This window comes from Taudactylus pleione, unplaced genomic scaffold (assembly GCF_031769625.1).
Source record: "Taudactylus pleione unplaced genomic scaffold, aTauple2 ptg000039l, whole genome shotgun sequence".
NCBI classification, from domain to species: domain Eukaryota; kingdom Metazoa; phylum Chordata; class Amphibia; order Anura; family Myobatrachidae; genus Taudactylus; species Taudactylus pleione.
This window is the reverse complement of record NW_028284441.1, coordinates 1,416,667-1,488,755: the sequence shown is the minus strand read 5'-3', so window position 1 is coordinate 1,488,755 and position 72,089 is coordinate 1,416,667. Positions and strand designations below refer to the sequence as shown.

General features: G+C 40.7%; 1 protein-coding gene across 1 annotated transcript; it reads left to right on the top strand.

The window, feature by feature from the left end:
* The first annotated feature begins 28,263 nt into the window (after positions 1-28,263).
* Positions 28,264-49,062, top strand: SPRY3 (sprouty RTK signaling antagonist 3). Its single transcript, XM_088452581.1, has 2 exons — positions 28,264-28,674; positions 47,763-49,062. Exon 2 carries the CDS (start codon positions 47,860-47,862, stop codon positions 48,730-48,732), a length of 873 nt encoding a protein of 290 aa, XP_088308707.1. The 5' UTR covers positions 28,264-28,674; positions 47,763-47,859; the 3' UTR covers positions 48,733-49,062.
* The last annotated feature ends 23,027 nt before the right edge of the window (positions 49,063-72,089 follow it).

The following is a 72,089-nucleotide window of genomic DNA, read 5'->3' as shown; positions in this document are numbered from 1 at the left end:
ACAAAATGTAACATTTTCATTATAAGTAATAAATGCGGCTTGTGTACTATTTCTACACATTTACTGATGATTTTCTGTAACAAAGAAAGCACACAATGGGAAATACAAAATTAGTTTACTGCCTAAGGGTTTATTAAAGTTTAACAGGAAACCATTCTCTCGTTGAGAGGACCTGCTATTTTTGGAAATGGCTAGAACGACAGTTTTTAAAATAGTTGCTGGAGGATCTTAATTTAATTACCTTGCTCATCACTCAGCCGAGTCATGTAGCCAATTCAAATCCAATGCGCCAGCTGGGGATCCCCGCAATCTGTAGAGGTTGGATGTCATGTTTCCAGAACCTCTACCAACATGTCATGCCACAAGACCTTTTTTTAGCACAATGTAAAGTCCCTTCCATATTAACATATTTCACAGATTCTATCAATGCCCACCCAGGCAGATCACGGTCAACAACAAGTAAACATTCCAAGAGCTTCACGTCTATCCCTTCTAACTATACTCGATGACATTACTACTAGGCCCTCTTTCCAGTGATTCTGATGCCAAAAAGCCAACAGGTTGCTTTGGTAGACCCATTGCAATGGGTAATGCCATGACTGTTTGGTGATGTCCTCTCTACAGTGACTGCTTTGACCCACATGGGTCCACTTGGGGCTTTAGATGTTTGAAGATTCTGTACTACAAGTCTGTTTGTAAGAGCAGTGTGCCCTTCACAATTTCCCACTTAGTGTAAATGTTTTGTGTGCTTTCACATACCACCAAATAGTCAGAATTTCACATTTATATCTATGTCCGCTACTTTTCTATTTCCACATTTAGTCCAAAATTATTTATAATATATAGAATTGTTGTTTTTAGTAAAAGTATAGTGATAGAAAAGCTAATACTAACTTCCCGTTAAAGTATTGTATAAATAAATAAATAAATAAATAAACAAACAAAACAGTACAGTCAAACTAAGGTCCTTCCAGGATTTACGTGCTCTATTGCACAACTACCTAATTTCCTAACATTATATTTCACATGAAGCCAACAGTAACTAAAAGGAAATACATGATTCATTGAAATATGGAACATGAGTCCTGCAATTAACTCCAAGAATAAGATTAGTAATCTGCTTACATGACTATGACCAACAAGTCAGTTAAAGAGCTAGAATTCCCAAATCTGGCGGAACTAATCTTATTGGCTCTAGAAACAAGGGCCACGGTGCTCTCTATAAAGCAATGGCTATTGTTTGGTGGACAGGAGTCCATGCCATTAAGTGTTATCTATCTGCTGACAGCAGGAAGGTAAACCACCTTGATTTTCATATTTTTGATGTATCCTGTGTGTTATTAGCAAGAGCTACCCAAAAGGTACAATTAGGTGTCAACATCTCAGTACATAGCATCAGTTTGAAAAGACAATGAGATTTCCTGTAATGCTCACTGCATATGGCGGTATCAAACTTTATTGCTAATCTCCGAAAAATATAAGACCCTCTTTTGAATACTGTCATGCAGCATAGACATCTGTAAAGTCAGGAAATTGTCAAAGGACGCCATAAAGTTAACCCTTTCTTTCAAAATGTATTTAATATTAGGGGTATATAGGTAAGTGCACTAATGTTTATTTATGTATTCCTGACGACGGGGCTGAGAGAGACTTGAAACGTTTAAGTAAATCATATTCTTTTAGCAAAACCCTGGAGTGACGCTCTGTGCTTTGCCACAATTTGTGGCTTTTCACTTTGTCAGTATGTGTCATATTGTGTGAGCATCCAGGTAATTAATTCAATGAGGAGTAGAGAGTGTTGGACCAATTGGACTCTATTTGTTTGAGACTTACTGTGTCTCTATAGGGTCAAGGCACCGCTCAACTTTATTATATGCTACTTTCCTCATGCTCATGCTACGAATACCATTTAGGTGGGCGAATACTGCATACATTTCATTTGAATCCCCTAAGTCAGTGGTTCTCAAACTCGGTCCTCAGGACCCCACACAGTTCACTTTTTGCAGGTCACCCAGCAGGAGCACAGGTGTATTCATTACTCACTGACACATTTTAAAAGATCTACAGGTGCAGCTAACTATTTCACTAGTAATTATGTGAGGAGACCTGCAAAACATGCACTGTTTGGGGTCCTGAGGACCGAGTTTGAGAACCTGTGCCCTAAGTATTATGGATTCTATGGAGCCATCTGGCTCAGCTGTTGTGGACTTATCGTGTTTGGATATACCAGCATGCGAGACTCTGTGCTTTACTAAAGCCCAAGCTAACAACATTCTTTTTTCAACGGAATTAACTGAGGATGAGACTGAAATACAGGTGGAATATCTTTACCATGAACTTTTAAAGTTAAAAAAACGTGAAACAGATTACTTGTTGCATGGAACCACACTGTCAGACTATTTCCATCAAAAATTAATACCGAGAGGTTTCAGAGTGAGAAACACTCCTACTATTGGGAGGATGAGCCCTGCGTTCTGTATAAGATGGATCGCGGTCCTCAACAAGTACAGACTGGATCTGATGCTGCTTGTTATAGAGGAGGCTAGGAAGGAGTTAACGAGTGTTAGAAATAAAATAACATAATTTAAAACGATCAATGCGTCTGTTTTGAGAGACCAAACACACAGTTCGTGGTGGAACAAACTGAATTCACAGTGTGATATATATAAAAAGGAACTCTTGAAGTTCAAGAAAGCCAAACTCCAGACAGTACAGCAAGATTATGAAGATAAGAAGGTGTACCATTGGTTAACAGGTACCAGCCCTTCATAGAGACCTAGGCGCTTCCTTGGATGACAATCATGGTACACTAGACACGATCGGACCATGGGTGATCAACATTCTTCTCGAAGTGATAGCGACTTTGCAATAGTCGACTCTGATGAATCATCCCAGTCACGTCGGGCCCCTTTAGGGATACATACACGGGCCAAAGGATCAAAAGATCTTGTGGTACCAGAAGAAGTGGCCAAAATGAAAGGATCTTCAAAAAATACAACAAAGAAGAAAAATCAATATTCAACCTTTCATCACGACCTTTAACACAAGTGGAGGAACAGGTTCTAAACAAGGGGCTATCGTTCATACCTACCAATTTTCATGATGAATTTCAATGGCAGGTGGACTTGCACAGAATGGGACGAAATTTACGTCTCAAAGAGTTTTTTCAGGACCATCCTCAACAAAACATTATGGGTTCATTGGACAAGTTCCTAACTGCACGATCTAGATCTAAATCACTTTCTACTTCTACCTTCTAAATCTAGATCACCTTCTACAAATTCTTCTAGTAAAACCTACTCGCGTTTGATGAACAATGTGGTACAGAAATATACACATGCCCCCCTTGTTGTACATTCCAACTTAACCAGGGCTCAACAAGATGCTTTACGTAATCTGAGCCATGATCATTCGATTGTTATACGTCCCGCTGATAAGGGAGGGGGGTATTGTTATCCAGGATTTGCAACCGTACAAAGAGGAGATTATTAATCAACTTGCTGACTCAAATACATATGTCAAATTATCAACAAATCCTACAGCTCAATTCCATCAGGAGTTACAAGTTCATTTACAACAAGCAATGGATGACAAAATGATTGATCATAAAATATTTGATGCATTACAACAAAAAGACCCCATTACCCCTATTATTTACACAGTTCCCAAAATTCACAACAATTTACAATGTCCACCATCAGTGTCCCATCATCTCTGCCAGAGGTTCCATTTATCAACTGGTATCCACTGTTATTGGACTCTCTCATACAGCCACATGTTATGCAGCAACCGACATGTTTGAAGGACACTACCACCTTTCTGAATTTATTAAACAAATTTCAACGAGTTGAAGAAAATGTGATTATGTGTGTGATGGACGTACAGAGCCTGTATACCTCTATCCCCCATACAGCTGGTGTGTCAGCCATGCGGTCCTTTATTGATAATTTACAGTCCCCTTTAGGTCTGGACAAGGAACTTTCTTACAACTATTGGGGTTGACCTTGTCCAGAAACTACTTCCTATTTGATGGGGAATATTATCTGCAAAAATCTGGTTGACTATATGAATGACAGCTCTGTGCCTGTAAGAGAGTGTTACGATCTACTTCTTTGGACTGTACGGTAGTAATGAGAGATAATTCCTCACAAATTATCTGGACGTCCAAAAAAATCAGTCTGATTCTGGTTCAGTCTGACACTGAACTTGACTGAACAGTCACTTGCATTATGTTGTTCTATCAGTTCCATAAACATACTGTGATGCCCCATAAAGGTGCCCCCCTTCTCAGACAGCCCCTGTGTATGTTTTTAATAAGCTTCAATACAGTACATTGATGCCAGTGGGGGAAACTGTAGCTGGCTTCAGGAGCTGGTGCGCAGTTAGAGAGAGTGGAGCCCACACGTCAGTTAGCTGGGACTCGCGGTAGTTGAACATTCAGGCACCCAACAGGAGGGGTTAAAAAGATGACTCAACAGCCGTCGGTTGGGAGAGCCTGGAGAGGATTGGAGCTGCGCTGTTGATCAGTCGTTAGACTAGAGGAGCCGCCGCCACTGTTAAACGCGTCTTGTGGAGGAAAGTACCAGAGGGCTGTAGGAGACAGCAGGGAGAGCCGCAGACCAATCGGGCAGCAGTGTTCCTGAGCCATCCTCCGAGCTGGGAGAGGTGGAGCCAGTCACAGTGGCTGGGCAGAGCAGAGTAACTCAAAGGCCAGCCTTCTGCCTAGTGCTTTGAGGAAGGGAGGCAGAGTGGAGGTGCGGTCTTCAAACTGAAAGGCAGAAACTAAGGCGGCCTTAGCAGGAGTGACACCTGTAACCCACCTCTTTAATCGGAGCAGAGAGAAAGACTTGGTAGCAGTGATTGACAGACAGGAGAGCTGTGCAGAGGAACAACTGTTAGGATCTAACGCAGATCAGGAGCAGTGTGGGAGCTCATCAGCAGGAGCAGTACAGGAAAACCCCCTCTTTAATAACTACTTGTCCAAAATACTACAACCCTCTAAGCCTTTATTAGTGCTGAGAGGTAGAGAGCAGCTCTGAGGGGTGTTTGAGACTACCTAGCTCCACTGACACAACTCAGCAAAGTAACACTGTTCAGCTTTTACTCAGCTCAGACTGCAGATACTGAGATACACTGTATTAATGGAGGATTCACATGTTAATAGATTCTTACAGTATGGATCAGGCTCCTACTGCTAGAAATAAGCAATCTCCTATGTGCACCGACGAAAGATTGGCCAAGGAAGAGTCAGGATATTGACTGTGGGAGATGGTTATTTAGGGTATTTATGGCTAGCTAATGTTTAGTTTAGGATAGTACAGATATATCAAGTTCAATTTCAAGTATTTCTACTATGATAGACGTAATAATATTACTAAATCGGTTATCAGTTGAATACTGTATTATAGTGTGAAATTTGCTTAATAATCTTTGTTCAAAGGAATTCTGCAAGTGTGAAGCGTCCCTGTACAATACAAAGCATTGTATTATTTATTGTGTCACTGTACCTTGTTGGGATTGGGGAACCTCTGTCTCTCTGCTGTGAGTGTTGTCGAAGCTGGATTAGTGGCTGAGACGGAATCAGCGTAAAAATTAGCATGTGCGACGCCATCTTGCAAATGGCAGCTAGACTCCATCTTAATAATAAGAATCTGCAAGATGCCATTTTGTGACCAGCGCCATTTTAAGTTACAACTCACGAGCTAAGTACAGATGGCAATGTTTTTGATAATCCACCAAAAACAACTAGAAAAACAGCCTCCTGAGTAAATAGAATAGACAATACACCAGAATACTGTGTTTTACATACAAATTGGGAATCCCTGTATATAGACAAGTATAGTTGTGGCAATTGTAATATAACCCAGACATTGATCTACACAATTGAATTTGTCTGAATCCTAAACAGGTTTTAGTCCCACTCCCAGACAGAATGGCTCCAGCTTCACAGCTGGGGGTAACACATTTTCATTGCAGTTTGAAACTGTAAGTAAGAAATGAGATGTGTGTGTGTATGTGTGTGTATGTATATATATATATATATATATATATGTTAAGTCCATCATAGATAGAATCTCATGCATAAACACTGCACATTACGCAGTTGCGCTGCTAACATGACACTCAGTAGCGAATGCACAATATACTGCATGCGAACGCTGTTTATTAGCTGCATGCGTGCACATCTGCCCCAAATCAGATAAACCTAACTAGCATCTTTTCCCATATCCCTAATACTTACATAATGCACACTTACACAAAAGGTTCCATAGCTATAAAGTAAAAGTTCCAAGTTTTATTCATTTATTACAAATGCTGTGAAATAAAGACTATTTTGGTATCTAAGGTTTAATACATGATAAGTAAGCTGTGTTTGATATTATACTGATCCGCACTTTATCCACAGCTTTCCGGTATCAACGGTGTGAAGATCGGAACATGCGTTCACAACTTATGGACCATAAAGACATAAAGAACCAAAATTTATTTTTGTGAAACCAACAGCCTAGATTTGCATGCAGGGGAAATAGAGGAGGCAACAAGCTGTTAGAGGCTGTTCTGTGTCCATTTGAACCAACCAGGGTCTGTATAATTTCTTTGCGCTAAATTGTACTTAGATCATAGCGTGTAACTGACTGTACTTTTACTTGAATAATACTTTGTGCTTTGGAACCACAGGTTCAAGGTCTGGAGTCTTTATTTACTGTATGACTGCGTACGCAAAATAGCGTCATCCTTAGAGGTTTATAGGAAGGATATTAGAAGGTATAGGCTGGAGTGTATAGAGGTTCAAATCCAGAATCCTTAGTGTAGAAAGCACACAAGATAACAGGTACATCTCAGACAGCACACATCACACTAGAGTGTCACACTAGTATCTGAGCTATTCCAGATAATAAATAGGTCGTCAATATATCTAGTAAAAAAGAGGACCTTGGATGATATCTCCAGGTTGGTAAAAAAGATGGACTGTTCAATGTCAAACATATATGTGTTAGCATAACTCGGTGCTACTGCTGAAGCCATAACACATCCATCTGTCTGAATATAAAAAGACCCAGCAAAAACAATAAAGGCAGAATCATATAGACCGCTATTGGTAAGCAATGTTTTAGTGGCAAGTATACCAGCCCCATGTGGAGTCACAGTATAGAGACTGGTAATGTCAGTGCAAATCATCCATGCTCCACTTGGAATCCCATCAAAATCATTCAATTTATTTAAGGAAGTTGTTGTGTCTAAAAGACAATATGGATGTTGCTTTACCAGTGGCTATAGTGTAGAATCCCAAAAAATTGTTGCAGGCTGTGATAGAGTTCACCGTGCAGTGATGATAGGACACCCAGGTGGGGGATAAACCCCCTTGTGTATTTTTGGCAAGGTAGAAAATAAGGGAACCAAGGGATATTCTGGTGCCAATGCCTCGTATAGATCTTCGTCAATAATGCTTTTCTAATGCAGAATTCAAAAGGACCATTAGTTCCCATTTAAAAGTCCCAGTTGGATCACCTTGGAGCTTATGATATATAGTTGTATCGTTGAGTTGCCGCATAGCCTCTTATAGTCAGTGAGGCCATGAAGTACAATTGCACCCCCTTTATCTGCGGGTCGAATAACCAGATTAGGGTTATTAGATAATGACTTAATGCTGACCTCTCTGATAGAGTAAGATTCGGGTGTATTGGCTGTGCTTTTTTAGTAATGTTGACTTCATCATCTACGTTGAAAGTTGCATTGGTTGATACTGGTTCAAAAGCTGAACGTTTTTTTAATTTTGCGCTATTAATTCATTATTATAATAGTACTAGATTTCGGACCCCAGTTCTTTGTTCTACAAAAATGTCTTTTCAGTTTGAGCTATTGATGGAGATGATGTTTTTTATTCTGCCACTGGAAATCATTAAAGGGTACATTGGGAATGTATGATAGACCCTTAATCAAGAGACTCATCTCCCCATTTTTAAAATTCATGGGTGGATAAATGAAATAATATTTCCTTTTGGGTAGGGGGTCTCTTTCCACGTCCCCTTCCTCTAGTTTTGGTGGCCTCCTCTGGTGAACCTGTAACGTTTGCAGTGGTCTTACTTGTGGATGGTTCCATATTGCTGGCTGTACTATTAGATTCCTGTGAAGATTCAGTATCGGTTGTTTGGATTTGCAAAGCCGCAGGCTGGCGTCCCAATACGATATTTGCATAGTTTTGCATCGCAGCGCGGCATTAGTGTACAACTCTTAATCGGGCCCTCTGTTAGTAATTGCACAGAGATGTGAGGAAGAGCATTGCTCAGATTTACAGTCAATGGACTGATTATTAATGTGTGATGTTATTCTGAAAAAATTGGGTTTGTTATACTGTACTTTTATTTTTTACTTCTAGCATAACAAAACAACTCAGGACATTAATTAATTTAAAAAAAAACAACATTTTAATATTACTGCTAAGTTTCCATCGAATATAAGAACAAAGAAGAAATAATTCAGAGGACATTGGGATGTTAAGGGTGCTTGCAACATTATATAACAACTAGAATCACATAACAAATGCCATTAATAATTAGTTCTAGCATCACATTTTCAGCAATTTGCCCAAGCATGGTAAATTGTGGCAGAACTACAATTTGTATCGCTGCAATGGCTAACTATGATAAATATACCCTTAAAAGAGACAAAATGCAACAAAATATGCAGAGGTAAACCAATCTATTTAAAGAGATATTATATAAATATTTATCCATGGGAAAAAGGGAAAGGTTGTCACAATAATATATAGCATAGATACAGACCGTGGTTACACCGCAATTTACCCCGCTCCTTTGCAAGGGTTTTCTCCATGCTGACAAAAGGTTACAGTAAAATGGGCATGTTCTCATTGTAGTTTGACCCCTCTGTGGCTATGCTAGTCCACTAATGGAGTTACCCAGCGCGACAAGCTTAGTTTTTCACTGTTTTGTAAATCTAGCCTCTTCGATGTCCCCATAGTAGGCTATGGGGATGGTAGTAATGTGTTATTCAGTTTTTCTCTGTGGTTACCCTCTTGATAAATAGGAAGAAGCAGCGATGGAAACATCGTCCACAGTGAATTTAGCAAATGGTAATAAACCTAGCTTTTCACTGCTAGCTAACATTATTTTAAGGTGCAATTAGCTATTCCTGCCAATGGGGAGCGGTGATACAGGGCCTGTTTCATTACGAATCGCAACTTTGATTGCATTAGTGATTACTCACGCAGTCTCACTGCGATAGTATGCTAATCCATTGAGATTGCTCTGCTGTCGCAGTATAACATAAGGATGCCCACTTCACCTTACACACATACGTAATGTTTAGCAAGACTGTGAAACCATCGGTACTATCGAGTACAATCACAGCCTCACGCACACTTGCACAAGCTTTGACCTTACTCAGGAATTTCTAACTTCATCACATGCTATGAGTATTCAAGCTGCGTAAGGCATCCCAGTGGATAATTTATGCATGCCCATGCAACGGCGTTCAAACGCACTGGCACGCCCAGGGTTGTCTTAACAACAGTGTGGGCCCTGGGCAAACCAATGCACTGGGGCCCCTACCCACCCATTCATTGGAAAATAATTTAAATGGTCAATAAATTTAAACCCCCCTGCATGCCCATCAGACCTCCCACACATGCAGAGAGACTCTGTCTGACTGGTTTAAAGCCAGCGGATGAAGTGAAACTGGGACTGAGGTAAGTACTCGTGGCTGTAGGGGGGCAGGTTGGTGGGCCCCTACAAGCTTTAGGCCCTTGGGCAACTGCCCAACAAGCCCAATGGAAGAGATTGCCCTGGGCACGCCTGCGTTTCGCCAACCACCCTCCCCGTCACCTCTCACAAATGGCATTTCTTGTCAATCACTCTGCAATGGGTCTGCGTAGTCACCACGATCGCCATCCCGATCGCAGCGGCCGGCTCACGCAGAACGCAACAATCGGTTAATTGCGGTCATAACTGCAGTTGTGATCGGCAATGAATCAGGCCCACAGATTGTTAGTTAGCGCTTACTTATGATTTATGGACCACTTGGTTAAAATTTCATGATAAGTATAACATTCAAGTACAACATTCTACCATATACAAAGTTCTGTAGTGTCACTTTTAAGTCATTTTTCCTGGAGTAAACACTTTGTGCTCGATTTCAACTGGAGTAACATTTTTATTTCTTGGTTGGATGCCTTAGACACAGAAGCACTGTGCAAGAGAGAGGATCTAGGTATTATTAAACATAGAAGATCTATTTCATGGAGGAAGCACAAGTGATCACGAGGTCTATGTACTAATCCTTGGAGAGAGATAAAGTGATGGAGATAAAGTACCAACCAATCAGCTCCTAACTGTCATTTTTCAAACACACCCTGTAAAGTGACAGTTAGGAGCGGATTGGTTGGTACTTTATCGCTGTCCACTTATCGCACTGATAGACTTAGTACATAGACCCCATAATCACTGGAATTTACCCCGCTCCTTTGCAAGGGTTTTCTCCATGCTGACAAAAGGTTACAGTAAAATGGGCATGTTCTCATTGTAGTTTGACCCCTCTGTGGCTATGCTAGTCCACTAATGGAGTTACCCAGCGCGACAAGCTTAGTTTTTCACTGTTTTGTAAATCTAGCCTCTTCGATGTCCCCATAGTAGGCTATGGGGATGGTAGTAATGTGTTATTCAGTTTTTCTCTGTGGTTACCCTCTTGATAAATAGGAAGAAGCAGCGATGGAAACATCGTCCACAGTGAATTTAGCAAATGGTAATAAACCTAGCTTTTCACTGCTAGCTAACATTATTTTAAGGTGCAATTAGCTATTCCTGCCAATGGGGAGCGGTGATACAGGGCCTGTTTCATTACGAATCGCAACTTTGATTGCATTAGTGATTACTCACGCAGTCTCACTGCGATAGTATGCTAATCCATTGCGATTGCTCTGCTGTCGCAGTATAACATAAGGATGCCCACTTCACCTTACACACATACGTAATGTTTAGCAAGACTGTGAAACCATCGGTACTATCGAGTACAATCACAGCCTCACGCACACTTGCACAAGCTCTGACCTTACTCAGGAATTTCTAACTTCATCACATGCTATGAGTATTCAAGCTGCGTAAGGCATCCCAGTGGATAATTTATGCATGCCCATGCAACGGCGTTCAAACGCACTGGCACGCCCAGGGTTGTCTTAACAACAGTGTGGGCCCTGGGCAAACCAATGCACTGGGGCCCCTACCCACCCATTCATTGGAAAATAATTTAAATGGTCAATAAATTTAAACCCCCCTGCATGCCCATCAGACCTCCCACACATGCAGAGAGACTCTGTCTGACTGGTTTAAAGCCAGCGGATGAAGTGAAACTGGGACTGAGGTAAGTACTCGTGGCTGTAGGGGGGCAGGTTGGTGGGCCCCTACAAGCTTTAGGCCCTTGGGCAACTGCCCAACAAGCCCAATGGAAGAGATTGCCCTGGGCACGCCTGCGTTTCGCCAACCACCCTCCCCGTCACCTCTCACAAATGGCATTTCTTGTCAATCACTCTGCAATGGGTCTGCGTAGTCACCACGATCGCCATCCCGATCGCAGCGGCCGGCTCACGCAGAACGCAACAATCGGTTAATTGCGGTCATAACTGCAGTTGTGATCGGCAATGAATCAGGCCCACAGATTGTTAGTTAGCGCTTACTTATGATTTATGGACCACTTGGTTAAAATTTCATGATAAGTATAACATTCAAGTACAACATTCTACCATATACAAAGTTCTGTAGTGTCACTTTTAAGTCATTTTTCCTGGAGTAAACACTTTGTGCTCGATTTCAACTGGAGTAACATTTTTATTTCTTGGTTGGATGCCTTAGACACAGAAGCACTGTGCAAGAGAGAGGATCTAGGTATTATTAAACATAGAAGATCTATTTCATGGAGGAAGCACAAGTGATCACGAGGTCTATGTACTAATCCTTGGAGAGAGATAAAGTGATGGAGATAAAGTACCAACCAATCAGCTCCTAACTGTCATTTTTCAAACACACCCTGTAAAGTGACAGTTAGGAGCGGATTGGTTGGTACTTTATCGCTGTCCACTTATCGCACTGATAGACTTAGTACATAGACCCCATAATCACTGGAATTTCCTGCCTGTCACTAGGGGGATATTATATGCAGCGCTGCCCAACAAGTTGACACCGGTGACACATGTCTGCGGGCCCAGTAGGTTGGAGAGGCACCACTCACCCAAAGACACCTGCGCCACCTCCCTCACTATCATCTACAGTATATATAGCGCTGCCCTTACAACTCATACTGTACTGAGGCCCTGCCCAGTGTGTTGACGTCACACAATCATAGTGGGAAGAGGTGGCTCAATGGTACCATAATTGTCACTTGCTTCATGCAGCAGACAGGGACGGCAATGGCCTGATTCAGAGGTGGCCACTAATTCCCTTCGCAGCTTTTTGTATGCAGCGATACTGGGAGATTATGCTAATGCTGCAGCTGCTATAGGGGTCTATTTACTAAGCAGTGTTAGGAGACAGAGTGAAAAGTGATAAGAAAGTGATAAGGTGCCAGCCAATCAGCTCCCAACTGTCATCTCACAGGCTGTGGTTGAAAAATGACAGTTTGGAGCTGATTGGCTGGCACCTTATCACTTTCTTATCACTTTTCACTCTGTCTCCTAACACTGTTTAGTAAATAGACCCCTTGATGTGTACAGAGACGCTAACCGGCTGCATTTCTAATCCACTGCTTGTGTACAAAGACACATCATCGGTTGCACCAATTCTGAGGGAATGGGTATGAAATACCGCCAGCCGATTCCCGTGAGCGGCAGCCCGACATGAGCAGAGTTCGAAGCAGCGGAAGCCCGACAGCACTGGAAATCCCAATCATGGATAGGTGAGTATTTACTAACCTAACCTAACCCCCCTAACCCTAACCCTAACTTTCCCCCCAAGTGCCTAACCCTAATCCCCCCTCTAAGTGCCTAACCCTAACCACCCCCTTCCCCGCTGCCTAAACCTAAGTCTCCCGGGGGGGTGCCTAACCCTAAGTCCCCCCCCGGGGTGCCTAACCCTCCCCCTAGCCTAACCCTAACCCTCCCGGGGGGTGCCTAACCCTAAGTCCCCCCCGGGAACCCTAAACCTAACCCTCCCTCCCCACGGCTGTCCACTCGCGGCGCCCGGCATCACTACGATCGTGATGCCGGGCGCCGGTCTCCCGGCGTCAGGGAAATGCGGGCATCTACATCTAGACGCCCGGCATTTCACTCTTGCCGGGATATGATAGTCGGGAAGCCGGCTGCCGGTATTTAGGCAGTCGGCTTCCCGATTGTTTCCCATTCTGAGTGCACATCGGAACTAAGCTGCCGGGGGCCAGTGAAACTGTGTACAATGATGAAGTCGCTGGCTGCTGCGCAATCACAAAATGCTCACCACATGCCCACATTTTACTAGCCACTTCCCCTGCTATCTCCTATAAACACACACTGACTATCAATCACTCTGCATCCAAATACTCACTAGGACCGCCATCCAGGGGCATATCTATAATGGCTGCAGGGTGTACAGGGCACACAAGCCTCCGTACTGCACACCCTGCACCCATATCATTTTAAACTCACCTGTCCGTGGTCCCGCGTCGGGTGTCAGCGCTGCACAGAACACCGGAAAATGGCCGCTGCGGCCATTTTTACGCCGTTCTGCGCATGCGCTGTAGACTCCGGGCACACTCTAGTGCCCAGAGTCTACTGCTTCTGCGGTGGCCGGCCAGCCGCGTCAGTCGGCTGCCGGCCGCTGGCGAGAGAGGAGGGGGCCCTGCACGGAGAATGCACACGGGCCCCCTCCTCTCTTAAGACACTCCTGCCGCCATCAGTAAACCATCGTGACACATGTGCACTGTGACTCTGATGCATGCGCAGTTCAAAAAACATTGTCCAACTGCGCAAACATCGGCATAGTGTACACCTCTAAATCAGGACCAAAGTACCAATGAATCAGCTCCTAACTGTTGTTGTTCAATTTCAAATGCAGTCTGTTGAATGACAGAAGCTGATTGGTTGGCACTTTATCTCTCTCCAAGCTTTGATGGGTCTGTGATAAGAAAATTGGCATGTTTGGCCCTCCTGTAACATTTGTTTCAAGTTGCGGTGCTAAAATCAAAACATTTAGTAAGCTAATGCTGGCCATACAGCTGCACGATTTCGGGCCGATTGCCCGATTTTCGACGAGTCTTACGATGGATCCTGTGGAAATCGTGTATTTTTGGAGTAAGATACGATCCGATGCTCGCTCCCGCAGCTCCTATAAATGGATCGTATGATCAGATGTGCAGCGCATACATTCCATCCTATCGTGTGCAGATCGTACCATGTATTTTGTGCATGCGATGCATCGTGCGTCCGTTCAAGTCATTTCAATTACATTTTCCCTGATGAGCGCGTGAGGCACACGATCGATCGTACGCCAGATCGTGTGCTAAGAAAAACAACAAATATGCTGCCGGGACTGCCATGGAGCTCGAAGTCGGATGGTGAATCTGATCTGATGCTGGTCGCGCAAATGTATGGCCAGCATTACTGTATAGCTATATATTAGGCCTCTATATTCTGCATGAGCTTTATGGTGACATTCATGGCTCAGATCTCATAATTAGTTGTTCTCCCCATATATGTTTAACTAAAGCATCTAGCCTCTTATTTCTATCTGCTGTAATTCGTACTTTATATCACAATTTACAGGCCTTTGTCCTCTGTTTGGATGACCTTCCCCCAGTTATACTGTAACTGCTCTGATTTTCTCAATACTTTATGCTCCCTGTATTATTTCTCCCTGTTGTCCCCCTTCGCCGGTGCTGAATGTCCCTCATGAGCACTCGCTATATCCTGCCTAGGGCTCAGTGGACACAGGGTGCAGAATTGGAAGTCGCTGACTTTTAATGATGGCGTGCGGTCGCCATGCTATCATAGGGCCTGATTCAGGAGTTGGACGCAGTTGTAGCTGCGGTTCTGATTTTTTGCACAGTTGCAGTGGTTGTAGTATAGAAATGCTAGTTTCAGCCTTTCCCTAGTGTTTGAGTGTGTCAGACTGCGCAAGCACTGAGACGCCCATTTTCAGTGCAAATCTGCCGGAGGTTCCAAGCACTACATCATGGCAACATCATCGCCCATTGACACTTGCACTAGCCTAAGCCTTTGTGGTTGTACATTTGGGAATGCAGCCGCGTTCACTTACATGCCTGTGACCAGGGTCGTATCTATAATGGGTGCAGGTCCCCGGATCCAGGGGGAGCCCACACCGCACACCCTGCACCCATATTATTTAAAACTTACCTTTCTGAAGTCCCGCACCAAGTGTCAGTGCTGTACAAAAAGCCAGAAAAATGGCAACTGGAGAGTCCACTAATGCTTTGGTGACCGGCCAGCCACGCCAGTTGGCTACCGGCTGCCGGGAAGAGAGGAGGGGGCCTCAGATGGGGAAGGCACACGGGCCCTCTCCTCTCTAAAGATGCCCCTGCCTGTGACGCTCCCAAAACACGCCCTTGAGATGTTTTTTTTTTTTTCTTCATGTCAGGCCACCTCCCAGACACCGATCAGCAACTCCCATGGTTTTGCCTCGCCGTTCTAATGCTAAGCGGCTTTGTACACAACAGCAGAGTCCGTGTAGACTCAGGGTAATGCATATGACATAGGGTTTTTCAGAACTTTTCACGCATGTGCAGTAGCAAATAATCTCGGTTGAGTGACCAAAACTACACAGCTTACTTTTCCTAAAACATGAGAGCCTCAAGGAGGTCAATTATCACTTGGATGGAGCTACAGAGTTTAGTGGTTGAGACTATAGTGAAGGTGCACCAGTCAACCATATCAAGATCTCTGCATACATTTGGTCTGTATGGGAGGATGGCTAGCAAGAAGCCATTACCAAAGAAGAGCAGAGCGTATGTGGCTAGTGCCAAGGAATGACTTAGATTTATCACACTGCAGCCAAGGAGATAATAGGAGCTTCCTATCTGCTCTCAATCTCTCCATATTACCAAAGGAAAAACACATCAATGCACATCTGGAGTTTGTCAGAAAACAGTAAAGTGTGTGATAAGGTTATGTGGTCAGATAAGAAAAATGTATGGAGCAAACCTAGCCAATTCGGCAGCAAACACAATCCCAGGAATGGGATTTAAATACCGCGGCTCAAGAGCCGCCGGTTCAAATCCCGACAGTGACAGGCCAACAGGTGAAGATCCCGACGCCCGGTGGTAAGTATGCTAACCCTCCCCTCTCCCCCCCTAAACCTCCCTTAGGGGTGCCTAACCCTAACATCCCCCCCTAGTGCCTAACCCTAACCTCCCCCATGGGTGCCTAAACCTAACACCCCTTCCCCGCACCCTAAACCTAACCCTCCCGGGGGTGCCTAACCCTAACCTCCCCCCTAGTCCTAACCCTAACCCCCCCTTCCCCTAGCCTAACCCTAACCTTCCCCTGGGGGGTGACTCACCCTGTCACCCTGGGGGTCCCTAACCAATCAGGGCGTAATTTTTTTTTTGAACCGGCCTCCTGGCCGCTCGCCGAGCTGTGGGTGACCACCCACAGCTTTTGCGAGCGGCCAGGTGATGGTTGCGATGGCCGCAACCATCGGGCCTGCGGCGAGACCCTTGTGGTAGGGTCTCGTCCATCTCAAGCCCCAGTGAGCTTCCAGCTCTAATAGAGCTGAAAGCTCACTACTGAGGCCGCCCCCAAACGGCAGGCGTTCCTTCGGGAATGCCTCCGTTTGGCCAGCCAGCCCTCCTGCCCACCTCCAAAACGGGGCGAGCTGTCAGTCACAATCGACAGCCGCCCTGTTTTGGTGCGAGACCTGTAGCGACGGGGTGCCCGTCGCTGGCCGGGTATCGTGCATGCGCAGTGGGGGACCATCGACCCGCTTGAGAGCGCTGTGCGCTCGCGAGCAGGTCTGAATCAGGCCCTAAGTGCCATGCACATGCGCAGACGAACCGTCATGCATCCGCATTACACAAAAGCCCATCGCTGACGGTGTTAGGCTGCCAGCAGCTGAGCAGAGGACGTGCCCGACAAGGAGGACTTCGTTGTACATCACCGAAGGGGTAATTATTGATAAAGACCAGTGGCTCTTTCATTTGTATCACTGCTATACTAAATAAAAAAATGCTGCTGGTGTTTAGCTTTGTTAATAAATGGGGCCCTTATGCCGGGTACCCACTAGACAATATGTCGTCCAATCCGGTGGATCAGACGACATATCGTCCACATCGGCCAGTGTGTACCCGCTATGCCACTGATGGGCAATATTGTCAGCGTGGGCCATGTTGCCGAATGCAGCAAGGGCCCCAGCCGTCGCTCCCAGTTTTGGCAAGTGTGTACGCACTTGCCGATGCCAGGACACCTGCTGGGTCCCGCTGCTAGTGATATCGAGCTGGGTACACAGCGTTAAGTGCCGCAGAGCCGCGGGATGCCCCTAAGGCATTCCAGATGCCCTAGGCATTTGTCTGGAATGCCTATGCCTAGGGCCGGTTCTGTCCACAGTGGTGTACGAATCCCCACGGCAGATGATTTATTTTAATGACTGAAATGTTATCAGGTCCCACCCACTTATGGCAAAATGCAGCGATTTGTGGGTCAATTGGGAAAGGGCAGGACCAATATGACACAATTCCTTTAGAATCAAAATGTAATTTTGTCCCTGCCCCCTCCCAATAGTCATTGGGACCCTTGTGTCTTTCACAGGTTTAAAGCACAGCCCCAAAGTGTGTGTCAAATAAGTGGATGCAAAATAATATCTCCAATGGTATTAGCTTCTTTAGGAGTTTTTATTTTTACCACACACACCATTAAAATCCCATCAAAAAGGAAAAAAAAAACTCTTACATTTGGTTGTTAAGTTTGGAGAGAACTGCTGGATACAGTGGTGAGCCCTGAACGCGTTTCGTCTCTTACGCCCACAAATCTGGCTGGACTTCATGCATACTTTTTGAGGTTCATGTGGCAGGTATGCATCACAATTAGAGATGTGCGCTGGCCCCTGTGTTTAGGTTTTGGATCTGGATTGGTTTTACCAAACCCTCACCTCCGTGTTTTGTTTTTCAGTTTTGGTTTTGGATCTGGATTTTTTCTTTAATAAAAATCATAAAAACAGCTAAAATCACATAAAATGGACCTTTTTTTTGTTCCTACAGTATTATTAACCTCAAGAACATTTCTTTCCACTCATCTCCAGTAAATTTTGACCACCTCACAACTCACAATATTGATTTTTTTCATCTAGTTAAGGGCCAAAAGGTTGCATCCAGCTACAGTAGCTGGCTCAAAACTCAGTGATAAATAGAGTTGAGGACTGTACAAACATGATGCTTGGGGTACCCCATGAGGATTGAAGAATTGATAGTTGATAGTTGGCGCAGCCACTGGCTTAAGTAAGAAGAGTTGATATTTGATAATTGGTGCAGCCACTGGCTGAAGAATTGATAGTTGATAGTTGGCGCAGCCCCTGGCTGAAGTAAGAAGAGTTGATACTTGATAAATTGTCGCAGCCCCAGGCTGAAGAACTGATAGTTGGCACAGCCCCTGGCTGAAGAATTGATAATTGGTGCAGCCCCTGGCTGAAGAATTGATAATTGGTGCAGCCCCTGGCTGAAGAATTGATAATTGTGGCAGCCCCTGGCTGAAGAATTGATAGTTGGTGCAGCCCCTGGCTGAAGAATTGATAACTGGTGTAGCCCCTGGTTGAAGAATTGATAATTGGTGCAGCCCCTGGCTGAAGAATTGATAATTGGTGCAGCCACTGGCTGAAGTAAAAAGAGTTGATACTTGATAAATTGGCACAGATCTGGCTGATGAATTCATAGTTGGCGCAGCCATTTGCTGAAGTAAGAAGAGTTGATATTGATAATTGGTGCAGTCACTGGCTGAAGTAAGAAGAGTTGATATTGATAAATTGGTGCAGCCCCTGGCTGAAGAATTGCTAATTAGTGCAGCCCCTGGCTGAAGAATTGCTAATTGGTGCAGTCCCTGGCTGAAGAATTGCTAATTGGTGCAGCCCCTGGCTGAAGAATTGATAATTGGTGCAGCCCCTGGCTGAAGAATTGATAATTAGTGTAGCCCCTGGCAAGAAGAATTGATAATTGGTGCAGATCCTGGCTGAAGAATTGATAATTGGTGCAGCCTCTGGCTGAAGAATTGATAGTTGGTGCAACCCCTGGCTGAAGAATTGATAAATGGTGCAGCGCCTGCCTGAAGAATTGATAATTGGTGCAGCCACTGTCTGAAGAATTGATAATTGGTGGTGCAGTCACTGGCTGAAGAATTTATAGTTGATAGTTAATTGTTGATGCAGCCTCTGGGCTGAGTAGTAGTGGAATACAGAGCTATGATTAGTCCTGCAACAGCCTTGAGGCCTGGAACTCTTGGCAAGTTGCGGCCATTACAGCCTTGAGGGCTGGTGAGGAGTGACGACAGGTGGCCTTTGGGCCGTGAAGCAGGATGCAGCCTTTGGGCAGTGTAGCAGCCTTAACGGCTGAGAACCCTTGGCTGATTGCCACTGTTGTGCGACTTGTGCCGTCAAGTTGACACAACAAGCAGCAATTGGTTCAGAATTTTCTTTTAAAGCAATGAAAGGGGCATGCAGGAGATGCTGTCTGTTGCCATTACAATTTCTGGACATTCATAAACCATAACATTAAAAATGTCAGACAGCAATGCCCCAACCAACACATAATGGAAAGGAAAAAGGTGCAAGATGGAATTGTCCTTGGGCCATCCAACCCACCCTTATGTTGTATATATGAAACTGGACATTCACAGTTTAACAAACCAATCACTTAAGCAACAGGGACTGAGACTTGTGGCTGAAGTTAATGGTTTATTTGGACGCCCCACAAAACAAGCTGCCAATGTGCAGTGGACATCGGTGGCAATGATCCCATGCACAAACTGGCTTTACAATAAATTAGATTAGATGTCGTCATCCCCATCAGTGTGTGCATCCTCCTCTTCTTCACACAATATGAATTCGTCCCTGCTGGAATCCACCATTACAGAGTCAGACGCTTCTGTGGTTTTTGGACTTAAGTGCTGGTAAAGGTCTTCCTCGTGGAATTTGTAATTCATTTTGATGAACATCATCTTTTCCTCATTTTGAGGAAGTAACCTCCTACGACGATCACTGACAAGGTTCCCGGCTGTGCTGAAAACTCTTTCAGATTACACACTGGAGGGTGGACAACTTAAGTACAGCAAAGCCAGTTTGTGTAAAGGACTCCAAATTGCCTCTTTTTCCTTCCAGTAGTGAAACGGACTGTCTGATATGCCTATTTGGATGCTATCCCTAAAATAGTCATCCACCATTCTCTGAATGGTGACCGTATCAGACAAAGTATCGGAAGACATGTCACTCATTATAGGCAGTTCTTTCAGACCCATCCAGATGTCATTAGATTTTGCTGACTGATCTGCATCACAACCACCAGCAGTGGGTCTCTTAGGAAAATGTATTTTTTTCCTGGCAGCTCTAGAACTGAAGGAGTTGCTGCCATGTCACATTCCGCTTGAGCTGACAATTTTTTCACCACTAGCTATTTGCATCTTTTCACATTTATGTCCGTCAGAAAGAAAGACACAAGGTATGACTTAAACCTAGGATCAAGTATGGTCACCAAAATATAGTTATCTGATTTCAAGAGATTGACGACCCTTGAATCCTGTCAAAGCGAATGAAGGGCTTGATCTGCAAGTCCCACATACTTAGCGGAATCACTCCGTTTCAGCTACTCCTTCAGTTTCAGTTTCAGTTTTGCAAAAGTCTGATTAGGGGAATGACCTGACTCAAGCTGGCAGTGTCTGAACTAACTTCACGTGTGGCAAGTTCAAAGGGTTTGAGAACCTTGCACAACATGGAAATTATTCTCCACTGCGCTTGACTAAGGTGCATTCCCGCTCCTTTCCCTATGTCATAGGCCATAGTGTAGCCTTGGATGGCCTTTTTCTGCTCCTCCATCTGCTGAAGCATATAGAGGGTAGAATTCCACCTAGTTACTACCTCTTGCTTCAGCTGATGGCAGGGCAAATTCAACAGTTCTTGCTGGTGCTGCAATCTTCGACACGCAGTTGCTGAATGTCGAAAAAAAAAATTTCTTTTTAAAATGTTGCACCTCAAATTTGTGAATTAAACATGGGATGAGATTGAATTTGCCCACATGTAATGCTCGCACAATATTGCTGGCATTGTCAGAAATCACAAATCCTGAGGAGAGTCCAAATGGGATAAGCCATTTTTCAATTATTTCCCTGAGCTTTTCTATGAGGTTCACAGTGGTATGCCTCTTACTGAAACCAGTGATACACAGAGTAGCCTGCCTCTGAATGTGCTGGCATTTGTTAGATGCTACTACTGCTGTTTGCACAGTTTGAGGCGATACACCGAGCCAGTGGGCTGTCACAGTCATGTAATCTTTAGTTTGCCTTGTCCCACTTATCCACATATCTGTGGTTAAGTGGACAGTGGGCACAACGTCAATTCGGAGGACATTAATAAAACATTTTTTAATGCCCTTGTACAGATTGGGAATTGATATTCTAGAGAAGTGGAATTTGGAAGGCACATTGTAGCGGGGACACAGGACCTCTATTAACTGGGTAAAACCCACTGCATTAATGGTGGACACTGGATGCACATCTAATACCAGCATAGCTGTTATGGCGTCAGTAATCCACTGTGCAGCTGGGTGTTTGCTGTCATACTTGTTCGCCAATGCAAAGGGCTGTGTGACAGTCAATTGTTTGGTTAAACTTCCTGAACTACTAAAAGTAGTCGTCTTCCTGGTCCGTTCTGGGATGAAGATCCACTCATAGCAACAGCAGCAGACGTAACACTCAAGGATCCTTCTGAGGAACAACGGATAGGATAGGAGAGGAGTCAGTCCTTATGATATTGGATGCAGGACTACTTCCGATGAGGATGAATGAGGATGTTGATGATGATGCAGGTATTGGTGGCGGATATTGCAGGTATTGCAGGTACTTGGATCCAGATAGAAGGGAGCAGCTTAGTGACACTGGACTGATTGTTGTTTGTTTTTTTGTCCCCAAGGAAGAGGTTCCAAAATGGTTAAGGTCCTTACCTCTACCCACTGTTACATGGCAACAGTTACAAATGGCTTGGCAATGGTTGTCCAGATTTGGGTGGAAATGATTCCACACATGAGATGTGGATTTTATGGTCCTTTGCCCAGGCATGCCAACAATGGGATTTTTCCCACCATGGGCAACAACTTTTGCCTGATTGTGATTTACAGTTTATGAACAAACATCCTCTGCTTCAACATCCTCATCATCATCAACATCCTCTTCATCCTTATTGTTGTTATCGCCAACTACATAAATATCCTCCTCATCCTCCTCATACAATTCCACAGAAGCATCCTCGATTTTTACATCAGCATGTTGACTTGTGCTGCTCATCCCCACATTTGCAGAGGGCACACAAATGGTGGAAGTATGACCCTCTTCAAGTACAGTATTAGAAAGGTCAGGCTTACACATGGCAACCGCGGACACACTTGGACTCTCCTTGGGGATCTGTGATTTTTTGGAGACAATTTTAATTTTTATTAACCTCTTCTACAAGCAGAAGGGCTTAAATCATCACAACTAGAACCACCAGTCATAAATAACTAGGCCAAGGCCTTATCCTTTCCTTGCACTTCACTGTAGTGAATGGCATATTGCTGATTTTTTGTTTCTCTAAAGCTGACTTAGATTTAGATTTTTTTTGCTTTAACGGGGTAAAAGTTGATTTTTTTTTTGCCTGACATTTTGGCCTGACTTAAGCCCTGGTACATCGGCCTTCATAGATGACGTTGACGGCCTTGCATCGTCATCATGACTGCTGCAGGCAGCTACAAGACTGGTATGTGGTTCCTGCTCTCTGGTCATGTGACTGTCCTCCATACTCACTGCAGTCTTACAGCAGTGTCACCAAGCAATTATAGCGCAGCTAAGTTGGGGCTATCGCACTCAACCACACACAAAAAAAATAGTTTTTTTGGGGCAGCAGCGCCTTGACAAACAGCAGCACAGCACCCCTGCGCACCTACACCAATAACAGGTGTGGCTAACATGAACACAAAAAAAATTGTTTGTTATTTTGGGCAGCAACACCTTAACCGACAGCAGCACAGCACCCCTGCGCAACCTACGCTGATGATAGGTGTGGCTAACATGCACACAAAAAATATATATTTTTTTCACACTGGGGGTGAACCCCTGAAAGAGGCAGCAGCCCCTTGACAGACAGCAGCACAGCACCCCTGCGCACCTATGCCGATGACAGGTGTGACTGACACGCACACAAAAAAAAAGTGTTTATTTTTTTTTCACACTGGGGATAAACCCCTAAAAGAGGCAGCAGCCCCTTGACAGACAGCAGCACAGCACCCCTGCACACCTACACCGATGACAGGTGTGGCTAGCATGCACACAAAAAAATTGTTTATTTTTTTCACACTGGCGGTGAACACCTGAAAGATGCAGCAGCCCAGCACCCCTGCGCACCTATGGCGATGAAAGGTGTGGCTAACACGCACACAAAAAAGAGTGTTTATTTTTTTGTACACTGGGGGTAAACCCCTGAAAGAGGCAGCAGCCACTTGACAGACAGCAGCACAGCACCCCTGTGCACCTATGCCGATGACAGTTGTGGCTAACACGCACACAAAAAAAATTGTTTATTCTTTTCACACTGGGGGTGAACCCCTAAAAGAGGCAGCAGCCCCTTGACAGACAGCATCACAGCACCCATGCACACCTGCGCTGATGACAGGTGTGACTAACACGCACACAAAAATAATTGTTTATTTATTATTTTCACACTGGAGGTGGGTGAAGAGTGCCCCTGAAGAACAGAGCACCCCCTGGAAAATACAGCAGAACTGCCAGCCTCTATGGACAACAGCCAGCCTCTATGGACTACAGCCAGCCAGTCAGCCCCTATGGACAGGACAACAGCTAGCCAGCCCCTCTATAGACAACAGCCAGCCAGCCCTTATGGACAGGACAGCAACCAGCCAGCCCCTCCATAGACAACAACCAGCCAGCCAGCCCCTCCACAGACAACAGCCAGCCAGCCCTTATGGACAGGATAACAGCCAGCCCCTATATGGACATTAAGCAGCTAGCCCCTTAGTGACAACAGTAGCCAGCCCCTATGCACAGCATCAGCAACAGCACAGCACAGCTCCCAGCTCCCTCCCTCTTCACTATCCACAGCCAGAATGAAAAATGGTGGTGATTGCGGGACCTTTATAGAATCCAAGACCTGTGAGAATCCAACAGCGGGATGATGACGTTTTGCCTCGTTTTCAGATCCGAGTCAGGCGGGAAAACCCGAGCAGACTCAGATTTGACTCAGATCTCCTTAGTTCAGGTGGGTTTGGATCTCTGAGATCCGAACACACTCATCTCTAATAACAATGGTCCAGCATAAAGCGTAGTCTCCTCACGGAATACTGTTCAGCACCAAAATTCTCATAGAGCTCACCATTGCGATAAACCTTGAAGATGAACTCAGACAGTTGCATAAACCACCATAAGTACAGGACAGGCTCTAGGGGTGTTTGACCTGTGCTGCCGCACAGGGGTGCCACCCATGGAGGACACACCCCTCCCCAACATCCCGATTTCAGTGGGACAGTACTGTCCCACTGTTCCACCCATGGGCTAAAGTGACCTGCGGGTTGTCAAATTGGGATGTTGGTGAACCTCACCGCTGGACCCCAGAGACTGTGAATGGATACTGCGTGCATGTGAGCAAGGTCAGGACTGTACATCTAGTATACAGTCCTGACGAAAAGGTCTGCGGACCTTGAAAAGTTGACATATTGTTGTACCGTTTTTGCATTATGACATAAGTATATATAGTTTTTCTATTTTCTAACAAGGGAGTGCCTCCTGTGTTTTGTTTTCTTCACTTGTGGGTTGCTACACCTCCCATAGGAGAAACATCGTTCCTATATGTTTCATTTAGGAAGGCACCCCGTATTTTGCAGTCTCTTCTGAGTGTTGAACTTCTACATTATATATATATATATATATATACATACAGTATATATACTGTATATATAGATACTCGTATATATTTATATATGAGATGTGCAGTTTGTTTTTTTAAAAACACACCCGGACTTAGGGCATACTTGCCTACTCTCCCGGGAGTCGCGGGAGGCTTCCGATTTTTCGGAGAACCCCTCGCACCCCCGAGAGAGTAGGCAGATTTCCCGCATCCCGCCCACTTCCTAGTGAAGCAGGTAGGATGGGGAGATTTTCCAAGCAAATTGCGAATCGCGGCATTTAGCCCCGCCCCCTCATGGACCCGCCAATCGCAGGGCTTTCCTGTAAAGGGGCGGGCCTAATGACGGCTATAGTCAGGCTCCGCCCCCCGAAGATGACAGCAGCCAGGTCCCCTCCCGGGAAGGTGCAGCAAGAAGTTGGTAAGTATAACTTAGGGGTTCCAAGTCGAAATGAGTCGCGCCTCAGATCACTTTTGGAGTTCCGAGTAGATGGTTCTACTCGGAACCCTAAAAGTGATCTGAGCCGGGTTGTCCCAGCTCGGGTCTGCTCTAAGCTCAGAACTTGGATTTTAAAAACGAATCTCGGTTTTGGATTGCATGTGAACAGGTCCAAATAACATGATTTTAGCTGATTTTAGCTGTTTTTAGCAATTGTAAAGAAATCGAAAACCAAAACTGAATCTGAACCAAAACACTTGAGGGTGGTTTAGCCAAAACCAAAACACGGGGACCCGTGCACATCTCTAATATATGTGTGTGTGTATATATTAGAGATGTGCAGTTCGATTCTCCAAAAATCCGAATCCACCCAAATTTCATGAATCCGGGTAAATCCGAGTCGCGGTTCTGATCTCAAGAGGAGATCCGGGTAAATCCGGGTCGCGGTTCTGATCTTTTTGCGGTTCGGATTTTAAATCAGAATTTCGGGTTTTGAATTGCATAAATTACATGATTTTAGCAGTTTATAAAACTTTTTATCTATTTAAAAAAAAAATCCAGATCCAAAACCAAAACACTTGAGGGTGGTTTTGCAAAACCAAATCCAGATCCAAAACCTTGAAGGAAATACAGATCCAAAACCAAAACACGGGGGTCGGCGCACATCCCTAGTATATACTAAGTACAGGGACATGTCAGTGTAATGGCGGGATGTATATATATACATAATCCTACCCCACTCACACCCCCCCCCCCCTCCTGGTAAAATCCTGCATTTGCCACTGGTCCAGATCTCACTCCAATTGAGAATCCTTGTCACTATTTGAAAAATGCATTTCAGAAGCATCATCAAACCAACCTGAACAACCAGGAGCAAATCTAATAGGGAGAATGGGCAAAAATCACTCCCAAACATTGTGCAAATATGGTAAAAACTTACCCCACATACTGAAGCTGTTATTGCAGCAAAATATGGCTCTACAAAGTACTAGGAGTTGAATACTAATGTGGGGTTGAATACTTATGCAGGGAGTAGTTTTCAGCTTTTGTTTAGTTTTTAATTATGAGTTTGAAAATGTATTTTAAAAACCTACTAGTACTGTATGTACAAAAATAATGCCTGAAACAATCTGTGTGTCATTTGTAATACATACAAATTTGATGACTGTCTATGAGGTTTAATACTTTTGCAAGTCTTTGTAACTACTACATATTTCGATGAATATCAATGTACAATTAGGTTGTGAGATAAAACATTTTTCAAATTTGTCTGTCAAGGAGAGGGGGGGGGAATCAAAATTTTGCCAGGGGGCCTCTAATTCTTATGGGCAACCCTGATTGTGTGTATGGGTATACACTATACAGGTCTCTTATGGAAGAGAGTTTTATGCTACTTAGGGGGAGATCTTACCCTTAGCATCCAATCAGATTGCTATAATTCATTTATTACAATCTATAAAATGATAGCTATAATCTGATTGGTTAATACAGTATGAGTAACCCATCCACTTGTCCTCTTTAGACTTTGCCCTTAATAGAATTTAACTTGAAGGCCTCCTAAGTGTGGAAAAGGCCCCAGTATAAATTCGATGTCAATTGCAGGGAAAGGTCTCATCCTGCTGAAAAGATTCTGACCTCTTTTTATGCACATCATTGCATGTATCCTGCAGCAATGATACATGTTCCATACTGTATATCTACACACACCAGTCCATTTACCAGTCTACTCAACATCCTATTCAAAATGATTCTTCCACTCACCCATGCACAGTTCTGTACTAATGGGATATTCGTGGACTGAGCACCTATCTTATGAAACACTTGTGCTGCCCCTCCGGTTCATAAATCACCCTGTGTTCAGTGCATCACCTCTAATATACTCAGTAGTCATCATTTAATACCAAATAGCTTAATATGCATGTGAAACATCTGAGAGCAGCTCACATTTTTATGTATTCCTGCAGTGGGCCCCAGAATGAGCAAAATCAAAGGAAGCGGTTTCAAAACACTAATCATGATCTCAAAAAAATAAAAAATACAAATTAAAAAAATAACTTCAATAGTGAAATCTATTTTGAGCTAGAGCCAGATGAATTGCTGCTTTAAAACCATTTTTTTTTTTTTTGCATTATTTTTCCCTGTTTAATTCTGTTGCTGTCAGAGCCATGGGACCGGATACAGAGAGGCCTATGGGGAGATCTAATGGACCGATTCAATTTCCAAAGTATGACGCCACTTAAGCATTAGGAGTACAGCAAAGGGAAAGAGAGAGCAAGGGAGAAATAGAGAGAGAGAGAGAGAGACAGTGAGACAGAGGGAGAGAATGAGATAGACCGAAAGGCTGGGAAAAAAATGAGAGCGCAACATGCAGGGAAAAACATGGCACTGTCAATTCCATTGAATTCAGTAATGCCAGTTTTCTCTGAGCCTGTAATGGTCGTCAATGATTTTTTTTTCCTTTCAAAAACAGCAGATAAGACTGTCATGTGGGTAGAAGGCCCTGTCATTATGTGTGATTCAAGCTGGATACAGAGAAAAGGACATTGCAAATAGAAGATTTATCAGAAAACGATTATACAATAAGAGGGAGAACTGAAACACACACATCCAGTGAGCAGACTGACAAAAACCCTCTGGGCTCCACCTCTCTCCACCCCCTTAACTCATTCACAAGATAACTGAGAATATCCGCATTCACAAAACACAGTGTCAGAGATCAGCACCACCTCTCAGCATTCAGGCAGGATCAGGCTGTGCAGAGAGGCAGCCAAGACAATGTCTCTCTAGCTCAATCTAGCTGCACACAAACATGTATATATAATTATAGATCTATAGATGTTTATGGAAGATATACATTGAACTGCGGATTTAACCGAAAGACTGTGTGTGATGCAGCTTCAGCCTTGGGAGTGTGCATAGCTCTGATGTGCTCACATCTGTCTGCAGCATCTATGGACCTCTGATGCTAGATGCATACCTTGTGTGTGATTACTGTCTGCTTGTGGGGTGCTTAGGTGACACACCTTTTCTTCTAGAGGAGTAATTATTCACACTTTTCCTATAGCTGGGATGCATACAAAGGGCAAGACGGAGAATCACTAACTACCTGGATCTGGGTGGGGACTATATACAGTCATAGCAACATGGATCTAAAGTATCACATAGGTAAGTTGACTATATTATGATGTTGACCATATTACATTGCCTGCTAACCTTTAATAATAATACACATAATTCAAATAACACTACTGTGATAATAACAATACACATTGACATTAAACTTACTTATTTGCGTGCTGCTTTAAATCCGAGAAGAGCAATTTCTACTGTTTCTACTGCATTTACAAAGATAAAAATTTGCATTTATTTGAAGAAATGCAGGGGACATTAATCCTTTCCATGCAGATACAAAGAGGTCTGTAAGTCATAGTAAATGCCTCTATGTTAGAAACAAAACAGAAATATAACAAAATATATGTTTCTGTATAAATTATGGTATACATTTGTCATTGATAATTTAAAAGAAAAAAACGCAACCAAAATTAAAATCTAAAAAAGCTATGACTTTTTTTTACAATTCTATATATATATATATATATATATATATATATATAAAATATATAATATATATATATATATATATATATATATTATTTTTTTTAAGTGGGAAACACATAGGATTATACATGGATTAGTAACTATTTAGTGTAACTTTTTTTAGCCCTACATTGCATGATATTATCATTTAAATATTTATACATTATTCATTTCTAAAACATAATGTCTGATATATTCATTTTAATGTGGGAAAATAGAATTTGCTCCAAAAAACTAAAAACATCGTGCAAGAAAATATGGCCGATAAAAGTTCTAAAGCAATACTAAGTCAATTGTCATAAGTAACTAAAATGTAGCGTTATTATTATTTTGTGTAGCTCTATGCAATGCAGTATTGTTTCAGATTTAAACCGCATTTATAATGCAACATACATAACCACTCCTTAATCGCTGTCATCGAGCTTTGAAAAGGAGTAGATATAATGGTTATATAATGACAAACAGGTAATACAGTAGTAAAAGCAGTATACTTTACTTAAAGATAATTGTTCTTTTTAGAAGATCAGATATTCGTTATGCAGATTTTTAACCGGTTTCCGAAGTGCATTGCTATCAATGCAGATGAGAAAAGGTGTGGGCATTATACAAGGTTTAGTGATGATCATAAGAAATAGAAAATTGTTCTATGTAGTAAATAAAAGGAAAATAAGTATAATCAATCCCAGTGTTACAAACAATGGTAACGGTTAATGAAGGTATATAAATTATTCTTGAGAAATGTAACATATATATTCTTAAACTCAATAAAGTGACAAATAAAAAAATGAATTATTAGAATTTTGAAAGTGGCAGGTTTACAGCTCTCTCATTATTCAGCTCCCAGTACTAACATTATATGAATGAAAAGGGAGTCGACAAGCAAAAACAGCAGAGTCTTAGCTGCAGCAAGAGGATGTGGTTCATTTTTCTCTGGTCCTTGTAACATTGGCTAAATCTCTTTATTTCTTGTATCAATACAGCAAGTTTTTAAGGTTCCTTAAGGTTCTATAGTGGCTTTTGCAAAAGGATGGACACTGTACCCATCAGCTGTTGAAGGATTGTAAAATTGTCTCAAACCAACCAAATGGCTAGTAGGGAATGATGGGATATTTGTCCAGCAACAGCTATGAGGAATGATGAACACCCGTCACGTCTTAATATAAGCCAAGTAATGATCTTCCCATTCTTTTAAATTTAAGAGTTTTTATGTTATAGACCAGGTTCTTATTTTAGATCAAGTGAGTGCATTTAGGCAAAGGAAGGACCTCTCACCTGCTTTATTTCAGAAAACATCATATTCATTAATAATATCCTATCACAGATACAACATAAACCCTTTGCCATAAGACAAGATACTGTAACACAACACATTAGCATCAAACAGAATGATGCTGCACAAAATATATAAAAGATAGTTGGCCATTTTGGATTATCTCCATTAACATATCATTGTTTTTGTAGCTTTAAGAATCACAGTAGTCACAGTAGTATTATACTAAGGACATATTAATTTACAGAGTCTTTCTTTGCAATAACATCCCAGGTTTGTCCAAAGGTAATCTAAATTCTATGGAGCCTTGTCTGGAGCTAGATGCTAACATTACCAAACTGGGTTCATAGATAGCAATTAAAGATCTTATGTGTATTTCATGGCATTTCCCCCTCTAGCCCTTCTCTGATTAAATAGCAGCAGGCTCAGTGTAAAGGATGTGGCTACGGGCCCGAGTACAATCTTAGTTGCCCTTTTTGGTTCTGGATTTATCAAAAAGCACAAAATGCTACCTAATAAATATTATCTTATCATTTTAGGGACGTTTTTCCCTCAACTTCAAAGTGCGGATTCATTGGGATGCAATTGACCTTTAAATTACATCCCAATGGATCGGCAATTGACGTTTAAATAGTCTATCCATGAATTTACTCAAATATGGCTGTTATATTGTCAATAACATGGAACACATTGTTACAGGGCCTAAACATTACCCCTTATTAATTGTACCAAGTAACTGATGTTATGGGGCTAAACCCACTGCTGCCACCTACTGGTGGATGACACCTTCTTGCACGTCAGTCTGTGACCGGATTTCCTGTTGGAGAATTGACGTCAGAGAGCATTAAGCACCAGTAAGGAGAAAATGTTGCACGTCCTGCTGACACTACCAGTATCTATTGAACATCTAAGAGATTTTTTTATATTTAAAGGTTTTTGTCCAATTAAAGTGATGCTAATATCACGTACAAATAAAAACATATAAAAATATATAACTAACTATAGATGTTGCTGTGAAACAGAGAAGATCCACATTTCTCAGCAAAACTGCAAAGTAATATGTAGGTTTGAATCCAAGACATTGCACCAATAAGCATATTAAATTGCATAAAATGCATAAACATAATACAAAAAAAAGTATTTCTACATCTACAGGGAAAGCAATTCTATTATCCCACAAAAAAATAAGAAAAAAACAAAAACATTAGTATAGCATAAAGCAGGAATAATTTCATGGTCCTAATTTAATTTATTTAAAGACTAAAAAACAATTAAAGGGTTTTATTTTAAATTGTATTATGTTAATTGTCTGTCTTGGGCTACCTGATTTTTATCCCAGAATCTGAAGTCCTACATTTAAATTATATAAATAACATTATTCTGCCTATTAGTTAAATAATAAAAAAAACAGCTGCTACAATGTATGAGGCAAAATTTATAGCATAAAAATAATCTGAAATAGTAAACAAAATACAATGTGTACAATAAGCTAGTACTTGGCAATACCAGATATGTCTTATAAAGTTGGTAGAGTAATTCATGTACTTTTCATTGGAATCATTTCTCAAATATATTATATTACTTATTTTTGTTTCTTGTTGTTTTTCAATCAGCTCCAAAGGTGTATTAGACTTAAACGTGTCTCATTTCAGGCTCTGTCATCAGTGGGTGCACTGTTCTTCCACTTAGAACATATCTGTTGGCCAAACGTATAGGTTGTAGTGACAGAAAAGAGATTAGAATCTGTGACCTTTCTGACATTGGAATCATGCTAGTAGGCAAATCTACGTCATAAGACTGGCTGATGGGATGTCTTAGAAGCAGTGATGCACATGCACTTACTGTACAGTTTTTAGAAGCAAGCCCTGGGGAAGCTGTGGGAGCTTAAACACCCCTCAATATTTGTTCATGTACAGTATATTAAAGGCATTATTCCAAGATATGGTGATGGAGTTACATAAATGCCCCATACATGTGCACTAGCCATGTATTGTGTGTGTGTGAGGCATTTTTCCATGATATGGTGAAGGTGTAAAGTAAACACCCAATATGTGTGCACTAACCATGTACTGTATGTGTAAGGCATTTTTCCATGATACTGTATGGTGATGGTGTAACGTAAACACCCATTACGTGTGCACTAACCATGTACTGTATGTGTAAGGCAATTTTCCATGATATGGGGATGGTGTAACGTAACCACCCAATACATGTGCACTAGCCAACTACTGTATGTGTAAGCCAATTTTCCATGATACTGTATGGTGATGGTGGAATGTAAACGCCCAATACATGTCCATTAGCCATGTACTGAATGTGTAAGCCATTTTTCCATGATACTGTATGGTGATGGTGTAACGTAAACACCCAATACATGTGCACTAACCATGTACTGTATGTGTAAGGTAATTTTCCATGATACTGTATGGTGATGTTGTAACGTAAACACCCAATACTTGCGTACAAGCAATGTACTGTATGTGTACGGCATTTTTCAGAGAATTATTTTTAAAAAAGTTGCTTCTTGCATGGTGTGCTCCTCATATATAAGTGTGTTTTACTTTCAATGACTGTCATTCATTCCATCACAAAATACATGAGTGATAGACACTAATAGCTGGAGTCTGTTTGCAGAGCACATTTGTCAAAATCATTCCTAAATATTGCGTGACACTCACTTACACTCTTTTCTGTCAACATGAATCATTGCACTTAATAACCCATAGACTGACATGTATGGCTGGCCATAAGTTGCTGTCGACCAGCTGACATGGAGGAAGGGTGGAGCGATGGAATGATTACACAATGTATGAAGGTGATCTCCATTCACAGCCTGAACTTGGCTGAATGAAGCTTGGATGTATTAGATAGGTTTGATAACCAAATCGAATGATCTAGATTGCTTTTCAACTGTATTCAGTCTGCGAACAATTAACGTTCAGGTCCATGCGCTGAATGATAACCATTCAAACCAGTCACTTGGCCGGCTTGCTTGCACAATTATTGTGCACGGTACTGTATGAGAACCACACAAGTTTAAATTCAGAAAGTTCCCAGTCTTAAGCATTTCAATTTAGAGAATTTAAGAGTTCTATGAACATGTCATCCATGTCCGAGGATGTCAAAAAACCAAAACAATGGACAATTCATTTTTGATAAAAAAAATATACGTATACATTCCATTTACTTTGACAGCCATTATGTCATGTACAAAATATCATGATATCCGGCTTGCTATAAAAAACTATAAATAAACCAAAGCATTAAAACACCTGCACACAGGATGGATGCTTTTATAAATACAGGCACCAAAACAACAGTTTGGGAGCCAGTGAAGAAAATGTATGCATCCAGAATAGGATCATACTGAATAGAATGATGAACGTGAGCTTGTGGATGAGTTATCTAAACCCTTTTCCACCGTCACAAAATCCTGGGTTATTGCCGTGTCAACCCAGGTCGCGGCTCAGTGGAAAAGGTTCCTAGGAAAATATCCTGGGTCGACTGACCCGACATTTCTTCCCGGGTCTCAAGCGGTAGAACCCAGGTAAGGCTGAGTGTAAACGGGTATCCCGAGTCATTTGACCCGGGACTTGATTACAGCATGGTGATTGGGTAAAATTGGAAGGGGCCTGTGACAGCTGTCACCAAGGAGGGAGAGGTTACAACCTCCCCATATGGTCCGGACAATTTAAGTTTTTACCCCATTCCTGCTTCATACGGGGAGGCTGTAATCTCTCCCTGCCCGTCTCCCCAGGCACAGCTGTGACATCAGACCCTCCTGGAAGGATTTCCCCCCAGGTCGCCGGCACTTAGTGATGACATCATCTCCAAGTGCCGGCGGTGTCCCAGGAATATCCCAGGCCGGGGCTGCAGTGGGAATGCTGTAAGTCCTGGGTCTGACCCGGCTTGGAACTGTGTTTGGTGGAAAAGCGGTATTGGTGTTCCTGCAAGGCTGCTTCAACAGGGCACAGCGCCCTGCCTGTTGTTTAAATGAAAAAATGTGTCCAGCCTGATTGCAATCCGAGCCACAGGGGTGTGGCTTTACCATGGAAGCAGTTGTTCCTGGAAGCCCTCAGCACCAATTACACTCTCAAGTCTGGCCTTAAACTTTCAGCACCTTCTATGCCACAGGGCCATGGGATTGCACTGACAGGAGTTCCGTACAGATCAGGTCTATGAGGTCTACGGATGCAGTGTGTGAAAACTGAAGCATCTAGCTACGACTGCACCCAAGACCCCATTCATCTATACACCTTGCTAACGTCATAACTGCACCCTTATTGGGCTTTTTCTCTAATGCCCTACAGCCTTGCCCCCCCCCACATAAGTTACCCTACAATCAGCAGTATTTTATCATGAACTGTGCATGCTATATGTTCCAGCCTGCATGTATGCAACTCATGGGCCATGTGGAGTTTTCTGATTGGCAATGATGGGGCATGGGGCATTTCAAGTTTTATTGAAATTGTGATTTTGTATAGTAAATAGGAATTGTTGCCACATAAGTCTGCTGATATATGTGTAAAAGTACATGTAATTAGTGCACTAAAGCACATGTAAGTGTCTATAGTTGGCCTTTTGAATTGCTGACATTGTAGAACATGTGAAGAGATGTAATTTGGTACAAAACAAAGCTTCCATATTTTAGAAACAGAAAATTGGATCAGTTGTGTGCTGTTAGTCCGTAAAGGCGTTACTTAGTCCGTTACTTAGTCCGTAAAGCCATTACCCATGTTTCTATTCAGTGAAAAATATAGTTAAAAAACAACATAACTTTTTTTTTCCAGATTAACCATGAGTCTAAAAGTAAAACCAGTATAAACCTAGGTTGGTAATCTATACAAGTGTGGGTATTTGCAAATTTCTTATAAATGTCTTTGATAGAATGGATTTTACATCCTATCATCCTAAAGACTTTATTTAGGATCTAGAAATGTCATTTTTGGGTCTTCTTTAGTCTTTAAGTAGTACATTTCTGAGCATTCTTGTGTAAATAGACATTTTTACAAAGATTTTTTATATTCTTCAAGCAATGCAATTTTTTTTTTTATTGAAGCATGGAATCGTCACTCAGATACACAATACAGATAAGCAATTGAAGCAATAACATAATCAAGACACAATAGATCATAATCACAATACATAAATAAATCGAAAAGCAAAAATAAGAGTAGATCTGGGTCCCAGCCTGGCGTATACAGTGTCTGCTCACTTATAAGGGCCCACTGTATAGTTCATACATTGTATAGCTGAATCAGACACAAGTGGGGTTGTGGACTCATGCCGTGGATTTCAGCATCCTGCGCATGTGCTGTGGAAAGAAGTCAACCACGGCACATGTGTCAGATCAAGCATACACACATGGCTGGAGATCACAAGTGCGGACAGATGTAGCACACGAACGGAGATGATATTCCTGCTTCAGATGGATCTTTTGCACCCAGCATGGAGTGGGTGCATGACCAGATGATGGTTGGAAAAATAGCAGGCTGGTCATTCGACATGCAGATGCACGGTTGTTCAGGACACACTGGTGGATTCTCACATTATACAAGCTAGGGATGTGCAGGCTCGGATAGGTTCGAGTTTGCACGCTGAGTTCGGACTTTTCCCTCCAAAAAAACGGAACTCAGAAAGAGGCAAAAAGTCATCTTGCATGGACAAACATCATCATTCCTAGTAGCCAGGAAAGATGTGACCTCCCCTTACAGATATCAAAATCACAATATCTTAAATGTAAATGCAAATAACACTTATTTTAAAACTTTTTTACTTATCTATATTTTACTAGAGCAAGAAGCAGTAATGGCTCATTAGACAGTGATGTATTCTCCAAATATAGGATATAAATCAAATGTGTTCCTCCCCAAGCCCAAGATTTACTTACTGTTATCTTGCCAGCTGGACAAAAAAAAAGTTGTCGGATTGGCCAAAATAACTTTCTACGGAATTTTTAAACAATCTTGTTAAATATCAATTTAAAAAACTTATTTTAAAATTGTTGCCTTTTTGTTTTACATATGTAAATGTCAGATAATAATATTTTCAAGATCATTGATGAAAACGTTGTATAGTATACTGTGCCATTTGTTATGCAGATTTCATCTTTTTGTACTGGCAATTTAATTTCATTGTGTTCGTGGGGAGTTGTGGGATTGTTTTTTTTTTTACAATTAGAATTAGAAAGAAAAAAAAATTATTAGTTTATTTTAATGGAAGCAGAACTATAGTACTAACCAAATGTACTAGAGATAAGCAAAGTTTTGCAAATTGAAATTCAAAAATTACTAGACATAAGCAAAAATATTCACAGTCATTCACAAGTTGCAATTTACAGTTGTGTTAAAATTTGTAACTCTGCGAACAGAGGGCCTGATTCAGAGCCGCTCGTAAGCGGCCGCTCGTTCGCTCCGAGCGATGTTCACACAACTGCGCATGCATATGGGTTGTAATACGCATGCGTGAACCAGTCATTGCGGTCAGAAATTGTGTGCTCGCAAAATAGCGAATGCCTGCTAATTTGAGTGACAGAATGAGGCATTTGTGGGTGGTAACAGGGGAAGGTGCTTGAAAACGGGGAGTGGAGATCCGAATGCAGGCGTGCCAAACGATCAAAACGGGCATTTTAAGGGTGTGCATAATTAACAAAGCAGCGTCATCGACCACGTCACTTGGTTGTTTCTTAGCCTGAACTGTTCGCATGATTGCGGTAGGAAAATCCAACCACAAGCACTGCGAGCAGTTCAGACGCCTTTCGATGTACTCGAATAATCTAATAAATAGCGGAGATGACGTAGGATGCGAGCGGCCAGGGGGCGTTTTAAGAAATATAGCGAGCGCATGTTTCGTTCGCTCATTCAGACATAGAGGCGTCAACAGACCACAAAGAGCGAGCGCTCTATTTAAATATCCAGCCCCTTTTTCTGACCGAGCTAGCGCAAATAGCGTCCGGCTCTGAATCAGGCCCAGAGTCAGTCGCATGCCCAAGTCCGCAGCTGCAACTCCTTCCCCTTGGCTGTGAATCCCTCCCCTTGTTGAGGCTGGGCCTCACTGTGAGTATAGAAAGTGCTTAAAATCGTTGAACTTGCAACTGACTCTGCCACAATATCAGAGTTCTGATTTTGATTCTCCATTGTGCATCATTCCATGCTGCCCTGTAGGGGAGATGTATTATAGCGACATGCATCGTGCTACTTATAACTCTTTCTGCTTTGCCTCTTTACAAAGGCGAAGCAGAAAGTAGTGCCGATGAGATGTAATAACATCTCGTCTGCCGGAGTGGTGGAGTGAAAACTCCCCCCTCCGGCGATCCCTGCCAGAGTCCGCAGCAAACATCGCAAGATCTTATGTGCAGACCGGAGCCCAGCAGCCTCCGCAGCCAGGGACAGTGCTGTCCCTGCTGTAGTGATAGTGGAACAATAGCTGCAGCTGTTGTAATCGATAGCTGCAGCTGTTGGAACGGTCAGTGTCACTGACCGTTCATACATTAGGTGGCACATCCAGGGCTGGTGCAAGGTGTCTCGGCACCTTAGGCAAAACTTCAGCCAACTGATCTGCCCCATCCCCTCCCCCTCTGCCATCAAGACCCAGTTTCGTGCCTCTCAGGTGAAAGTGCGCTGATACCACTAAACCCCCATATCGCCGGATAATACATCTCCCCTTGTATTTGTAAATTTACCTTTTGTGGAACGTATTGGGGGGATTTAAAGTACAATTTTTTGCAGTGGCAAAACCAGGTTAGTTTATTAAAAACACATCTTTAAATGTCACTACAAAATCATCAGAAAACATGCACTTTTACAAAGTCGTCCACTATTATATTCCTCCCCCCCAATAATCTATTAATAGATGTGAGGTGACAATGGTCAATTCATTCTGTTGTGTGAATAGGACTGGGAATACCTAAAGCCAAACTACACCAGCGCACCGTGCGGTTTCATGGCCAAATCCAGAATGGATACTTTGTGGAACAGTTTAAAATATTTTACTCATCTGTAGGAGATATGCTCCTTTCTAATAGTAAATATGTACATGGTACATTTTCTTTTTCAATGTCAAATATATATAATTCCAATTCTATATATTTTGTATTTTATAATATTTGACCTATGCATTATGCAGGATGGTGTAAATGGCATACAGTACAACACTTCACTTACTTTACTAGTGTCTCCTGGAAGTCTCTCCAGGGGATAATGCCTGGAAAAGCAATTAGAGTCACGTTAATAAGAAATAAAGTGGTTTTCTCCAAGCAGTCTGCAGTATAGATAAGGTCATGCATTTCCCTTGTGGTTGGAGTTAAGTTAAAACTTTCACTGACTGATTTTAATACACATTATAATCGGGATTTGTATTTAGAAAATAATATTGAAAACTATCCATTTCTGTGGAGGCATTGCCATGATAACCACTCAGTAAAACATTAAACACCAATTAATCAAAACTGGATAATAATTTTAATCAGAGCTTCAATTCTGAATTATTTTAGTGTTTATCATATCAGCCCAATTTATAAAACCTATAACCCAGGAAACAGCACAGATTTCTCCTGCATCACCATATGATCGGTAGAACACCGCATTTCCCACGGTGGTCTTGTGCAATTTGTCAAGTTCCAAAAACCTAAGTTTTGGGAGCATGTACCCATCTAGCATGTAGCATGTATTCATCTCAGGATATATTAGCAGGATCTTACCATGGAAATGTCAACTGGACAGGTGACTGCACAGGGAAGAGGGATCTCTTCTGATCCCTCCCATGTCACGCTGCACACTCCTCAATTCCTTCATACAGCCATGGACACAACAGAGATGGACCCCAGTGAGAAAAGAACTTGTCATTTTCTTTGCTCTCCAACTACATGCTGGCTGGACGGCGTATCGGTGGTTTAAGGGTTAAAATTACAATATGTATAATGCACATGCACAAGCATGTGCTGAAGACATGCGCTTTTTTGGTTCATGGACAAATTCAAAAAGTACCAAAAAGTATTTTGCATTTCTTCACCAATACAGCAGGCATTCAGAAGAGCTTTGATAAATATATACAGCAATCATTGTATCGAGTTGCGGTATGCAGCGATAACACTGTACAACAATTTAATATTTTTAATTTGTTTCCTTTCTAAAAATAGCCATACATTACTAATTTGAGGTCAAGAAAAACTAAAATGATTTCAGAATGTTTTTACTAGCTCTATTTTTTGAGCTACACTACTTGCACTATACTGTATGTACATTAGTATTATAGTCATAGTGAAAAGCTATTTTAAAATAACCTGATATTTTCTTGATAGAAAATAAATAACAGTTGTTTTAATTCAATCAATCACCAATAAGAACGCAAAACAAAACAAACATACAGCATATGAAACAAACATACAGCATACGAAACACACATACAGCATACGAAAGTACTATCTAATATAGTGGCCATTTCATGGGGGTGCTTTCTCTTTGCTTGTCGCTTGTACTCCTCTTCTGGGGCATCTCTTGTCACTGTCCAACCGTAGTGATTCACCTACCCTGATATCTTTGTTCCATTGCTGAAATGTCTTGGTGGAATCACTCACTATGCTTGTCACTCAGAGCACCACAGTTATCTTGTGGGGGTAATCCCGTGAATCGCATATATTTGAATAAGGGAGGGGACAAGTAACTGATTCATTTAATTGGGTCATTAGGCCCCGCCCCCTCTGCGCGGAACGCAGATTGCTGGTAAGATTCTCTCCATTCTGCCCACTTCACTAGGAATACCCCTACATCGTCATAAATGGGCTATATCTCAGAACTCAGAGCTAACTGAGAGTTTTAAATGTCATATTCATTCTTTGCATGCTGAAATCAATTAGAAGTAACTATTTTCACATTGGAAACATTTTCATTGTTGTGCAGTGTAATTGATGTTATTTATCAGGACTTTTTCTTTATTTATGATAAATATGCCCTTGTATCTAAGATGTGATATTATATGGAGCAATGTTAAGTTAGACTTAATTTCATAAATTGGTGTTTCCCAATTGTGATGCAGCAATGCATTATAGGTGGATGGTATGATTGGTGCATCTGGTGACAGTCACTCAATCTTACCATTAATCTAATTGAAACTTTCTCCAGCCGTACTTCAGATCGTTTGTGGAATATCTTTGAATCAATCAGGAAGTAAACTGAAGCCCGGGCCGGTGCTAGTTTCTCAGCGCCATCCTGTGCTGCACTGTCGTCCCTTCCCTCCCCCGCTCCCTCCCTCTGAGTGTATACCAATAACACCAGCAGGTGGGTGGAGGGCGCGTTTTTCCCGAGCTGGGAGTTGGTGAGTGCCTAAAAAATAATTAGAAGAAAAAGAGAAAAGATAAGATATAATGTCCAGCGCACTTTCGTGGGTTCAATATGCCCCTGTTATGTTTTCTGAATGAACAATAAAATTTAACTTTTATTATGTTTCTTAAGATATAATGTACAGATGTACTTGGCAAAATATAAAATTAAAGAATTAAGAAAGTGAGAAAAGATTATTGTGAAAAGTGGTTAAAACACTTCCTGGTGCTGTCAGTCATTTAGATCCTTCTTAGTATCTTTCTGTGAATGCTGGATTGGCTAGGTTATATTGTAACAATATTGTAACTTATAAGTATTGTCTCAAAGTATCTCACCAGAGACTGTGAAGTGAGACAGTATTGTGCAAATGGTATCTAGGTACTGAATCTCTATACTCCCATAAAGGTCTCACTATAGTGTTAATATTGTCCTGTCCTTAATTAACCATAGCCATTAAAACATTTATAATAATGCCATATCACTCGGTGTTAATGAGGTTAATTATTTCATGGATCATAGATTCAATGATTATTTATATATCACAATGATCCAGAAACATTCAAGTAATATGTTTCAGTATTATCTCTAGGATTCAATAGTCCCAGGGTATCCCGCGGGTATGATAATAAGCTAGGTGGGAACACCAATGCTCTCTCCCGATTCGGGTATTAGTTCTCACAAACACACTTACATAAACATATCACATTACACATTATATAACAACATAAAAAATTGGATTCTAAAGCCGCATTCAATTGTGCGGAGACCGGCAGCACCCAGGTAACGCCGACGCGCATTTCGCCTGTGGCTGCTTTATCGAGGCAGTGCAACCAGGTTGCTATGCATGTCTGGTATTTATTCTATCAGCTGCAATCCTATTCGTCTATCCATATTCATTCCATAATTCTCTGCTTCCGATTGGTTGTCAGGTCTCCCTGCAATTAATTCAAACTCCCTGTCTCCGTGTATGCCTTATGTTACTACCTAACGGTCCACGACAATTAATGACATCATGATTACATTGTTAACACTAAGACTATTCATATATTCTAATTATTATTATATTATTTGTGTTCTCTAATAGATATATTTATATAAAATGATCGTTTTGGCAATCTGTGTCTTTTCTGCCCAACGTTATTATCAAATGTTCCCCATATTTAGGAGTCATTTTAGATTTGAAAAAATATATTATTTTCGGATATAATCGATAGATCACCTTATTAGTCTGGATACATAGTTTCAATATCAAATAAATAGGATATAATATATATAATATAGTAACCTCTCATAGAGATGGTATGTAGTTTTATATCATACGTTATCAATTCCTCGCTAATATTGTCAAACCATATCACTAGTACACTTAATTATCATGTAATTAAATAAAGTTATCCTTATAATTATATTTATATTTAAGTTATTACCATCCCTGTGTCCTACAAACTTTATATCTAGATGTCAATATATAAAACAGTGAAAGAAAAAAATTATATATTATTTCCCACAATATTCATCCCATGAAAATTTAAAGATAAATGATATATAATATAAATATGAAGAAATTCCATTACCTCCGCCTCCTTAATTGTGTATGGTGAATCTATAATTCAAAATGATGTGTGGATTGTGTAAAATTATATTAAATTCAAAAATATTAGAAAAGTTAAGTAAGTGATCCTACTAAATAATTAATATACTATTACTGATAATATTCTGTCTCATTAGTGACCCCTAAAACTAAAACTATTCCCATGTCACACTACAAAAGTGATTTGTGTCTTGTGTGTTATTAACCATTGCTTCATCCTTCATATATATAGATAATACAATATTAATGGTATGATTGCAAATTCTACTAATTCTTATAAGTAACAATTATATATATATATATATATATATATATCCCATGACAATATTTGCATCAAAGATTTTTCATAGATGATCTCAAGGATTTTCACACTATACCTTTATGGAATTCTATGCTAGGTCTTAATATCAGGACTAGTTATATTTTGATAACTATAAAATTGTCGGTACATGAATGATTCATCTGAGAAATATTGGAGAAATATTAGATTTTATAGGAACGCACTGTACTGAATATTCTCATTCATCCCTTGTGGTTCTATACTGTTCATAAGGAATATCATCCTTGATTCCCTTTTTAGAAGTTCCTTGGAGATGTCACCTCCCCTTATTCCTAATTTTATTTTCTCAATTCCAAAGGCTCTCAAAAATGTTGGATCACTATTATATTTCTTTAAAAAGTGTCTAGCGACACTCGTCACTGATCTGTTCTTGCATTTCTCACATTTCTGACATGTTCAGAGATCCTCTGTCTCAACTGTCTTTTGGTCATTCCAATATAGTTGAGACCACAGGGACAAAATATGCATTATATATGCAGAAGATCGAGAGAGCTAAACGATAGATTGAAGAGAAGAGGATATGGAAATAAAACTATAAAATGGAGATATAGCCAGGCAAAGAAGAAAGACAGAGACCTTCTGATTTTTCACCTAAGAGAAAAGAAAAAACTGACATAGATGGGGGAGTTAGATTTATTGGCACGTTTTGCAACGAATGGAGACAAATAAGAGAAATTCTACAAAGACATTGGAGAATACTTACCTTGAACAAGGATTCGGAGTAAACACTGGGGAGCAGGATTAATGTCAGTTGGAAGAGATCAGATAATCTGAAAAAGAAATTAGTACATAGCCATTTTAAGAGACAAGAGAAAGAAAAGATCACTACAGGGATTACTGGTTGCTACAAATGTGGTAACTGCACAACCTGTAGATACATAGAACCTAAGAAGGAGATAGTAAACAGATATGGGAAAAGTATGATCATCTCTGAGTACATCAACTGTAAAACTGTAGGAGTGATATACTGCATATTTTGTCCCTGTGGTCTCAACTATATTGGAATGACCAAAAGACAGTTGAGACAGAGGGTCTCTGAACATGTCAGAAATGTAAGAAACGCAAGAACAGATCACAGGTCTTTTAAACCACTGACGAGTGTCGCTAGACACTTTTCAAAGAAACATATTAGTGATCCAACATTTTTGAGAGCCTTTGGAATTGAGAAAATAAAATTAGGAATAAGCGGAGGTGACATCTCCAAGGAACTTCTAAAAAGGGAATCAAGGATGATATTCCTTATGAACAGTATAGAATCACAAGGGATGAATGAGAATATTCAGTACAGTGCGTTCCTATAAAATCTAATATTTCTCCATTATTTCTCAGTTGAATCATTCATGTACCGACAATTTTATCGTTATCGAAATATAACTAGTCCTGATATTAAGACCTCGCATAGAATTCCATAAAGGTATAGTGTGAAAATCCTTTAGATCATCTATGAAAAATCTTTGATGCAAATATTGTCATGGGATATATATATATATATATAATTGTTACTTATAAGAATTTGGAGAATTTGCAATCATACCATTAATATTGTATTATCTATATATATGAAGGATGAAGCAATGGTTAATAACACACAAGACACAAATCACTTTTGTAGTGTGACATGGGAATAGTTTTAGTTTTAGGGGTCACTAATGAGACATAATATTATCAGTAATAGTATATTAATTATTTAGTAGGATCACTTACTTAACTTTTCTAATATTTTTGAATTTAATATAATTTTACACAATCCACACATCATTTCGAATTATGGATTCACCATACACAATTAAGGAGGCGGAGGTAATGGAATTTCTTCATATTTATATTATATATCATTTATCTTTAAATTTTCATGGGATGAATATTGTGGGAAATAATATATAATTTTTTTCTTTCACTGTTTTATATATTGACATCTAGATATAAAGTTTGTAGGACACAGGGATGGTAATAACTTAAATATAAATATAATTATAAGGATAACTTTATTTAATTACATGATAATTAAGTGTTCTAGTAATATGGTTCGACAATATTAGCGAGGAATTGATAACGTATGATATAAAACTACATACCATCTCTATGAGAGGTTACTATATTATATATATTATATCCTATTTATTTGATATTGAAACTATGTATCCAGACTAATAAGGTGATCTATCGATTATATCCAAAAATAATATATTTTTTCCAATCTAAAATGACTCCTAAATATGGGGAACGTTTGATAATAACGTTGGGCTGAAAAGACACAGATTGCCAAAACGATCATTTTATATAAAAATATCTATTAGAGAACACGAATAATATAATAATAATTAGAATATATGAATAGTCTTAGTGTTAACAATGTAATCATGATGTCATTATTTGTCGTGGACCGTTAGGTAGTAACATGAGGCATACACGGAGACAGGGAGTTTGAATTAATTGCAGGGAGACCTGACAACCAATCGGAAGCGGAGAATTATGGAATGAATATGGATAGACGAATAGGATTGCAGCTGATAGAATAAATACCAGACATGCATAGCAATCTGGTTGTACTGCCTCGATAAAGCAGCCACAGGCGAAATGCGCGTCGGCGTTACCTGGGTGCTGCCGGTCTCCGCACAATTGAATGCGGCTTTAGAATCCAATTTTTGATGTTGTTATATAATGTGTAATGTGATATGTTTATGTAAGTGTGTTTGTGAGGACTAATACCCGAATCGGGAGAGAACATTGGTGTTCCCACCTAGCTTATTATCATACCCGCGGGATACCCTGGGACTATTGAATCCTAGAGATAATACTGGAACATATTACTTGAATGTTTCTGGGTCATTGTGATATATAAATAATCATTGAATCTATGATCCATGAAATAATTAACCTCATCAACACCGACTGATATAGCACTATTATAAATGTTTTAATGGCTATGGTTAATTAAGGACAGGACAATATTAACACTATAGCGAGACCTTTATGAGAGTATAGAGATTCAGTACCTAGATACCATTTGCACAATACTGTCTCACTTCACAGTCTCTGGTGAGATACTTTGAGACAATACTTATAAGTTACAATATTGTTACAATATAACCTAGCCAATCCAGCATTCACAGAAAGATACTAAGAAGGATCTAAATGACTGACAGCACCAGGAAGTGCTTTAATCGCTTTTCACAATAATCTTTTCTCACTTTCTTAATTCTTTAATTTTATATTTTGCCAAGTACATCTGTACATTATATCTTAAGAAACATAATAAAAGTTACATTTTATTGTTCATTCAGAAAACATAACAGGGGCATATTGAACCCACGAAAGTGCACTGGACATTATATCTTATCTTTTCTCTTTTTCTTCTAATGATAATACTTATATAAGATGGTCTAGTGGCACCTCCATACAAATAAATTTTGGTTTAATATACCCATTAAATAGAATATTATATGGGGTTGTATATGAAGAGAATATTGAGTAAAATTTCTGAATATAACAAATATATACGAATAACAAGGTTGGTGCGGCACCAATAGTGTTTTTTCGCCTAAAAAATAATGTTCAGACAGGCAGGGCTCAGGACTGGGCCCCTTCAGGCTATGGTGCTCCAGGTGACGGCCCCGCTAGCCCGTGCCTTGAGCCGCCACTGACTGAATCCCAAAGCTACAGAAGACATAGCTGTCCCATTTATCCTTAATGGTTCAGGCATGTTTTATCAGAAATCCTTCTCTCTGTAAGACACTAAAGGTCCGATGTACCAAGCTTTCTAAAGAGTGGACAAATGGAGAAGTGTCCCATAGCAACTAATAAGCTTCTAGCGTGTATGTATAATGTACATTCTATAAAATGATAGGTAGAAACTGATTGGTTGCTATGGCCAACTTTTCCTCCTGCACACTTGTCCGCTCTTAAGAAGACTTGGTACATCTCCCCCAAAATCTAAACAATCTCAAGGTAGGCACACCTACATGCATGCAGCTAACTCAGGGAAGACGTTAGATTCACTTGCTGTGTCAGAGCAAGTAGAATAAACTGCCAGACTCCCTATTGCCTTCTCCCGTGTGCTACAGTTAATAGATCCCAACTTTTATTAGCTTAGGGTAGTAAACTGACATTTATTAGGAGAGTAATTTGCTAAAGAGCAGTGTAGAACATTATGTTAATGAAATTTTAGCTGATTTTGGGAGACATATAAAAGCCTTAGAGAGTGATATAAAGTACCAAACATTCAGCTCCTAATTGCCATTTTTCAAACACAGCCTGTAACATGACAGTTAGGAGCTGATTGGTTGGTACTTTATCTCTATCCACTTTGTCACTCTAAAAAGGCTTGGTACATCTCCTCCTTTACCTTTTTCCATACTGTTCTGGCATAAAATTTACTAAAGAGTGGTTTGCCAAAGTCGGCGATAGTTTTAAAATGGCAATAGAAATAAATAGTAAACAAGGCTGGTTTAGTATTTTTTTTCTATTGCGGTATCAAATCTACTGGCCAAAGCTACCGTTGACAACCTGCACCCTAGTAAATCTACCCCCAGGAGGCCAATTATCCCACTACTGACCTTTTTGCAGTTACAGCACAGGGGTCCTTTTATACTGCATTAAGCACAATGTCACTGTACTATTGTTTATCGGGTCTCCCTTGCTCTGTGTATATCATAAGCTGATGAAATATCTATTATCTTGCAGAGTGACTTAGCTGCCGGTTAATGATTTGTTGCCACTGTCTCCTAATGGACAGCTGTTGGAGACAGTGCTCCTGAACCCAAATGAGGTCAAAAGCATGTAGTTTCCTGTATACTGGAATTATAGATATCAGTTATGTTGGATATAATCCAGGGATGGTAATAAATACTTTAATATGGGTATAAAATGTATAGAACAAAATGTAAAACTGAGGAGCTGTAAATGAATGATTACATTTAAAAATGTCTGATGGGGCAAGAAATTATATTTTAGAAAGTGTCTGGGTAATTAGCATATACTGTAGGTTATTATCATGAAGACCTACTTAAAATGCATATGATTGTTGACTTCTACAATAAATTGTAACAGTGAAAATGTACTTGGTAGAAACAAATCAAATGTTGTATAGTGACTAAGTAAAATATGCTTAGTAAAAGTCTCTATTTTTCTTTATTGCAGGATCTTCCGATGTACCATGATGGATAATACCACTTAAAATTGTTACTATTCAAAGAGTGACTGTTGCTGCATAAATAAAGGAAGGAGTCTAAAGATCATGGATATATCTACCGGAGACATCCAACAGGTTCTTTCCATTGACCAAATCCGTTCAATCAGAGCCAACAATGATTATGTGGAGAGACCCACTGTCTCATTCTTGCAAACCTGGTCTAACCCTTCTCTTTCCCAACATGCTGCAAAGCAAGAGTGGCCTAATGATCAACTGGTGTCTCACAACCACCAGGATCTTCATCGCAGCCAAAGTCATCAACACCATCCACAACATCTTATGCATGATCTCAGTCATTCCAGTACAATAAGCTCAGTTTCTCGAAGCACCACCGCTTCAGATCAGAGATTGCTAACTGGAATCACCCCATCCCATTCAGGGCAATCACTTATGAGGACACAGCCCAAGGATGGTGACCTGAAGCAAGATCAATTTATAAAAGGGATAATGGAAAAGTCAGACAAATATGTTGGCCACCTTTTCATCTGTGAGGAGTGTGGGCGTTGCATATGTGATGAGTGTACACAAGTTAGGAAACTCCCTTCATGTTGGATTTGTGACCAGCGCTGCTTGTGCTCCGCTGAAAATATCATCGACTATGGAACTTGCCTTTGTTGTATCAAGGGCCTCTTCTACCACTGCTCTTCTGATGATGAGGACAATTGTGCTGATAACCCTTGTTCTTGCAGCCAGGGATCCTGCTGTGCTCGTTGGGCAGTCATGAGCTTCCTTTCTTTCTTCATGCCCTGTCTATGCTGCTATCCTCCTATGAAAGGCTGCCTGACCCTCTGCCAGAAGGGCTACGATAAAGTGAAAAGACCAGGCTGTCGTTGTGAGAACCACACCAACACGGTCTGCAGGAAGATTTCCTCCTCTAGTGGCACACCATTCCCAAGGCCTTTCGATAAGCCTGTATGACCTAAGATGGCCATGTTGGATCTGATCCTACTTCCGTTTCACCCTCAATTCTTCCTGCTCTTCTCTTTTTGGAAACAATTGGTGCCAGAGTCAGTGAAAGCCTTACCAAGACCCTATTAACAATTCAGGAATGTAAGAAAGATTTTAACAGAATATAACTTGGATAAAAGATCATTTGAGAGAAAATATCAGAAAGAAGTAGATACATTTAAAGCTCCACAACTTTCAGCGGAAATATCCGTTTTGGCTGCATATTAGTGATACTGAGACCATCACCACATTACCTCCTCCGAGTAGGATTTGGCACTCTCACCAGGATGGAGCACGTGAAAAAGGATTGAAGATGAGATCTTCTGATTGGACTTTTTCATGACTTAAATCTTTTAAACAAAAGACAGAACTATTGTCAGTGTAGTGAACAGATTTGGTATATGGTGAAAAATCCTCTGACCTTGTCAGCAGGGCTGAATTTAGGAAAGAATCACAATATAGAAATGTAAAACAGAAGATCGACTTCAAAAGCTTATGATAAACATGAAATTGTGTGCACTTTAATTTAGAAGACATAGCAATTGCAAGTGGAACTGTACTTTGTAAAACAGTATAGACATTAGATGTAAAATGTCAACATGAATCAAACAGGGAAGAGACCATCTTCAAAAGATGATTGGATTGGTTGAAGCAGAGTTAATGCCTAAATAATCCACACCTAGAGTACACGATCCAATGGGAAGCTAGGGGGCCAATTTTATTTATTTATTTTTTTAATTTGAATTCAAGAAGGAAGTGTTTAGCAAACTTATCAATTAAATACAATGCATTTTGTCACATATCATAATACGATGTAAACCAAAGAAGATATATTTTGCATGGATAGGTTATGTTTCACTTCTATCGTGCCCATACTTCTATATTAATATATTTCTCCATTCTGCAGCCATAACTTCTCAGGTGGCATTCAAAGCTTTGATTTAAATAACTATTGCATACTGTAGAAACCTTACTGGAACCATTTGTTTGGTCTTTTTTTGTGGTCGATTAATTGCATAATGGTCCTCTTTGGACAGAAATTCACATTATACCCCCATTCATTTGTGCATATTTATGAAATTGTCTAATAATCCCTCCAAAACAGGTACACATTGCATAGTTTAGGATAAATGAACATTCGGGCTATCTATACATCTAGAACTCAAGTATAATTATAATACATTATCTCTTACTGACACTTTGTGCTGAAGCCTCACTATATATTGCACTTAATACAAAAAAAAAATATATCCATACATATAAAGGTGCTTTATTACATATATTGTTCCAGAAAATCTTTTGTTCATGATTGATGCTTGAAAGTAGGTTTGTTGTGGACATGGCTAATAACATAGTTATCATTTATAATACGCTCATTGAGGCACAAAGGTAGCTTGGCATTTCTTAACTGGTATTCTCAGAGATGTTTTTTTTTATTTTGGAGAAATACAGCATCCAACTGTTGTTCATTTACATGTCCTGTAGTACTTTGTAGTGTCAGCAGCTGGAGGATAAAAGTTTGCTCATCCCTAATATAACCTGGATTTAATATAGTATTAAAATATAAAAAGTGTGTCGGGTCTAGGTCACTATGGTGCTTGTTTGCATGTCTCATGCAACAGTCCACAGACACAAAATTGTGAATGTATTCAGTTCTGTAGCCCACAGCAAACATCATATATTAGCTCTCATTAGATCTGCTATTCTATGCAGCTAAAATCTGATTGCAGACCGATGGGTCTATTTACTAAGCAGTGTTAGGAGAAGTGAAGAGTGAAAAGTGATAAGGTGCCAGCCAATCAGCTCCTAACTGCTATCTCACAGGCTGTGTTTGAAAAATGACAGTTGGGAGCTGAACGGCTGGTACCTTATCACTTTTCACTCTTCACTTTTCACTTCTCGTAACACTGCTTAGTAAATAGACCCCTGAAAGCTATGAGTATCAGTACAGCATTGAGCCCTCTAGCAGGTTATTCATACTTGTCTACTCTCCCGGAAAGGTCGAAAGGCTCCCGAAAATTGTGTGGTGCCCCTGGCTGCCTGGAAGAGTATGCAAGTCACCTGGAGCCGCCTGACTAAGTCAAAGAGGATGGTCCTGGTGGTCGATGACACGATTCATGCTGAATCGCGTCACCGTGGCCCCAACCCCACTTCACAATGTTGATAATCGTGGCATTGTGTAGCAGGGGGTGGAGCCAGGATGATGCAATTGCATCATCACACCCACCAGCCTGCCCACTTTTCCATGACAAGAACCCACTCCCCACCCCCGGAGAGGGCAGTCAAGAAGTCTCCAAGTGTGAGGTTACTAAATAAGCTCCATATACTTACTGTTTTTGGAACTCTGTGGTTTGAATTTGACTAGAAAAAACAACCCTTTGTCTTCAACATATGTAGACAACGCACAGGTTCTCTTCAAATGCAGATACATAACAAATCCAAGTGTAACATATAAAATAGGACTTAAAGTTTTACAGCAGCAAGAATCACATTCTCGTATTCTTTTTTGTTTAAACACAATCCATCCCTTTTGTAAATAACTCTAATAAAGGAAGGTTGCACTTTAATTAGCCATTTAGTAAAGATGAGTGAAACTTCACGCAAGTTGAGTTTAACTGCAGAACAGAACGTATTGCATGGGTGCTAAGGTTCAGCTATATAACCAAGTTCTGCCATTCTGCAGTGAGCCCTTTTGTATGGCATGTTTCAGTTTGCATTTTGCGGCTTTTATAGACTATGAATTGAGCTGGGGCAACATTGATCAAGTCAGTATGATGTGGTGTGTGGTCCAGGCAGGCTGGGAGAACTTACAGCCAACTTCCGCCAGCAAAAGGTGCAAAATGTCACGCCCACACAGCAGAATGTGTTGAAAATTTTGCTCAGCTCTACTATTAACATTTATTGTTTTTTTTCCCATATTAAAGAGCCACTTAAACTAACGAGCTACCACTAACATTCAAGAAACATGCAAATATTTCAAAAACTTATTAGAAGATATTAGTGTGATCAAAGAGAAACTATTTTTTCACCAATCACCGAAGCTGCTAGCAATCTAATCACAGTCTAAATGCCTGCTTAAAGAGTATCAGCCACTTTATAAGAACACGTTCAGTCAAATATACTGGGTCCTGTCAGTGATGTACAAATTTCCTGCCATCTCATCAAAAAAAATTGTTGAATTATTCTGTTACCCTTTCTGCCCCTGCAAATATCAGAAAAATGGTGGCAATTTACAGAAAATATTTGTGAATTTATAATCATATCTTTATCTCTCCTGTCAGGATATGTGAGGTTTTCTTGTGAATATTGAAAAATGACAGTATTAAATCATCTTCTATTGTAAGGGAAGTGGCTTCTTCAATGGCAATGAAGGCAGCCATTTTGTGAGACAAGCTAATTTACTTTTCAAGTACATTAACAATGCTAGTACTCCCTAGTGATGTGATTGGTTGTGCAAAGTGCTTCAAGTACAATAGAATATATTAAACCTTGGAAAGAGATAAAGTTGAAAGAGATAAAGTACCTACCAATCAGAAGCTGATTGGTTGGTATGTTATTTCTCTACACTTTATTTCCCTCCAAAGTTTGATACATATCCCCCTAAGTTATTCTTGCTATTAGGACATCCCAAAAGAAAGAGATAAAGTACTCTCTTATTTGGGGCACTCAACCTACCTCATAAATAAAATATAACTTTTAATGGTACACCAATAAAATCATGAAGATGATAACTCTTATATACAAAAAACTTTACATACAATACACATAAACACAAAACAACATAGACAAGATAACTGGTCTCAATTGGACCCAGTTGTAAAAACACTGACCGACAGGAGTCAGAAGGATAAGCATATGTCCATAATTATGACTCTAAGTGTATCACTGTGTCTGACAGTAGGCGAAATATAATCAAAATATGATAATATGTCCAGGATAAAAAATCCCTCAATAGCGTACTTTGACCACCTAATACAAACACAGCATGATCAATTGAAAATAGATGTTAATTTATATACCAAGTAATATAGGTCCTATAAATAAAGGCTATTATGTAGCGCAAACAATTGGATGTTAATGGTATATATAAAACACTGTGAGCAATAAAGTTCTGGGTATAAAATGATATTTAAAGCCTAAATGGCTATAGATCAGAGTATCCTCCTCAGTGGTTAATCCATATCTTGAATCATCTGGAAGGTATAAATGGCTATCTCAGCAATATGCAATACTACCAAATGAGGATATGAATGGATACATAAATTATACAGTTTTGAATAATTAGAAAAAATGATCTGAAAGTGAGTCTCTCTATTCTGTATGGCAGGAATGGCTGCTGCAAGGTGTCTTACTGTGTGCATAGAACACCCTGTGAGCGGATCCCTTCCTATACATAGAGATAGAATTAAAGATTATAGGCATCTGCTGTTGTACAGTACGTTGGGCAAGTGAATCTGGTATGATCAGTGCAGATCCACTTACATTCGTCCCCAGAATGAGAGTGCCTTAACAATAAAAAATGTAAAGAGAACAGTAAAGTGTAGAGTAGTGCACACTACTCTACACTTTACTGTTCTCTTTACATTTTTTCTTGTTAAGGCACTCTCATTCTGCGGACGAATGTAAGTGGATCTGCACTGATCATACCAGATTCACTTGCCCAACGTACTGTGCAACAGCAGATGCCTATAATCTTTAATTCTATCTCTATGTATAGGAAGGGATCCGCTCACAGGGTGTTCTATGCACACAGTAAGACACCTTGCAGCAGCCATTCCTGCCATACAGAATAGAGAGACTCACTTTCAGATCATTTTTTCTAATTATTCAAAACTGTATAATTTGTGTATCCATTCATATCCTCATTTGGTAGTATTGCATATTGCAGAGATAGCCATTTATACCTTCCAGATGATTCAAGATATGGATTAACCACTGAGGAGGAAACCTGTGTACTCTGATCTATAGCCATTTAGGCTTTAAATATAATTTTATACCCAGAACTTTGTTGCTCACAGTGTTTTATATATACCATTAACATCCAATTGTTTGCGCTACATAATAGCCTTTATTTATAGGACCTATATTACTTGGTATATAAATTAACATCTATTTTCAATTGATCATGCTGTGTTTGTATTAGGTGGTCAAAGTACGCTATTGAGGGATTTTTCATCCTGGACATATTATCATATTTTGATTATATTTCGCCTACTGTCTGACACAGTGATACACTTAGAGTCATAATTATGGACATATGCTTATCCTTTTGACTCCTGTCGGTCAGTGTTTTTACAACTGGGTCCAATTGAGACCAGTTATCTTGTCTATGTTGTTTTGTGTTTATGTGTATTGTATGTAAAGTTTTTTGTATATAAGACTTATCATCTTCATGATTTTATTGGTGTACCATTAAAAGTTATATTTTATTTATGAGGTAGGTTGAGTGCCCCAAATAAGAGAGTACTTTCTTTCTTTCTTTTGTGCTTCGTACTCATATTACTCTCAAGGGGCACCTCCATAATTAGATTTTGTTTCATAACATAGTGTTATTTCTTTATAATTCAAATATATTTGGAATGTACCTACCTCTTACACTGTAATCTAGGTTGTTCTCAGCCAGTGCTTAGGATATCCCCACCCCCCCTTTTTCCCTAACTTGTTTTATTAGGACATCCCCTCAGTGAGATCCCAAAGGTCCAAGTGGCAATTTTGGCATGAGGGATGGAGCCATGATGATGCAATTTGCAGCAAATTTAATCACCAAGCCCTCAGCCACTTCACTAGAGTGGAGGGCGGGTTCAGGATGGTTTCTTGCTCTCCTGGAAATCAAGGAGAGCTCACCATATTCCGAGAGTCTTCCAAACATTCCCAGAGAGTAGGCTTGTTTGCACAAAGCGCTAAATTATGTCAGTATTCCTAATGAATTGATTTATTGGAATGTCATCCATATTAGTTATGCACACAAAATGGCTACCCCACACTTTATGTAGGCTTTAGGAGAGATATTTTCATAATAATAATAATTGTGATGTAAGTTGTTTCAAAAGTCAGTGTCACAAGTCCCTCACTATCAAGACACATGAAGGTCACTCAATGATTATAATATAATTGTAGAATCCTTAACAAGAGGAATACAAATGTATGTAAAATGTAAAAGAAAAATATATTTTTGAGCACATTTTTACAAACATGAAAATAATAGGATTAAAAAATATTTATGAGAATTAATGTATGCTGTATTTCATAACTGGACCTCAGTAACACGGGTCTTGGTTCCATGCATGGTGCTAATGTCATACATTTGTTAAGCATGAAGGAAAATTAATAAGATACTCTATATACAAAAAGCATTAAGTGGGAAGGCATGTGTGTGTTTGTATATATATATATATATATATATATATATATATATATATATATATATAAAATTGCCCTTATTGGAAACATGTTTCTGAAACCTTCCATTAATGTTCCACAATATTTTTGGAGAACTTAACAGTATTTTTCACTACCTTTTTCTCTGTGTCCTCTGCTTGGTGAAATTGTGAAATCTATGTCACTAATTAATTCCGATGGCGGCCACAGTTAAATACATTGTTCATTCGCACTAGGTCACAAATGAGATACATCACATTATGGAACATTCTCCCACAGGAAAGTCAAAGTTAATGTTCCATGTCTCCTGGTGGGGTAATATGAAAATAAAATTCTTAGAGTTTACTTTGCCATTTATTTTTCTTAGTTGGATCTTCGTAATTATCTATGACCATAGGTTGCATTGTTTATGAAACAAATTAATTTAATTTGTTTTATAAACAATGCAACCTATGGTCATAGATAATTAATTTAATGAACTACATAACCTTAAAAGAGCAAAAAAACAAAAACAAAAAAGATTAGAGTTGATTTTACTAAGAGTACTGGTTAGATTCATTATATGCATCCATATTAAAAACCATACCAATAACATTACTCCAGGCTAGTAGGTACTGCTAAAGTAATTTACAGGCTCAGCATACCAGCTATCTGTTTGTTTATCTTTCTCAGATATAATGTAAGCTTGTCATGTGATGATTAGCTAGTAAAGGGACCCATCATATGCTCTTCTACATCAGTAAAACCCACCCCCAGTCCCCCCACTCCACCCCATCCATGTACAATGTACTGGCGCAGAATGGTCCTCTGTCCGCCGACTAGTCTGTCCCATCGCTGCAATAGAGCTGTTGGGGGAAAGGCTTGCATGTTCTGCTAGCGCACACCCCAACTTCATTGCACATGTCAGAGATAGGACTGACCTTAGCTGATTATTATGTAGATGCACAGTTGACAATTCAATACAATCAAGGATTAGGATTCACCCATACGACAAAAGTAGATGCATTCAGAATTCTAACTCAACCTGTTCGGTGCAATAAGGAAAGTGCTCTTGGATTATTTGACATAATTGGGATTTGGTGAATTTTTATCAGTCGTTAGACTAAAGACTAAAACAGAAATGTAACAAAAAAAAAACAACTCACAAAAAGGTCAACGGGAAAACCTAAACTTCCTAATAAAGAAATCTATCAATTGTTTTCATGATACAGGAAAAAATTTAGTCCAAGAAATATCTATTTACACAGTAATACATGTTGTATATGTATATGCTCTATTGCAATGTTCTTCACCTTCTAAGTGATTGTAAAACTTGCCTTTGAAATATGATATGATATACTTCTTTTCTTGCCAATGCATAAAGGAAGTGTTCTTAGGATACAGAAGGTGTTAAATGTCCTGTGTGCCTTTATCAATCTATACAGGAAGTGTACTTACCCACCTAACAAGCACATCCTATCACACTAGAGTCATTTATCTCACCTTGCTTGTGTACAATTTGTGAAATTACATTCATAAAGCAAATAATTTTTCAGAAAGTATTTCATCTTTGTGTAATATAGTTATGGTTATGTAAACATTTAATAGCTACAGTACATCTTATATATTCATCAGATATGGCCTCTTTCCTCCTATGCCGTGTGTTATACTAGGTATGGCCATTGACCATTGATGGTTAGCAATCTTTAAAGTTTTGCCAGTAGTGGTCAATGGTTTTACTAACAGTAGCCAAGATCCAATGATTCTCCACCATCGATGGCAGGGGTGCATTGTTAGTTCTCTTGCTCTGATTGGCTCACTAACCAAGTACAGCACAAGCAGATATATTCTTCTATTGTATCATGCCATTTATGCTAAGCACTAATGGCACTATTGATAGATGGTCTCTATCAGTTAGGCCTCTGATGGCCATCCCTATGTTATATTTACAACAATCTATAACATGCCCCGGAGTCTCTTTATGGTCTAGATATATTTAAATATCAGGTCATTCGTTTTTTTTTAAATTGAGAAACAATTTATTTTCCATATACAAGATATGATGCTGTATACTAACAATGCTATGCTGTCAATGGTCTTAATCATACCTACTTAATGAACTTATTTATGAAGCTTTTCAGCTTTCAGCTAAGATCATTAAGGTAGAATTATCACATTTAATTTAATGTACTTCTTTTGTTTATCATTTTCTTCCATTGCCCTGACTAGCAAACCAAACTCCAATAACAAACCCAATAATCCACCATACTTATCCCTATTATACTGCCCAAACTCTAGAACAGGCAATCTAGCTTAATGGTTTCAACATATAGTATGGATTTAGTATGGATTATGTCACCCACAACTACTATAGGAGCTACTATAGGCCATACAGTATATGTAAAGACTTTATTTCTTTAGGCACTTTAATAAACTTATACCAGTATTGTTTTGCTACTTGTGATAAAACAACTTGTTTAATCTGGGCCTCCATTTTGTATCATCACCTAGCACTGTGAGAAATTTGTTAAAACAAAATATTTGTTCTTACAAAAATGTAAATTTTAAAAATGTATGAGTTATTCATGGTTATTTAGAAAGTATGAGTACATTATCAACAAAATTCAACACAAATTTGCTTGCTAGTTTTAAAATAGTGAGGTCTAATGAAAATATATATATGCTATCTAGCATAGCTTTGCTGTCAATGTATAATATACTTTTATATTTCAAGATATTTTATTAGTTAACCTTCTCAGGTAGACAGAGCCAGATACAGTATAACAGATGAATTTATTGTGAAACTGTTTGTGTATAAGAATAAGGGACCCTTTGTAATGATTCTTTTGCTGCCACAAGGATATACATTGTCATCTAGCCATAAAAAAGACAGTTACTATACTACTGTCTATAATAGATCCCAAATTTAAAGTTGGGAATAAAAAGTGCAATGCAAAATTTTATGACATGTAACCTGTGTGCTTTTATGAATAATGTACAAAAATGTGGGGGTCTATATATTAAGGTATTTTTGGAGCAGAAAATGCAGACGCCATTATAATGGCTGCCAGACTAAATCTCATTTTCCATGTCTAAATGAGAGTCATTTTTGTTTTCACATCTGAGGAAGAACTACATTGGTGCTACTATGAAAGTGTCTCACGCTCAGTAAAGCCAACTTTAGGAGCACAATTTGCACTGAAAAAAGCAACCAATTAACATTTAGCTAGTATAAGTTGCACAATCAAAGCAAGCATCTGATTGGTTGCAAAGATTTACCTAAATGCAAGTTTATTAATTGAGTAATGTGCAAAATGTGAAAACATTAAATGAAACAAATAGAGTATTTATTAATAAGTCAGAATCAGTTTTTATCCCTGTAAGTATTTTTTTAAAATTGGAAAACTGTAGTTTATAATATTAGCAGTAAACCATAGAATGAAAATAAATCTGTTATGACGGGATTGAAGACATTGATACATTTGTGGCCAGTAAATATACTGTATAAGTATTGTTTAAATTTTTATGTGTTTAGTATTTATTTTTTTTATTTACTACAGAGCATTTGCTCAAATAATTTATTTTAAAACCTTTAAAAAAAAAAAATTATGAACCCAATTTTGCTTCAAAATTACCATAAAGCATGGACCACCAATATCATTTAATCTTTAATAAGCTAATGACTAAAAGCATAAGCATTTCCTTCACTCTCAGTATGAAGAAATGTTATTATTTACTGAACGCTGCACCTTCCATTATGTGTATGAGTGCAACAGATTATAATATATGGCAATTGTAACCTTGGATATTATATGAACAACAAAAAGATAAATCTAAATAATTATATGCTAATGAAACCCAACTTTAGACTCTTCCTCTTTGTTTGAAACCTTATCTATATACATGCACAATACCCACGTATACTGTATATATATATATATATATATATGTACATGCACCATACCCACCACATATACTGTATATATATATATATATATATATATATATATAACACACAAAAAAATCCTATCCTGCGCTATCTATATTGAACCAGCAGCTCCCTTCAGTAAGATCTCTGTTAGTAGGACTAGTTAAAGAAATGTTCAAAATGGTTGCTCTTGGGGCGCTTCAATCCTACCACGCTTTATAAGTCAAAATATAGACATGAATTTGTTTTGCAAGAAGGTAGTCTTTCCAGATGCTTATGGGTTTCAATCTCCTTCTTTTAAAGAGGTAGTGTCACAACTGTTCCTGTTCGCCTCCAAAATTGGCCAGATTAGCCCATAATATGCAATTGAGCTTGTCTTAAGTCCTCCTCGAGGCTCTAAGGAAGATACCCTCGTACCTAAAGAAACCCAGAGATTAGGCCCAAGGCCAACATTAGTAACTTTAAACTAGGTTAAAATATTTATTTTAAAAATATTTTATCAAAATGTAACAATGTTTCAGATGGACAATGCTTCTTACACAGTTTTCAAAGACAATGTAGACATCCACTTAGTGGGGAATTTCACACCTTCCAGTGAAGGGAATGCTCCAACACAGTGTCCACCTTCCGTTTAAACCCCTACGCATTTTGTCTATATCTGAGACTTCTTCAGGGGTAATTCTCAAAACAGATGTGTGCATAACGACATTTGTAGATTATAGTGTAGCAGTTGGACTGAGAGTACAAGTCATACAAATCAGTATTACATTGTCTGATTCAGAGATTCTTCTAATATACGGTCAGATATAATCTACGAATGTCGTTATGCACACAGGTACAGGACAATGGTGCCAGACAAAGTTTTATTCAATATATTCATTATATATTAAATATATACACACTTACTTATTAAATGAAAAGTGGTGCCTGGTTAAAGTGAATTGCACAAAGACATGTTCCAGTGTAAAAATAAAAAATGAAAACCGGCACTCATATAAAGTCCAGAAAAACATTTACTACTGATCCAGTAGAACAGGAACAAGAGGGTACTGATCCGTCAAAGCCATCATGCTTGTGAAGCAAATGATTATCAAGATATTTCTTCAGATAACTTCCCTATCAGAGGTATCTTGATAATTGTTTGCTTCACAGGCATGATGGCTTTGATGGATAAGTACCCTCTTGTTCTTATAGATAAATAGTAAATGTTTTTCTGGACTTCATGTGTATGTCCATTCCATAAGTTGGATACCTTGGTGGCATGTATCTGGTGACAAATGCAATCCCAGTTTAAGGCTCTAAAGTGGGCAAATTTTTCTTTGCCACCATGGTCCAGAGCAGCTGTTGTAGAACTACACATACCAGCATGCTCTACCGCAGATTTGCTATTTGGCTATGCTAAAACTGTTGCAGGGCATACTGGTATGCATAGTTCAACAGCAGCTGGAGAGCCACTCCTTTTGTAGATACAGTCCCCAAACTACTATATGGATCATATATCATGTATATATATATATATATATATATATACACAGATGTGCCCTCCATCGTTGTTGCTCAGGTCTCGTTATCTCGTTGTATAGGCGTCTTAGTCATGTTATGAAATACTGTGAAAGGGCACAGTGAGACACGACTGAATCCATGCAATACAAGCCTGAACTGCTGGTTGCCCAGTGCTCCTTGGATGAAAACTACAGAACTGAATGCAATACCAGTGGGTGGAGATGGCACTACAATATCGCAGTATAGCAAGCCCTGGTGTACTGCTCGTGGAAGTAGCTGCTACAGTAAGGGCTGGCGCAACCCACTGAGCAGATCCTGCACTGCAGGGAGGTGCCAGGCAGGAGGGGCACTCTCCCTGTAGCTGATGCTGAGTCCATTGATGCTCTTGCAGGCTACCGCTGCGCCTGTCAAGCTGTATCACATGCAGCGGCAGCCTGCTGCAGAGAAGTGTGGCTGAGCCTGCCTGAGAGGCTCTTCACAAAATCACACCCTCTGCTGTTTTAACATTCCCCCTCCCTTCCTACCCTCTCTTCTCCTTCTCGCTCCTCCGCTGCACTGCACCTGACCAGTGACCACTCCTCCGTTGGAAACAGGGGAAGCCTGGCTGGAAGGGCCTTGACATCAGGCACATATTGGCGGGATTCGGGAGCCGGATTGCCAGTGACTGCAGATGTGCTGTGTGGATAGCAGGTGGCAGCCAGGCAGAGGGACTCCAGAGAAGATGCACCCAGCACCTGGTGGCTCTCAATGTGCCTGGAAAGAAAGGATAATGGAGGTAAGTCTGCCTGGCAAGGGTGGAGGGGTTCTAAGTTTGTCCAGGAAGGGGGAGGGGGTTCTAAATGCCCAGTATGGAGGGAAGGGGAAGCTAAGTGTACCCAGTAATGGAAGGGGGGTGCTAAATGTGGGGTTGCTATGTGTGCCCAGATTTGGGGGGTTAAGTGTACCCAGGGCCAGGGGCTAAGTTTGCCTAATGAGGGAAGTGAGGGGGTGCTAAATAACTGATGTGGAAACTGCGGAGCACCACGTGTCATTAATGTGAGAGGTGAATGTCGGCTATGAAGGTGTGTGGGGGCCGACTGACACACTACAGTGGAGCAGCTTACTGTCAAAACTAACCTCGGGCCACCAGACGTGTGCCTAAAATGACAGTTCAGTGAACCCTGCTGCGTATGGGGCTCCGAAGGAAACGGATGGTCACTGCACCTATGCTAACGAAGGTGCATCAGTGGAAAATGCTTAAATTTTCACGCCAGTATTGGAATTGGACCTCCGCTGACTGGCGAAGGGTTGCCTTCTCCGATGAGTCACCTTTTCCGCTTCATTGAACGGATGGGCGTTGGTATGTCAGGTGAGAAACATTGGAGAAGAAATACCCTGTAACCATTGCTGGAAGAACACAAGCTGGTGGTGGCAGCATTATGGTCTGGGGAATGTTTTCATGGCATTCTCTGGGCCCACTAATCCATGTGGAAGACACTCTAAACCGATTCGGTTATGAATCCATCTTTGCAGAACACGTACACCCATACATGCTAATTGTCTTCCCTAAGGCGGATGGGATCTTCCAGCAAGACAATGCAACATGTCACATGGTTACAAATGTCCGACTGTCAGGGCCAGATTATCAATGGGGCGGATGGAGCTCCAGCTCCAGGCCTTCAATTAAAAATAGACCCATCATCATGACAGCATGATGTTGACTGACCATCTGCTGTCCACACGGTCAGCAATGAATCATAAGTAGTAAAATTGTATTTCTATTTACCTCACAAAATAAATTTCTTTTACATATTTACGGAGACATTGGTGTTGAGATTATAGAGGGTGTATATGCCAATGTGGCTCTGGCCACAACACACAGCTCTGGTCACACCTCATCTGCATCTCATAATAGGCCCTTGATCATTTTCAGCTCCAGGCCCATGTGGCCCTCAATCCGGCCCTGCCGACTGTGGTTGCACGATTCACGACCAAGTCTTTCAAGTACTCCCCTGGCCCCCTAATACCCTGATTTGAACCCAATTGAGCATCTGTGGGACAACCTCGATCGTTGTGTTTGCTCTATGGATACAACACTACGCACCCTCCAGCAGCTGTGAAATGCACTGCAGTCAGCATGGCTCTAGATACCTGTGCCAACCTACCAGCACCTTATTGAGTCACTCCCAGCCCGTCTAGCTGCTGTCCATGCTACACATGGCGGTTACTCTGGCTATTAGCTAGTGGTCATAATAATATGACTCGACTGTGTAATATTGATAACAAAATCAAATTAAAAGTTATTCTTCCAGTCCAAACAGGAATCGTACCCTAGGTCAAGGCTATGCTAAGCAGTCAACATGCCACAGAAGCCAACAACTATATTCAGTTGCTGCACACATCCCTTTCTGATGGCCCTGATTAATCTCACTGTTACTGCATAGCGACTTGTGCACTGTGAGAAGCTCGTGCTTTGAATACGTTCACTGCCTGCAACATTATTGCAAGCAAAAAGATACTGTACTGTAAGCTATTAGAGCAGTGGTTCCCAAACTTTTTTGAATCACGACACCCTAGAGCATCAGCATTGTTTTCAGAGCACCCCTAAGCCAAAAGTTTGTTATTGAGAAATTCAGATTTTTTTTGTAAAGTAGTAAGTGAAGTAAATTGTGCTTACCTGTCATCCTTAGGTTCAGTTATGTGGAGGTGGGCAAGTCCACATATTTATATTAAATTGACCATAAAATTATTTGATTTGGTGCTGGACCACCAACCTGAGGTACCCCTGCAAGTGTCCTGAGGCACCCTATTGTGCTACGGCACACAGTTTGGGAACCACTGTGTTAGAGGATATGTCAGCATTTAACTAGAGTACAAGTCTCATAATGAGAACATCTTATTCTATTAAACAGTGGTGTCCCTCCCCACGGTGTCACCCGGTGCGGGGAGGGATGCTGTGCTGGTGAAAAGGGGTAGTGGCCACAGTGGGAAGAGGGCATGTACACACAGGAAGAGGGAGTGGCCTCGCTGCCCTAACCCCTGTGCCTATTACTGGTGGCCGGAAGGGCGGGGGGTGCAGGAGATCCCTGTGTGAAGTGCCAGCATGCTCCCACAGTGTCAGAAGCCGAGGGCTGCACTTAATGCTACAGTGCAGCACCTGGCTCCTGTCAATGAGGGGGAGTCTGCACCTTGCTGTCACCCCTCAGTGTGTGACACTCGGGTGCGGACCGCATCCCTTCTTGTGAAGGTACTGCTATTAAAGACTTCGGTTGCAACATATTTGCTGTCTGATTTGCGACTTTTATGCAGGACAACCTCTCTGTGCACTGCTGCTCCAGTTGTGTGGCGTATTTTACAACTGCAAATTTACAGCATCTTCTTCCATGCGCAGCGGATCTGTTGACACAATACAGTACAGTAGGTGAGTGGCCCACCTGCCAGTGCTTTATACTACAGTGATTTCACACATGCGCAATGATGTTTATCAAAAGCGACATCTGGTGGATGGAAACCAGTATTACACTCTTCAGCACCTCTGTACACAGTGCTGCGACTGAATACGTTACAATACGCCTTGATGAGTGCGTATAAACCGCGACTAGCTAGTCGTGCAACATGTCATATGGATGCTAGACGAGCAAGGACACACACATATATATATAAAGTAATGTGCAAAAGTTTAGGGCAGGTATGGAAAAAAATGCTCCATGGTAAGGATGCTTTAATAGTTTATATTTATCAATTAACAACATGCAAAGTGAATGAACAGAAAATAAATCTAAATCAAATCAATATTTGGTGTGAGTGACCACACTTTGCCTTCAAAACAGCATCAATTATTCTAGGTACACTTGCACACAATTTTTGAAGGAACTCGGCAGGGAGGTTGTTCCAAACATCTTGAAGAACTAACCACAGATCTTCTGTGGATGTAGGCTTGCACAAATCTATCTGTCTCTTCTTGTAATCCCAGACAGACTGGATGATGTTGAGATCAGGGCTCTGTGCGGGCCATATCATCATTTCCAGGACTCCTTGTTCTTCCTTATGCCGTAGATAGTTCTTAATGACATTGGCTGTATGTTTGGGGTCATTGTCCTGCTGCAGAATAGATTTGGAGTCAATCAGACGCCTCCCTAATGGTATTGCATGATGGATAAGTATCTGTCTGTATTTCTCAGCATTGAGGACACCATTAATCCTAACCAAATCCCCAACTCCATTTGCTGAAATGCAGCCCCAAACTTGCAAGGAACCTCCACCATGATTCACAGTTGCCTGCAGACACTCATTATTATGCCGCTCTCCAGCCCTTCGGCAAACAAACTGCCTTCTGTTACAGCCAAATATTTAAAATTTTGACTCATCAGTCCAGAACACCTGCTGCCATTTTTCTGCACCCCAGTTCCTATGTTTTCGTGCATAGTTGAGTCACTTGGCCTTGTTTCTATGTGAAAGGTATGGCTTTTTGGCCGCAATTCTTCAATGGAGACCACTTCTGGCCAGACTTCAATGAACAGTAAATGGGTGTACCTGGGTCCCACTGGTTTCTGCCAGTTCTGAGCTGATGGCACTGCTGGACATCTTCCGATTTCGAAGGAAGTAAGCATAATGTGTCTTTCATCTGATACACTAAGTTTCCTTGGCCGACCTCTGCGTCTACGGTCCCCAAGGTTGCCCATTTCTTTGTGCTTCTTTAAAAGAGCTTGAACAGCACATATTGAAACCCCAGTCTGCTTTGAAATCTTTGCCTGGGAGAGACCTTGCTGATGCAGTATAACTACCTTGTGTCTTGTTGCTGTGCTCAGTCTTGTCATGGTGTATGACTTGTGACATGAAACTGTCTTCCACAACCTCACCTTTGTAGCAGAGTTTGGCTGTTCTTCACCCAGTTTTAAGCTTCCTGCTCGGCTGTTTCTGTTTCAGTTAATGATTGTGTTTCAACCTACATATGAAAATGATGATCATTATCACCTGTTTGATATTGGTTAATCATACACCTGACTATAATCCTACAAAATCCCTTACTTTGTGCAACTGCACCTAGAAGAATTGATGCTGTTTTGAAGGTAACGGGTGGTCACACCAAATATTGATTTGATTTAGATTTCTCTTCTGTTCGTTCACTTTGCATTTCGTTAATTGATTAAAATAAACTATTAACACTTTTATTTTTAAAGCATTTTTACTTTGCAGCATTTTCTCCACACCTGCCTTATATATGCAGCATGCCTCATATACCACTGCCCGGCACGGCTAGTATGGTGATTCCACTCAGTAGCTGCTGAACAAGATGTGATTTAACTGCAGACTTTCAGATTTCATTTGAGGGTAATTACATCCAAATCGGGTGAACGGTGTAGGAATTACAACAGTTTCAATATGTGCCTTACACTTTTTAAGGGGCCAAAAGTAATGGGACTATCAACTCAAAAGCTATTTCATGGACAGGTGTGGGCTATTCCCTCATTATTTCATTATCAATTAAGCAGGTAAAAGGTCTGGAGTTAATTCTAGGTGTGACATTTGCATTTGGAATCAGTTGCTGTCAACTCTCAATATGAGATCCAAAGAGCTGTCACTATCAGTGAAGCAAGCCATCATTAGGCTGACAAATCAAAACAAACCCATCAGAGAGATAGCAAAAACATTAGGTGTGGCCAAATCAACTGTTTGGAACATTCTTAAAAAGAAAGAATGCACCGGAGAGCTCAGCAACACCAAAAGACCCGGAAGACCACGGAAAACAACTGTGGTGGATGACAAAAGAATTATTTCCCTGGTGAAGAAAAACCCCTTCACAACAGTTGGCCAAATCAAGAACACTCTCCAGGAGGTAGATGTATGTGTCAAGGTCAACAATCAAGAGAAGACTTCACAAGAGTGAATATAGAGGGTTCACCACAAGATGCAAACCATTGGTGAGCCACAAAAACAGGAAGACCAGATTACAGTTTGCCAAACAACATCTAAAAAAGCCATTACAGTTCTGGAACAACATCCTATTGACAGATGAGACAAAGATCAACTTGTACCAGAGTGATGGGAAGAGAAGAGAAGGAAAGGAACTGCTCATGATCCAAAACATACCACCTCATCAGTGAAGCATGGTGGTGGTAGTGTCATGGTGTGGGCATGTATGGCTGCCAATGGAACTGGTTCCCTTGTATTTATTGATGATGTTACTGCTGACAAAAGCAGCAGAATGAATTCTGAAGTGTTTCAGGCAATATTATATGCTCATATTCAGTCAAATGCTTCAGAACTCATTGGACAGCGCTTCACAGTGCAGATGGACAATGACCCGAAGCATACTGCAAAATCAACCAAAGAGTTTTTTAAGGCTAAAAAGTGGAATGTTATGCAATGGCTAAGTCAATCCCCTGACCTGAATCCGATTGAGCATGCATTTCACTAGATGAAGACAAAACTGAAGGGAAAATGCCCCAAGAAGAAGCAGGAACTGAAGACATTTGCAGTAGAGGCCTGGCAGAGCATCACCAGGGATGAAACCCAGCGTCTGGTGATGTCTATGCGTTTCAGACTTCAGGCTGTAATTGCCTGCAAAGTATTTGCAACAAAGTATTAAAAAGTGAAAATTAGATTTAGGATTGTTTAGTTTGTCCCATTACTTTTGGCCCCTTAAAAAGTGGGAGGCACATATAGAAACCGTTGTAATTCCTACACCGTTCACCTGATTTGGATGTAATTACCCTCAAATTAAATCTGAAAGTCTGCAGTTAAATCACATCTTGTTTGTTTCATTTCAAAGCCATTGTGGTGGTGAATAGAGGCCAAAATATGGTATACTGGTTGTAAGTGTGGCACTCTACGCAATAAACACACAAGAAACGACTTGTAGAAATCGATTAACGTTTCAATGCATCCACATTTTCGTCACAAAATGCGGATACATTGAAACGTTAATCGATTTCTACAAGCCGTTTCTTGTGTGTTTATTGCGTGGAGTGCCACACTTACAACCAGTATATATATATATATATATATATATATATATACCTATCCTCCAACATGACCCATTCCATTAGGTACAAAACACTCTGCTCCTGGACTTCCCACCTAATGTATGATTGCAGTCACCTTTGTTGAACTAGGTAATTGATGAGACAGGTGTTTCACCACAGGTGGCTGCAATCATATGTTTAAAGGGAAGTCCAGGAGCAGAGCATTTTGTACCTAATGAAATGGGTCATGTTGGAGGGTCTGTGTATATATATATATATATATATATATACTTGTGTACATGGGACTCACTGCTACCTGAAATCTTCACCCCGTTGCTCTCTGCATAACATGTACATTTGCATACACTCAATCAGCGGTACTGAAAGGAGACAGACGCTCATCCTAAATAGTCAATGTTTCAACGTTATAACATTTTCTCCAGAACCTACATATATATTATATATATATATATATATATATATGTGTGTGTGTGTGTGTGCTTACCATACTACCCCTTTAAGAGACTATATATATATCAATTTTTATATATAAAATTGCCAGCTAGTCAATGCGGAGTTACATTCTAGGCAACCACCTGCCAAGTTAACCACAAAAACAAATAATTTCTGCTTTTAAAACTTTACTGGTTTTGGTTCAGTTTAATTTCCCAGCATGAAAATGTCCAATTTGTAGTCAATAAATCACCTTCTGTACCATTTATGTGCCGATAGCATTTTATGAATCCCATAAGTGGTGCTGGGGTTTACCAAGCACTCATGTTATACTCAATTATAGATGTGTGATAAACATTAAAAATCTCACTTTTTAATTTCAGTTAATTTTTTCTTCTACACTTTCTAGTGAGTCTAGTTAGCTTTTAAATGAGAAAAGATGCCCACTTGTTTTCACTTGTGTTGCCCAATTGATGATATGAAACCACTTGTATTCATCATATTAGGCTGCCTGCTAGTTAAGATACAACAGTTATATTTATCAGCTTCACTGCAGCAGTATGAACTGTAAGATTGTTGCAAAAACATATAAAATCCAACATTGTTTGGGGCAGATTACCAATTTATATTGCAATGAGTGCTGAAATATAAAATTATACCTATATTTTCCAATGACCCCATATCCACTGCAGTGCTCTACACAGAGGGTACATACACAGAGGGGTCAATTTACTAAGAATCAAGTCTGGGAGAGTTTGCTTACTCTGGAGAGTTTGGGCATTTTTCCCCACTCTCAAATTTACTATTGTGAAACTCATGAGAGAGATCTCCTTTGCTACAGGAAAATACTGGAGAGTTAGCAAACTCTCTTCAATTCACCATTGGCAAAACTCGAGAACCTTTTCACTATTGAAGATAGGATTCGGGAATTTACCAAGCAGAGAGTCTCTAAACTCTTATGAGATGGAAAAACTCTCCTGTAAAAACTTGTGAAATAAATACACCTGCCTGTGATCTGCGAGTTTGGCAGAAACATACACAGATCACTGTGATCCATGTATGTTTCTGCCTGTAAATATAAAAAAAAGTTTAAAAGTTTAAAAAAATTACATAGCCCGCCCCCCCCCCCCCCCCAAATGATAACCAGCCCCGGACTTGCCAGCCAGTCCTGGTTCTTAAAATTACAGGAAACAAAATGTGTAGGGTTCTACAGTAATTTAAGAGCCAGCACCAGGCAGCAGGGCTGGACCTGGTTTTAAATATAGGGAGAAAAAATGTGTGTGAGGCTACCCCTATATTTAAATCCAGCTCCAGACCCTTTCTAGCGGGGGACCGATGCCACAGCCAGGGGTGGCCTTTCACCGTGCCCCCCAGCCTCAGCATCAGCCCTGATCGCTAGTCAGCCCAGGCCAGGGATCCCTGGGGAGTTGGGTACCCCTTCAAAAAAGGGGTTCCGCTCTCCAGGCACCGCTGGCCTAGCCTGATAGCCCGGGGCTATCCCCGCCACCCTTGGGTGGTGGGTGGCGGGTTGATAGTGTAGGTGTAGTGTTAGAAACAGAATTAACAACATTGTCTTTACAGTAGAACTCCAGGTCCCAGCAAGCCTCACCCGCATGCTGGTACTTGGAGAACCACAAGTACCAGCATGCAGGACATTAAGGGGCCGCTGGTACGTGTAGTTCACCTGTAAAGAAATGTGTAAAAAACACAAGACACACACACCATGAAAATAGAGATTTATTACATCCATACATACACACATACTCACCTGCGCGCAAATGTTCACGTCCCTTTCTCAAAGTAAAGTATCCTTTGGAAGTACCTGAAAAAAACATCCAATACTCACCTTTAGTCCTGCAATGTTCTCCGCAGAAATGTAATAAGGGCCACGGACACACTGTAACAACATGCTTCAGCATAATGGCATAGTACGCTAATGACAGTTCATGGGGAATGAGCTATCATTAGTGCCGGGCCACGAGCCATTCAGTGGCGGCTTAACATTAGCGGCCACTCATTGGTTGGGATCCATGTGGACTTAGCCAATGAGTGGCTCCTCCACGTGGGTCCCAGTCAATGAGCGTCCACTGGGAGTGGATGCCCCCTTTACGGGGTTCAAAGCGCTGATGGGAGCCACTAACGACGCAAATCCTTTAATAAACTTCCTGCAAAAGTTAGAAAACTTGAGAAGTCTTTGTACTGCCTTTAGAGAAGTGGGACGAGACCAGTTCAGAATTGCTTGAACCTTTTTAGGATCCATCTCCAACCCAGAGCTTGAGATAATGTACCCTGGTAATGGGACAGAAGGAACTTCGAAGACACATTTTTCAAGCTTGCAGTACAGATTATTTTTCTTCAGGCAAGTCAGGACTTCTTTAACACGAAATCGATGTTTTTTGAGGTCAAAAGAAAAAAATCAAGATATCGTCCAGATACAAAACTACATAGACATAAAGTAAGTCTCTGAATATTTAATTTACAAAATTCTGGAAAACTGCAGGGGCATTAGAGAGTCCGAATATGGCATCACTAAATATTCGAAGTGCCCATCTCGAGTATTGAAGGCGGTTTTCCAGAGCGATTCTGAGAAATTATAAGCCCCTCGTAAATCCAGTTTTGAGAAGACTGTGGCTCCTTTGACACGATTGAATAATTCTGTAATAAGAGGCAATGGGTATCGGTTTTATATAGTGATATCGTTTAGGCCCTGATAGTCAATACAGGGTCGGAGACCCCCATCCTTCTTGAACACAAAAAAGAACCCGGCTCCGGCAGGAGAAGTGGGTGGTCTGATGAGGCCCTTCTCCAGGTTCTCCTGGATGTATTCCGACATGGCTTTGGTTTCGGGCAAGGACAAAGGGTATGTACGACCTCGGGGAGGAGTCTTATCCAGCATCAAATCAATTGGACAGTCCCAGTCTCAATGGGGAGGTAAGATATTAGCCTTACTTTCAGAAAACACATCAGAGAAAGACCTGTAAGAATTGGGAATTTGTAGATCTCCTGATGTTTGAATTTCTCTTACAGGTTTGATCTGTGGTAGACAAGACTTTCGACAAGCATCGCCCCAGGAGTGGACTTGCATGGAATTCCAATCGATTTTGGGATTGTGTTTGCATAGCCAGGGGTATCCTAAATTAACATTACAGATGCCTTGGGTATTGTCAGAAAACTGATGAGCTCTGAATGGAGGGCTCCCATACGAACCAACATAGGATGAGTCCGTTTGAAGATTATGCCATTGACAATTGAGCGGCCATCGACTGCAGATAGGGTGATAGTATGATCGAGGGTAATACAGAATATTTTGAAAAGTCCAAGGGTAATAACGTTTTCTGCTGCACCAGAATCTAGAAGGGAGGAAACGCACACAGGACCTTGTTCCAAGGCCAGGGTTATGGGCAGAACTAACTCAGCATATTTTGGGGATGGAGTCACTACTCATAACTGAGTGTCCCCGAGACTGGCTAGGAGCCCTTTGCTTTCTCGGACGGTGGGAGCAGGAAGCTACAAGCCAGACTCCCCACAATACATGCAGAGGTTTTCTCGGCGTCGTTACTGCCGTTCTTCATTAGTGAGGCAAGCCCGGTTAACCTGCATAGGTTCATCATCTGTGGATCCAAGGGTTGAAGCAATGGGAGGGACAACAGAACGAACCCTGGAACGATAACTTCTGCTTTTCTCTACCTGTCATTCCCGAAAGCGTAAATCCACCTTATTACACAAAGAGATGAGGTCGTCGAGTTTAGTGGGAAGGTCCCGGGTAACTACTGTAGGTAATCTTTTAGCCGATCTGAAAGGCCATTACAGAAGGCATGATGTTAATGGCTCCTCTTTCTACTTTAATTCTGATGCTAGATAACATACTGACTGACAGGACGAATCCCTTGTCTGAGGCGCATCATTTCGGAGGATGCAGAAGACGTCCTTACGGGCTTGTCAAAGATTCTCCTGAATGATGCTATAAAGTGTGAATAATTATCCATGCACGAGCCCCCGCTAACGACGGATCACCCGTCGTTAGCGGGCTCGAAGCAGACGGAGCGAGCTGTCGATGTTGATTGACAGCTCGCTCCGTTTGCTGGGTGGGCACGGGGCGTGCCCGGCCAAACGGAGGCGTTCCTTTTTCGGCGTTCCTTTCA

Bases quoted from the DNA above. Each gene is read 5' to 3' on its own strand.
- SPRY3 (XM_088452581.1), top strand. From the start codon at position 47,860: ATGGATATATCTACCGGAGACATCCAACAGGTTCTTTCCATTGACCAA.